General features: G+C 36.7%; 1 long non-coding RNA gene across 2 annotated transcripts; it reads right to left on the bottom strand.

The window, feature by feature from the left end:
- Positions 1-37,808: 37,808 nt before the first annotated feature.
- LOC105714582 (uncharacterized) lies at positions 37,809-60,795 on the bottom strand. Of its 2 annotated transcripts, XR_010345318.1 has the most exons (6): positions 60,689-60,795; positions 47,681-48,513; positions 47,198-47,283; positions 43,582-43,701; positions 39,872-39,913; positions 37,809-38,233 (listed from the first exon to the last, which is right to left on the bottom strand). It is a non-coding gene; the product is annotated as an uncharacterized LOC105714582 (long non-coding RNA). The 2 variants fall into 2 exon arrangements; XR_001106845.2 differs by lacking the exon at positions 39,872-39,913.
- Positions 60,796-72,089: the final 11,294 nt, after the last annotated feature.

The following is a 72,089-nucleotide window of genomic DNA, read 5'->3' as shown; positions in this document are numbered from 1 at the left end:
AGATTCAACTCAACCTAATTGAGTAAAGATAAAATATTGCCCTACTTGTATAAGCCATTTACTTGATAAGTTTAAAATAATGCATAAATTGCAGATGTTCAACCAGTTCTGCAGAGAGACCATATGTCAGCTTCCATTCTGATTCTTTAGATAATCAAATTTGGAGTAAACAGAGTAAAATTAGCTGCTAATAAATTAAACATGCCTAGTATCTCATATCTTAAGACAGACTAAAGAACACATCCTATCCATTAAGCATTAGCAGTGAAAGTGAAGACAGAAAATAATTTGCAGAGTATGTCACAACAAAAATAGTGCAAGCTGATCCTTAGATTTATGAGATGGCTTCCTCTATCCTTTATGTATGAATCAAAGCTAAAATGGATGAAGAAATTACTTGTCAAGGTTAGAGTGGAGGTAAATGGGAGCTTTTTTTCTACTGCTATCTGCCCCACACAGGCAAAATGAAATAAGCTTCATACAATACTTCTGTAAACAGATCCATCCAGCATATGCAACTTACTGACAACAAATCAATATGCTTTTTTGGATTCAGATCTGACAAATCTTAATAGCAAACAAAAGATAATATTTCTCTGAAATAATTCTATACAATAGTACAAAAGATTTTTATCGAGCTTTTCTTTCTAAATAGCATTCATATCCTACTTCTTTCAAAAACCCTGATATTCTGCAGATGTCCTCTGATATAATCTCTGTAGGCTCCAAATAGCTTAAATGTACTTGTGTATTACCCCAGAATTGTGTCAGACAGCCTGTAGAAAGCTCTATCTGGATTTCAGAAGTTAACATGGATTTTTAAAGATTCATGCATCAGTTTTTATTTACATACTCCTTATTTGAAAGAATAGCATTCACGAATACAATTACTTTAAAGGCGGGATTTTGCTAGATTCTGTTATATTCAGAGGAAGTGATTTCATACCAAAGATACACATTTGTAGTTACATCACTTGTGGTTGCCTAGTGTCTAGAAATGCATTACTGTCACTAACATCCTATTTCATTCTCTACCTTGGAATGTGAGGAGGAACTTGGAAAAATCCCCTTGCTAAGTATGAGAGGAAAGGTTTCTGGTGCCATCTGTTAAGTTTTAAAGTCCTACATACAGAAGAAAATATTATAAAATATGTTGCTAATACCAACCTATCTAGAAATTCTCAGAAAGACTCATCTTTATTTTGAAATTCCCCCCATCCCCTACCCCCAAAAAACTTAAACTTTGCAGAGAATTTTCACACCACCTACATGATAGAGAGGCTCTACCAGTGCCCACATTTGTAAATGAATAAAAAACATCACTGGGCAGGGGTGGAAGGGGGCCCTGCAGGAAAGCTAAATAGAAATTACTAAATTTAATTGGCAATGTCTTTGACACTGAGCACACATTATGTTGTGTACTAGAGCACGCTTTTAGTATAGTCTATGGACATTACAAAGTAGTGAAGGACATTTTCTAGTATTAAAAAGGAAAATATTATTTTGGCCAAAAACATTACAGCTAAAGGTAGAAGTCATAAAAGTGGCACCAAAAGTTCCATTGATAACTGGGATTACGGTAAGAAAATGTATTGTAACATCAATTAAAATAAAGTCAAATGTGCATACAAACTCAAAACATATATCTTGAAGTAGAGGGAAAAAAAGATTGTCATAATAAAGAGAAATAAACCCAACCTATACTCCAGCAAAGAACCCATGAGACTAAAGGTATGGGGGAAGATCTGTACAGACAAACTTAGACGAAAGAAAGTTCTAGTTCTTTTACCTCTCAGCAGATACTGTTTGCCCAAATACTTTAAGAGAGCTATCCTAGCCCTTCTCCCTACCCAGTTCACAGGCCATAGGAGGGAAGCTCAGCAAAACCTCTCTGAATTTCAGGTTTCCCATTTCCACTCTTTTTCCCTTTCATGCTTACTCCATTGTCCTGGACTGATTTAAGCTCTTCTTTCACTCAAATTTCCACCACCATAATCTTGGCTTTGACATCCATTTGTGGCCAGATTTAATTTGATGACTCTCTGGACTTCTTTCCTGTATTCCTCTGCCTCTTCTGCATAGATTTTAATTTCTCAACCCCTTGAATTCTGGCATCCCTCAGATGAGAAACTTCTGCCCCAACTTTCAGCACCAAGAAAGTCTACCTGCATTCACTCAAGCCTATGTCTCAAAGGGACTGACACAATTAAGACGATGTTTACAATAACATTTCATATCAGTTGAGACTCTTTCTTTGCAAGCAAGAGATCCCATTCTACTAATTCACACCAAAAGAAACTTACTGGGAGCATTTTGGGAACCCAAAGATCAACAGGGTGTACTGATGCATCAGATTTGGAAATGCACAAGACACACCCCAGGACTAGAAAGTAAAAACTACGAGCAAGATTTTCTAGCAAGAAGAGTCTAGTTGACATGCAACTTCTGGTATGGATAAACATCAATCTTTTTTAGTCTATTATTCCCCTGTTTAAAATTGATATTCCCTAGAGGGGGAGTCAAGTTGCCTAGCTTAAGGGATATGACTACTGGATGACAGTCTCGTGAAGATATGTTCAAAGGGGAAAATCTAAATCCACAAAATAAAACTGAGATTCTCCTTAGAAAGGAGAAGAGGAAAGATGAGCCAATAATAATAATAACAATAATATAATCATCCTTTAGGCATCTAAAGAGAATGGTGGCCTGACCAGAGACTGTATCTAGCACCTATAATTATCTTAAAATTATGTTTGTGAACTATTTCTTCTGTGTCTGATATATATTTCTATTAGAATTTCAGAAACCCCTTTAACTCCCAAAATTCATGCATATTCTAGTTAATCAAAGCCAAATACCTGACAGCTAGAGCAAGTTATTTTCATTGCAGTGGTAAAGATTAAAAGATTAAAATGTTCATGCGTATGATCAAATTAATCATTTAATGTGAATGAAATTCTATTCAAGTTAAGCAGTTCTATGTACCTACTTCATTTAATTCCCACAAAATATCTGCAGGTGGGTATTACTAGATATCTTTAAAGATGGGAAAATGGAACTTAGAGACCTAGAATACATTTAAATTCCTAAAGGCCACAGTATTTGAACCCAGATGTATCGACCTGTAAAGGAAATATTAGTTCCTGTGGAGTGAAATCAAGAAGTGGGAACATGTTAATCATGATTGTGGATCTGACCCAAAGGAAGCTGGGATATAAAGTGATAAGCGGATTTTTCAGTAGATTTAAAAGGAAAAAGCTTTTGCTTATAAATTTAAATCGAGAAATACGGAGCTGGTATCCATGTAGCTAACTGACTATTTAACATTGCCCCTTGCATGTCAAACAGACATTTCCAAGTTAATATGCCCAAAATGAGACTCTCCATTTCTTCCCTCAAACTTCTTGCTCCAATAATCTTTCCCATCTCAGCTCAGTAAATGGCTCCATCACCAACCCACCTGCTCAAAAAGCTCTGCCATTAAATAGGTGTACTTAGTTTCTATTTTGGAATCATCCTTTCAAAAAACAGATTCCAAGAGGCTTGAGATGTTTTTTATCGTGTTAATCATTTCCTCCCAGCTCCTTGTGACTGGCATAAAGTAGATGGTAAGAAAAATAGGTCTCACATGAATAAGAGGTTGTGTTTGGGATTATGACCAGAGCTTCTCAAATTTAAACGTGATCAAAAGCTAGGCAATGGAGAAGTAGAATCAAAAAAGTGGTTATGCGAGAAGTTAGAAGACACTAAGAGAATGAAAGACTGAGAGCACCTGCCTTTTAAATAGAGGACCTTAAAATGAAGGTCCGTAAACCCCTCCTCCGAGGGTCCAGATCTTTCGGTTTGAAGGACATAGATGCTCACATTTGCTTCTCTGCAGTTCTCATGATTTTCTGCCTCCCATATTGCTTTCTATATATTTGAAGCATTCCCTGCCCATAGTACTTAAATTTCTGTGAAAGTCTTTGTTCTTTGCAATAATAATAAGTCCGAGGAAGAAGTAAGAAGGAAGCTAAAAAGGAGTGGTAAAAAGTGTGCATCTATGTGTGTGCGTGCATGGTGTATATGCATATGCAGTGGTGGTGGTGGTAGCAATGTCAGGAATACTGGGAGGAGGGGAAAAATAGGAGCTAACGACAGATTGCAACTAACTTATATGCAGATTTTGTTTTAACCCTTACAGTAGATTGAACATATGTGAATTGATTTTTTTGTTTTACCATATCTTTAAGAATGCAAAACATTAAATGAGATTTTCACAGTCTCTTCTAAGATCTGTTTGCACTTTTCCTAATCATCACTAGCAAAATTATTTCTGCAGATCCCTGTAAGCTTACCTACTCATTAGTTTTTTGTTGTTGTAACAATTTAACACAGAGTTGGTGGTTTCAATTCACATGGAGTGTGTTATCTTATAGTTCTGTAGGTCAAAAGTCTGATAGAGTTCCTAGTGGGCTAAAATTAGGGTTTCAGCAGGGCCGTGTTGCTTTCTGGAGTCTCTGTGAGAGAATCTATCCACTCACTTGCCTTTTCCAGTTTCTAGATGCTGCTTGCATTCCTTGACTCCTAGCCAACTTATTTGTAAAAGTACAATAAGTCTTTCTCACATCACATTACCTCAACCTCCTCTTCTGCTTCCCTTTTCCACTTTTAAATAAAATGCTTGTTATTACATTGGGCCTACCTGGATAATATGGGATATTCTCTTCACTGGAAAAAAAAAAATCAGTTAGCAACCATAATTCCATGAGCAACCTTAATTTCCTTTTCGCAGATAACAGAACGGACCCCAGGTTCCAGAGATTACGATGTGGATGTCTTTTGGAGACTACTGTTCAGCTTCCCACATTTATGTATCTCTTCAAGAGTGTTGCCTCAAGTCCATCAATTTCAATCCATACAACATATCTAACATTCATTGAGTGCTACCGTATGCTAATCAGCATGCCAAACATGTTATGATTTTAGTAACCATATAGAAAATGTGTGTGGGGAGGGAGACTAGAAAAGGGAGATTTCACCTTAATTTGTATTTGTCTGAAACTTCCCACTCCTACTTCATCTCAGGCACGTGGCTCACTTCGTCTCACTTCCTGCCTTAAGGATTTCTGGCTAAAAGAAAATATTGTTCTTCTTAGAAACAATCAACGAAAATACAATTTTCTTTTCCCAGCACATTCATACTTCACTGCAATATGCCAAACATTGTCACCCTTGCTAGGCATGTGACCACCTATAATCTGTTTTTTGTTTTGTTTTGTTTTTTTGGAGATAGAGTCTTGTTCTGTCACCACTATCTCCACTCACTGCAACCTCTGCCTCCAGGGTTCAAGCAATTCCCCTGTCACAGCCTCCCCAAGTAGCTGGGACTACAGGCAAGCGCCACCATACCCAGCTAATTTTTCATATTTTAGTAGAGACAGAGTGTCATCATGTTGGCCAGAATGGTCTCAATCTCCTGACCTTGTGATCTGCCCGCCTTGGCAAAGTGCTGGAATTACAGGCGTGAGCCACCGTGACTGGCCTAATCTGTTTTTTAAAGAGTAGTTTATTCTGTAATTTGATAAAAAAGGTTTGATACCCTAGAATTTAATTTGAGTAATTTCATAGGATTGTGTTTCTGTAGAATCATGCTTTTTTATGGTGTTTTCTATTTCTGTTTCTAGGTAAAACTTTGTTATTATTATTAATAATATTTGGTTTAAAATACCATTATGAAACCACATTGAGATATCATCTCACGCCAGTTAGAATGGCAATCATTAAAAAATCTGGAGACAACAGATGCTGGAGAGGATATGGATAAATAGGAACAATTTTACACAATTGGTAGGAGTGTAAATTAGTTCAACCATTGTGAAAGACAGTGTGGCAATTTCTCAAGCATCTAGAAATAGAAATTCCATTTGACCCAGAAATGCCATTACTGGGTATATACCCAAAGAACTATAAATTGTTCTACTATAAAGACACATGAACATGTATGTTCATTGCAGCACTGTGTACAATAGCAAAGACCTGGAAGCAACCCAAATGCCCATCAATGATAGACTGGACAAAGAAAATGTGGTACATATACACCATGGAATACTATACAGCCATAAAAAACAATGAGTTTGTGTCCTTTGTAGGGACTTGGATGAATCTGGAAACCATCATTCTCAGCAAACTGACACAAGAACAGAAAGCCAAACACCGTATGCTCTCACTCATAGGTGGGTGTCGAACAATGAGAACACAGGGACTCAGAGAGAGGAGCATCACACACTGGGGACAGTTGGGAGGGGTAGGGGAGAGGCAGTGGGTGGTGGGGAGGGAGGGGAGGATGGGGAGGGATACCATAGGAAGAAATGCCAGATATAGTATGCACCTAAAGTAAAATAAATAAATTTTTAAAAATAATAAAATAAAGACAGTTATAAAAATAAAAAAATAAAATATCATTATGACCATAATCTGAAAGAAAAAAATGGAGAAAAAGTTGGAAGAAGTGGGAATCTAACCTTATAGCAAGAGGTAGATATTAAATATGTTTATTTCATTGCTCTTCCCCTAACTGCTTTCTTTAGTTTCCTTTCTTTCTTATCCTCTTTTTTCCCTTGTTTTTAATTTCTTCCCTCATTCCTCCCTTAATCAAGACATTATCAAAGCCTTCTTATATTCAGAGCTTTTTTAAATTCTACCTTTCTTTTTTGAGAAACTTGTAAAAATAAGAATATTTTGTTTAGAAAAGTTCTTAATAAAATAGTAAGCTAAACAAAGAGGTCTAGAAATATTTTTCTGCATGTTCAGATTATGGTCATGATGGTATTTTAAACTAAAACATAGCATGCACAAATTCTGTTCCAGTTCAAAGGACATAGGAAATAAATATTTTATGTAAAAAAGATTAAATTTTAAAAATGGATATTTACAGTCTATTACTTGAAATTTGAATTTAATGGAAGAGTTAAAAAACAAGGACTAAATCAAAGTAAAAGCTTTTAACTGTTTTTTCCTGGCAGTAAAATGTCTTTGTCATAAAGTAGTCATAGTCTTGAAATCCTTTCCATTTTCTGAGATCAAGCATTCCATTTAAGCACAGACTTCTTTCTCCTAAGGCTGTTAATTATTACCAAGGATACAGAAGTTATCTACAAATCAGAGATGCACATTGGCACAGAGGATAAAATTTTACATCAATAAGTTTGAGATGAAGCAAGTAACAATGATTTAATATTTATTTATTTTTCAATCCAAATGGAATTAGTATTATAAAACGAAAGGTCAGTTTTGTATAACAAGCAATATAGGACCAGACATTAACAAGACTTTCATTTGATTTGATGTGTAGGTGTTACTTCCTTCTGTGGTACAGCAATTGCAAAATCTGTCTATTTCTGGAGTTGCCCTGTACTTACCCTCCCATCACAATGCAGAGAATCCCAATGCTTGGTTAACCACTCATGATTCCCCAGAGGCCAACTTTCAGTGGTACTAAGTGCTGCTTGCTTGTAATGCCCCACTCTCTATGATTTCTCTCCCTCCCACTATCTTTTCCCTCAAACATTTCTTGCTTACCTGATCCACATCAGGAGCTACGTGCTGAGGATTCAAACATGAGGCTGTAAAAAGATTGGGTTCTTTCCCCCACAGAATTCAGTCAAATGGAGAGAGAGAGAGAGACTCATAAAGTGATAAGTGGTTTCCTACAATGTCTTTTCAACTTTTTTGAACAGTCTCCATAAAAAAAAAATACATTGTTGCAATATAGTAGATACTTGTATCAGGAAAAACAATAATTCATAAAGCATTGTTTATTATTGTAATGCATGATACACTCTGATATCCCCTATTTCATTTTTTCTGTCTCTTTTCTTCAAGTGAACCAACACTTAGGAAACTGTTTTAATGACCCTCTGTATTACAACTCAGCATTAAAGAAATATGGCTCAATCATCAAGTTTCGAGAGAGATCCAAGATGGCTGATCACTAGCAGCTCCAGATTGTGGCTCCCAGTGAAAGTGCAGAGAACGAGAGGACACCACACTTTCAGACGAATTTTTGTTGCTCATGGACCAGGAGATTTCCAGCAGAGGAGCCCCACGGGTCGCCAGCACGACTCTTGTGGCCAGTGTGGTGGTTTTGCTGGTGCCTTGGTGCGGCAGTTCTTGGTGCAGAGTCCCGGGCAGAAAAGCACCATCAATCTTAACACTGCCAGTTTGGCCGGTGCAGTAGATTGCTCAGATTTTGGCACTGGGAATCAACAAGTTGGATGTCCACTCAGAGACCTAATTTGAAAGTCGGTGGTCACAAAGACGGCAGGTGGATAAATTTACAGTGATGGGAAGAAACTAGTGTAAAAATGCTGAGAATACCCAAAATCAGAGTGCCTCTCCCTCTACAGGGGATCACAGTTCCTCATCAGCAACGGAACAAGGCCTGATGGAGAACGAGTGTGTTCCATTAACAGAAGTAGGCTTCAGAAGGTGGATGATAAGAAACTTCTATGAATTAAAAGAACTTGTTCTAACCCAATGCAAAGAAACTAAGAACTTTGAAAAAAGGTTTGATGAAATCCTAATGAGAATAGACAATTTAGAGAGGAATATAAGTGAATTAATGGAGCTGAAAAGCACAACACAAGAACTTCACGAAGCATGCACAAGTTTTAACAGTTGAATTGATCAAGCAGAAGAAAGAATATCAGAGATCAAAGACCAACTTAATGAAATAAAATGAGAAGTCAAGATTAGAGAAAAAAGGATAAAAAGGAATGAGCAAAGTCTCCAAGAAATATGGGACTACGTGAAAAGACCTAATCTACGTTTGATAGGTGTACCTGAATGTGACAAAGAGAATGAATCCAAGTAGGAAAATACTCTTCAGGATATTATTCAGGAAAACTTCCCCAACCCAGTAAGGCAGGGTAATATTCAACTCCAGGTAATACAGAGAACACCACAAAGATATTCCTCAAGAAGACCAACCCCAAGGCACGTAATCATCAGATTCATTAGGGTTGAAATGAAGGAGAAAATACTAAGAGCAGCCAGAGAGAAAGGTCAGGTTACCCACAAAGGGAAGCCTATCAGACTTAACAGCAGACCTCTCAGCAGAAACCCCACAAGCCAGAAAAGAGTGGGGGCCAATATTCAACATCCTTAAATAAAAAAAACTTTCAACTCAGAATTTCATATCCAGCCAAACTAAGCTTCACAAGCAAAGGAAAAATAAAATCTTTTGCGAACAAGCAAGTACTTAGAGATTTCACCATCACCAGGCCTGCTTTACCAGAGCTTCTGAAAGAAGCACTACACATATAAAGGAACAACCAGTATCAGCCTTTCAACTAATGGGCAAAACAGCCAGCTAGTATCAAATGGCAGTAAAAGCCAAAACCCATCAGTATGCTGTATTCAGACCCATCTCACATGCAATGATACACAAAGACTCAAAACAAAGGGACAGAGGAAGATTTACCAACCAAACGGAGAGCAAAAATAAATAAATAAATAAATAAAAAGCAGGAGTTGCAATTCTCACCTCTGATAAAATAGACTTTAAAGCAACAAAGATCAAAAGAGGCAAAGAGGACATTACATAATGGTAAAAGGATTAATGCAACAAGAAGAGCTAACGATCCTAAATATACACACACCCAATACAGGAGCACCCAGATACATAAGACAAGTTCTTAATGACTTATAAAGAGACTTAGTCTCCCACACAATAATAGTGAGAGACTGTGACATCACATTGTCAATATTAGCCTGATCAACGAGATAGAAAATTAACAAGGATATCCAGGACTTGAACTCAGACCCAGAACAAGTAAACTTAATAAACATTTATAAAACTCTCCACTTCAAATACACAAAACATACATTCTTATCAGTACCATATCACACCTATTCCAAAAGTGACTACATAATTGGAAGTAAATCACTCCTCAATAATTGCATAGTGTTTCATAGGTTTAAATGAAATATTGGTTGGCTGCTTGTTATTTTTTTCTCTTATTCCTTCCTGTCTCCGTTGTTAAGCACAATTATTGGCATAAAAGAGGTTCTCAATACCTATTTTTAGACTGCATTCTAGCCTTGACAATAAAGCAATACTCCCATTCTCTCTCCCACTTTCTCTTCCTTTTTCTTCCTCTTCTTCATTCTTTTTTTCCCTTTCTTCCTTTTTTCTTCTTTAAAAAAAAAAAAAGAAAATCATCAAGTTTCATGAACTGCAAATACAATGTCAAACTGTACTATCCCTCATCTACGTATGTAAAACTGAAATTGTCCCATGGTGTGTGTGTGCAAGGCTCATTCAGTCAGAGATAGTAGCAGGGACATGCTCCTGGTTAATTTCAGGCCAGTGCTACAAAGTTTAATGCTCACTTATTGCTCAACAATTGGCCCCCTGGGGTGGAGCGGGACTCAGAGACTGAGGGTCTGCAAAGAGGCAGAGCAGTCCAGCTCAAGGTTACTAGGTAAATTATCTTAAAGCTGAACATGCAATTGTAAAAAAAAATCTTAAAGCTGAACATGCAATTGTAAAAAAAGAAAAAAAGAAATATGGCTCTAGAAGATGTATGCAGACAAAAAAAAAAAGGCCAAAAGACAGAGATATACTATTTTGTATTTACTATGGCAACCCCAAATGTTTAGCAAGCTCTCTAGCATAGATTAGCTATCCAACATCCACTAGTTGAATGGATGAATGGATGGATGGACGAATGGATTGTTGGAATAAATGTTTTAATCACTCTCTAACTCTTTGCAAGTAATCAGGAAAGGTTTTATTAAAGAGAGAAAGCTTAGGTAAGCTGTGAAAGATTAGCTGTATTTTTCAGAGAAAATTGTTACCTAACTGCCTGTAGTGGTGGAAGCCTGAGAAAGCATGGAATACTTGTTACTTGAGATATAACAAGTAAATCAGAATGACTGCGATTTTCCAAGGTGATGAATTCATTCAGCCCTTTAACTTTAAATTTTATCTATATACCGATGATGCCCAAATTTATTTATTTAGTCCTAACCTCACCCTGAGCACCAAACATTTATTTTTAATTATCTACTTAAATTCTCCACTTGGATATCCAATGGGCATGCCAAATCTTACATTATTCAAGCAAAGATCCTTTATTTCCTACTTTTCCCAACTTACTTCCCTCCCATCTGATACTTCCCATCTTAATTAATGAGATTATCATTTACACATTCAGTGAGCAAAAATTAAGTCTTCCTTAATAGTCTAATTTCATAATCTATTCTTCTCACTGATCAACTAATTCGTTATCTTTACCTTCAAGATACATAAGAATTTGACAAATTCTCATAAACTTACTGTGACCATTTAATCCAAATCTTGACCATCTCTTGCCTGAATGACTGCACTAGTCCTTTAACTGAACTTTCTGTTTTCATTTTTGTAAGCACACTCACCTCAGACAAACACACAAACTGTCTTCTACACAGTGGCCAGACGGATCTTTTTGAAGTGCAAATTATATCTTATCTTCCTTGCTTGATACTTTGCATTAGTTTCCCATTGCATTTAAAAGAAATTAAAATACTTATTTAGTCTGAAAAATTCCTATATATAGTGTAAAATGATGATTAGAACCATAGATTCTAAAGTCAGACTGCCTGTGTTAGTGACAGATTCCATCATTTACCAGTTACAAGTTTTACTATGTGATCTTAGGTAAGATGTTAGTTTTCTCTTTGCTCCATGTCCTTACTTGCAAAATAGTGGTTAATAATAGTTCCTTTGTCATACAGATATTATTAGGATAAAATTAGTAAATGCTTATTTGAAATAGTGTTTGGCATATTGTATGTTCCTTAGCATTATTGGTATTGCTCTTCTTGCCTGTAGAAAAGTTATTATACACTACCTGGCCCTACTGACTTCCCAATTTTACATTAGCTAATTCTCTCCACACACTCCCGACTATGTTCCGGCCACTCTGTAGTTCTCACTGTTTTGAAGGTCTTTCCACATGCTGATCTCTTTTCTTAGACTTCAGTTATCCCAGCTATTTGTATTAATGAATTACTTCAAGTCTGAGTTCAGATATCACTTCCTCTGAAAGATCCAGCCTACCTAAAATAGGGCTTATTTTATCTCTTCACTGCAGTCACTCTATTTCATATCCTCTTTTATTTTCTTCAGAATGTATTACCATATTTATTATTTTATTGAATTGGTGTTTGTTTTGTTTTGTTTTGCTGCTGCTGTTTATTATTCATCTCTGACCATGGAAATGTAAGTTCCTCTAACAAAAAATGCAAAGGGGTTCAGAAAGAATTTGGAAAATGGTGATGTATGTGTAGATATATGTATGCATAATTTATATCCATGTATGTATATATATACATTTGAATATATATATGTGTGTGTATATATGTGTGTGTGTGTATATATACACACACACATACATATATATATAGGTATATGTTCCACATTTGATTTAAGTCATGAGAGAGAGTGGTAAGAATCATGGATAGACAGGTTTTATGGCTCTTGAAAATAGATTTTGTTTTATTCTTTGTCTTGGGATGCCACTGAAGGAATTAAAGTACTAAGGTACTTTTATTAACCTAATCAGACTTTCAAGTTTTAAAGACAATTCTGGAAGCAGAGCAGAGGATGGTTTGGAACGGACAAGATTGAAGAATGTTATATCAGTTACAAGTGTTTTGAAAAAAAATTCAAAAAAGTGTCTAAACTACAGCAATGTCAGTGGAGATAAAAACAAGCGCATGCATAAGAGATACTTAAACGCAATTGCTGCATTCTCACCCTCACTTGCCAATAAGTACAAATCTGTGACATTTATGATAATATTTCAAGTCTGAATGCTTTGTAACCTGTATGCTGATTCACATTAAATACTATTCCCAAATATACCTTACTCAAACCCAGAGGTTCAATAAAAGTGCACATGGCAATTAAACTTGTAGATTGAATGTAACCTGGTAACTTTCATTTTAATAATCAAAGGTGAGGCATGTCAATTAAACCAAAGCTTCTATCTTTTACTGTCATTTTTATCAGCTTCATTGAACATTGTTGTTCTACTCAGTCTACATTCTGCCTTCTGTAAGAAGCGAGGTCAATTAAGCAAGGAATATGTTGAACACATTTCACATCATAACTGGGACCATGATTCTTTGACACACTCTGGTCTTGCCTCTCAATGCAGAATGCATTGCACAGATTCTAACTTATTTAGAGATCCTCTTCTCTCTTCATTTCAACTTTCACTGTCCCCCTCCCCACCACCTATCAAACAAGTCTGAAATGAGAAATAGTGGACCACATTCAAGTTCTTTATCATTGGACTTTTAGCCCCAAGCACATTAAGAAACGGGCTCAGCTTGTGTTTCACCATTCGTGTAAATCAATAAGATACAAAATGTAAAAAACTGGTAGGTACAGAACAGCTTGAGAACCTTTAAGGAAGACAATATTGCCTAATTCCTTATGTTGGTCTCTCAGATTCTCAGTGTGGGTGCTGTCAAAATACCACTAAACTGGATTTTAAAAGTTAGTGCAGGATTCCCATATTTTTGGCTTATGTGATTAGACGGAGGGTAGAGTCATTCACCAAGAGGCAATAAAGGCACAGATTTTTAGAAGATTTTTAAAATATTTACTTTCCAGAAGACTTGAGATTTCTCTGTAGAAATACATATCTCATCTTTTCAAACTAGATTTACAAACACGTGATTTGTCATTTACAAAATCCCTATGATGTGGGTTTCAAAGCTATTATGTATCATTCCTGTTTTGTAGGGGAAAATCAACCCAAGCTAAAGGTCAACATTTGTAAGTGTTCTACTTACAGTTAGAAACCGGGAGTTTCGGCTTCTACTACAGGGTTTTTTTTTTTTTCTTTTTGCTTATATCATGCTACCTATCTTTAACCTGACATATCTAACCTTCACATTTTCCTCATTAACTTTCTCAACAACAGAACTTCTGATTCTTCTATCATGACTTTTTTTCAACAAGAAGGCAATATGTGCAGGATTAAGAGAATAACAGGTAAAGTGCAAGAAGATCACAAGTGAAAGATACTCAACCCCTTAGACTGCATGAACTCTTTAAGCTCTGTCTCTGCATCTCATGAAATACTGTAAAATATCCATTATGTTTAATCATATAAGTTCTACTTTTTTGTCTCTGTACTCACAATGTCTTTGCTATAATAATTTCCTTATAATGATGGATAATGTAGTGAGATCTTAACAGTTCTATATATTTTTTTGGCATTATTGATATTCAGGCAGAATCCCAATCACGGGTCATAAAAGGAAATAGAAGAGGTTCATGAACCTCATTTCATGAGACATATATTTAGATGCAGACATTTTCTATGAAATTTCTTAATATAGATTTGGAGAGAAAACCTGTAAGTCCACCATATGTCTGTCACCTTCCTCTGGCAGTCACTGCTTCAGGGATGATCTCACTCTTAGCAGTTCCTGGAAACCATCAAATGCAAAACCTGGCAGAGAAACAGACAGTGCACTCATACCTTATAGAACAGGGGAAGCAGCTTAGAAGAGTTGAATACTGGTTCATCCCAACGTCTAGACTAGTAAAATTAGGTTAGGGTTAGCAAAAACTATGGTTATTTGAAAGCTATTGCCAAAACATCTGGAAACATAATAGAAATTCCAGAAGCCTTTGACCAAATGTGACCCTTTGTAGCTATAAAAAGGCTGCTATGACCCTTTACAAATGATATATTAGGCTGAGGCTTGCAGTAAAACTTTAGGATTGGTTGTAAAGGAACCTTGCTCCTTTGGGGAGGTGGGTATTTCCACTCCACAATATCTGAGTGCTGCTTCCTCCCTGAAGCTTCAGATAATAAAGAGTCCATTGTATACTGTGTGATCCAATTTAAAACAAAATTAAATAAAGCAAACATGCATATGTTCAAGCTCATCAAAATGCATACTTAGACATGTGCGATTTTTCTATGTCAATTATGCCTCAATAATGCTAAAAAAGTATTCTCACATTTGCATTTTATATTTTACCAGCTATGGCCTCATGGGCATCTTTAAATTTTGTCAACACTGAAAATTATGTATTTATCTTATTTTTTAGGATGGTTAATTATCAATTCTTAACTTGTTTAACAAATAAAGACTAAAATATAATGCTAAACCCCTTGTAATCTTTGTGGAAGATAATGCTGGAGTTCGAAAGTTGAATCCGTCAACTGACCTTGAAGTCATGTTTATGATTCTCAAAGCACATATTTGATGATTATGAACCTGAAATTTCACAAGTTTGTATGTGTATGTAAAATTGTTTTTGAAAGATGTCAACAAACACAAAGAAATCAGATTCGCTTCTTCTCTAATCGAATACATTCTTGACTCAGTTCAGTAGTTCTAAGACTAGTTTTGGAGCCAGAAAAATAAGGGAAGAAATAATGATAAACATATTTTCACAAGAATTTATAATATAAATTTTCTGTTGGTAAAACATATTATGTACTTATCGTGTGCTAGACAGCTAGGCATGAAAGTTTACGTTAGCCTCATTCTATTGACAAGGAACCGGCGGCTTAGTAGTCAAATTCCCCAAGGTTATTCTAAGAATAAGTGGCAATACACAACCTACCACAGCTATCTTTGAGATTTGGGAGTAAGTCTTATGGAACATACTCACGTAATCCTGTATAGATATTCCTGTACCTCTTGTCACTTTGCTTGATTCTTGAATTAGTATTTTTTAATGTATCTGTTCAAGTGGGTGTGAAATATTGTCAACATGTGGTTTTAATCTGCATTTTGTGTTATGGTGAGTATAAATTTTACTTTTATGCATGCTGTAACCCCAAAATGCATGGCTACTATTTTTGCTTTTGATAATCATCTAGCTGTAGGAGCAGATATCAATAACAATAAATGCCTTTTCTACCCAACTTTATTTTAACTATTTTTGGTGTTGTATATTTCTTTTTTGTAGATCCAACTTTCTATCTGGTATCACATTCTTTATGACACAGAAATTTACTTTAACTTTTTTTTGCAGTAAAGATGCAAATTCTCTTTGCTATTATTCCTCTGCAAAATTTGTATGAAAAGAATGCCTATTTCTCCTTAATTTTTGGAAGGTATTCTAACTGTGTATATCTAAATTAACAGGGTTTTTTCCCCCCAGTATTTTAAAGAGTGACCTCCCTTGTTTTCTGACTTTCATAGTTTCTGATGGGAAATTTACTCCTATACTTCTATTTATTCTCCAATAGTAATGTGGTGCTGTACTCTGGCTGTTTAAAAGATTTTTTTTTTCATTATTTGCCTTCAGCAAATTGATTTTCATATACCTTGGTATTTTTTAATTTATCTTTAGCCTGCTTGAAATTAGTAAGTTTTTTGCATCCCTTGGTTTATAATTTTCATTAAATTTTGAAATTATTATTTTTCGAATATTTTACCTACCTCTTATTTTTCTGGAATTCAAATTACATTTATGTTAGATTACTGTTTTCCCAGGAGGTTTGAGTCTCTGTTAATTTATTTTCAGTCTTCATCTTCCCCTACCATCTTCATTTTGGATAGTTTCTATTGTTATGTCTTCAAGTTTAAGAATCTTTTTTTTACTACAGTATTTCATTAGCCATTAATTTTGTCCTGTGAAATTTTTATTTTATGTACTGATTTTTAACTCGAAAATGTTCCTTTTTTATATTTTTCTTTCGCCTTCTCACTGCTTTTTCCTACAAGTCTTTAAGCATAATGAGTATACTTCTAACATCTGTTTTGATGTCCTAATTACTAATTATGTCATCTATGGCACTTCTCTATTTCTTTTTCTTTTCTTTTCTTTTCTTTTTCATTTTATTTTTTTTGAGATAGGGTCTTGCTGTGTCACTCAGGCTGGAGTGCAGTGGCATGATCTCTGCTCACTGCAATCTCTACCTCCCAGGTTCAAGTGATTATCTTGCCTCAGCCTCCCAAGTAGCTGGAACTACGGGCACTCACCACCAAGCCCGGCTAATTTTTCTTTCTTTTCTTTTTTTTTTTTTTTAGTAGAGATGGGATTTCGCTATGTTGGCCAGGCTGGTCTTGAACTCCTGACCTCACGATCTGCCGGCCTCAGTCTCCCAAAGTGCTGTGATTACAGGCTTGAGCCACCGTGTCTGGACTCTCTATTTATTTAGAGAGATTGGATATTTTCTTGTTATTATAAATCACATTTTCCTCCTTTTTGCAAGCCTATTAATTTCAGGATTGTATGCTTGACTTTGCAAACTTTATGCTACTGAGTGCTTGCTTTTATTTATGATTTTAAAGAGTCTTGGACTCTGCTCTGGTAGGTAGTAAAGTGTTACAGATGTGTTTTTATCTTTTGGAAAATTATTTGTTCTCATAATGGGAATATTTATTCTATTTATGTTTAATGTAAGATCTCTTATCACTGGGTTTATATATAACATGTTACTACGTGTTTCCTCTGTGAATCTACTTTTTTCTAATTTGTAAAGGGTAAGTCTTTGTAATTCTTTTTGACTTATTTGGTCCCAATAAGCCTGGCCATTTAGAGGGTCTACACCAAAAGCCCCATGTATCCAAAAGTGTCTCTCAACTCTAACTGCTGGAAACGACCATGATTCTTGTTCCTGTGAGAGCACTAGGCAATTTTCTCTTTAGAGGTCAATAGAACTTGTTCATTTCCTGGAACTATTTTTTGACTTTACACATATGTAGATTAATGTAACTTTCTTTTTTTTTTAACAGTGAAAGTGAGAGTTTTAATGATGGTCTGGCAATATCTGGTGTCTGGCAGCAGGCACACCCAGCACAGTTTCAACAAGCAGTTTATCCCCTAGTGCACAGGCCCCTTTCCTGGTTCCTCATAGGCTGAGTACTTTGGGGTCACAGTCTTCTCTGATGTCACCTATTGGTTATTGGGGCTTTAGGTGTTTTCTTTTTTTTTTTTTTTTTTTTTTTTTTGAGACGGAGTTTCGCTCTTGATACCCAGGCTGGAGTGCAATGGCGCGATCTCGGCTCACCGCAACCTCCGCCTCCTGGGTTCAGGCAATTCTCCTGCCTCAGCCTCCTGAGTAGCTGGGATTACAGGCACGCGCCACCGTGCCCAGCTAATTTTTTTTTGTATTAGTAGAGACGGGGTTTCACCATGTTGACCAGGATGGTCTCGATCTCTTGACCTCGTGATCCACCCGCCTCGGCCTCCCAAAGTGCTGGGATTACAGGCTTGAGCCACCGCGCCCGGCCAGGTGTTTTCTTTAGGGTTGTCCTGTTGCATTTTGTTGCAGCCCACATTGCAATCCTAGTCAGCTCAGGGGCTCTTCAAGTATTTGACCTACGACTTAAGTAGCTGGGCAGACTAATAAGAACAGACCAAATGAGCTATTTTGCAGGCTAGTAAACTTTCATCTTAGACTAAACTTCTTTGGTTCAGGTGAGGGCAACTAAGGGGGTGGGGGGTGAGAAGCAGGCATTGGCTATCCAAGCAGGGGCCTAGTATAGCCTGTTTCTTCTGTAGTTTACTGACCTAAGCTGATTTAAGGCACTTTGTCTTGGAAATGGACGACTGTATACATTATTTCTTACACTCAGCTAATTTTGAATTTGTTTTGCAAAGATGAGGGTCCAACTCTGTTGCCCATTCTAGTCTTGAACTGTTGGCCTCAAGTGATCCTCCTGCCTCAGCCTCCCAAAATGCTTGGATTACAGGCATGAGTCACCTAGATTAACGTAACTTTCTATGCAGATTGCTGGAAACTTTTCTGCTGGCAGCTTTGTCCTCTTGGTACTTTGCCTCACCAATTCTACCTGTCTCAACCTCCCTAAACTCTGACCCATGTCTCATAAAACTCATGAACACAGTGGCTGTTTGAGTCCTTTTTCTCTGTGTTACGGTACAAAAATTGCCTCCAGTAGCTCGAGCAGCCCCCACATCTGATTCATTTGTTTCCCTCCTCTTAGGGATCATAAGCCTGCATTGCCTATTGTCCCTTGTCTTGAAACAATGATTCCACATTTTGTCGAGTTTTCTATTTCGTGACAATGGGAGAGTGATTCCAGTCTTCATAAGTCTGTCATGAATGAAACACATACTGCATCATTTCTCCCAGAGGTGATGGAGGGCACAAAGACTCTGGACAGAAATGACATACGTTTCCATTTCAGATCCACAGAATAGTGTAATCACCCTTATATTGCCTGCTGCCCTGAAAAGCCAATGTACTGAGAGCAGCAGGTTTTTGCAATAGAGAAAAGGTTAATAAATGCAGAGCCAACTAAGCAGAAGGACAGCAGTTTATTATTACTCAAATCAGCCCCTCTGAAAATTCAGAGGCTAGGGATATTTTAAGGACAGTTTGACAGGCAGAAGGCTACAGAATGGGGAGTACTGATTGGTTGGGTTGGGGATAAAATCATAGGGAATTGAAGCTGTCCTCTTGCAGAGTCAGCTCCTAGGTGGGGACCACAAGACCAAATGAGCCAGTTTACTAGGCTGAGTGGCGCCAGCTGATCCAACATAATGCAGGGACTGAAAAATACCTTGAACACAGCAATCTTAGGTTTTACAATAGTGATGTTCTCCATAAGAGTAACTGAGGAGGTTAGGAATCTTTTGGCATATGGCTACATGACTCCTGAGTCATAATTTCTAATTTGTGACTAATTTGTTCGTTTTACAAAGGTGGTCTGGTCCCCCAAAGAGGAGAACGTTTGTTTTGAGAAGAGGCTGTTATTATCTTTGTTTCAAAGTTAAATATAAACTAAATTCCTCCCAAAATTAGCTTGGCCTATGCCCAGGAATGAACAAGGGCAGCTTGAGGGTTAGAAGCAAGACAGAGTTAGGTCAAATTTCTTTCACTGTCATAATTTTCCTATGTCAGGTTTTCCTCCCTTTCACAATGTTTATAAAAGTAATTTCAGTACTAATTCTGGGAGTTTAAGCAACGTCTTAACCTTCCAGTGCCTCAGTTTATTTACCTGTAAAGTAAAGGTGGTAATAATGGTAACTACTGGATGGGTTTGTTGTAATGAGTAGAGGGGTTATTATGCACTGAGCTCTTTAAAGAGTGGATAGCATGTAGGAAGAACTATGCGACTGCTGGCTGTTTTTACACAGGCTACTTCCTCCGTTCCTTGACCTAGTTTCCCAGAATGATTGCTTCTCTCTTATTAAAGAGAAAGTAATCTGCAAGAATTGACAATAAACTTCTTACTGCAATTATGCCTGGGGAGGGCTAGAAGAAAAGGTGGTAGTGATCAAAGAGAATTTAACTTTCATTTGTAATGTTTTGATTTTTTTTTCCTGAAGAGAATATGTGCTTGTGTTAATTTTGTAACTAAATATGCTCTTAAAAAGCAGAAAAAGCAACAATATTTCTTCCATGTTAGAGACTGCTAGCTGATCACCAAACTCCAGGCTTACTCTTATGGAGAACATCACTATTGTAAAACCTAAGATTGGTGTTCAAGGTATTTTTCAGTCCCTGCATTATGTTGGATCAGCTGGCGCCACTCAGCCTAGTAAACTGGCTCATTTGGTCTTGTGGTCCCCACCTAGGAGCTGACTCCGCAAGAGGACAGCTTCAACTCTCTATGATTTCACCCCCAATCCAACCAATCAGTACTCCCCATTCTGTAGCCTGCTGCCTGCCAAACTTTTTCCTGTTCACACATCGAGATTCTATTTCCCAGCCTCTTCTGTTATTAGATGTAGCCATAGGAATAAGATCTAGCAAACAAACTTTTACTGAATGTTCCATGCTCTACTTCTGAAAATATACTTTTCTGAGGGCTGAAGAAGCCTAAGGCAATGTTTGATGACTTAAGATCAGAGGGAAACTATCCCTGAAGTTATGGTCCTGTCAGATAGATCCTATGCATGAAGAGTTCATTTGAAAAAACATTTGTTTTTTAAAACATTAGCCCCAGCTTTTGAGTTGTGTTACTGCTTCAATCATACTGCTAAAACTCTGAAAACAAGAATACCCTTTGTTCTAATATTATTTATCCTCTTGGTATTTGGCAAAATGTCAAGGACATCAGAAGAATACATATAACCTTCATGTTGTTTTTTTATTTCCTGACATACATATTTCACTGAGGATGAAATATTTTGAGGATTATTCGTTTGTCATTCTTCTTTATGTTTAAACCTTAGCTCCTTAAATTCAGAGTGTTCACAGAGGATAGCTTGCTACAAACTGCCAATGCTTCCAAATCTCAATTGCATATATTTTTCATTTTATTGTTTAACGCAAGTTTAATTATCATAACCTAAACATGTCTTTTACTAGAACAACAAAATACCTCTGATGGCTACAATAATTTCCTCTACCATTAAAGATGGATGGAGACACTACCATATAAATAAGGGAGATTCAAAAATCCTTTAAAATCAAAATTGCTTCTTTTTTTTTTATTATTGTATTGGGCTCTGGGGTACATGTGCATGTCCTGCATCCTGCAGAATTGTTGCATAGGTACATACATGCCATGGTGGTTTGCTGTCTCCATCCCTCCCCTCTCTGTTGCTTACATCAGGCATTTCTCCCGGTGTTATCCGTCCCCCTCCTCCCCGCCCCCCCACCTGGATGCACCCCCTCCCCTCTCCTCCACACCCCACCTAACCCTATGAGTGTTGTTCTTTTCCCTGTGCCCAAGTGTTCTCATTGTTCATCACCCACCTATGAGTGAAAACATGTGGTGTTTGGTTTTCTGTTCTTGTGTCAGTTTGCTGAGAATGATGGTTTCTAGGTTCATCCATGTCTCTACAAAGGATATGAACTCGGCCGGGCGCGGTGGCTCAAGCCTGTAATCCTAGCACTTTGGGAGGCTGAGGCGGGTGGATCACGAGGTCAAGAGATCGAGACCATCCTGGTCAACATGGTGAAACCCCGTCTCTACTAAAAATACAAAAAATTAGCTGGGCATGGTGGCGCGTGCCTGTAATCCCAGCTACTCAGGAGGCTGAGGCAGGAGAATTGCCTGAATCCGGGAGGCGGAGGTTGCGGTGAGTCGAGATCGCGCCATTGCACTCCAGCCTGGGTAACGAGCGAAACTCCGTCTCAAAAAAAAAAAAAAAAAAAAAGGATATGAACTCATCGTTTTTCGTGACTGCATAGTATTCCATGGTGTGTATGTGCCACATTTTTTTTTGTCCAGTCTCTCATCCATGGACAATTAGGTTGGCTCCAGGTATTTGCTATCGTAAACAGTGCCACAACGAACATACATGTGCATGTGTCTTTATGATAGAACGATTTATAATCCTTTGGGTATATACCCAGTAATGGGATTGCTGGGTCAAATGGAATTTTTATTTCTAGATCTTTGAGGAATCGCCACACTGTCTTCCACAATGGTTGAACTAATTTACACTCCCACCAACAGTGTAAAAGTGTTCTTTTTTCTCCACATCCTCTCCAGCATCTGTTGTCTCCAGATTTTTTAATGATTGCCATTCCAACTGGTGTGAGATGTTATCTCAATGTGGTTTTGATTTGCATTTCTCTAATGACCAATGGTGATGAGCACTTTTTCATGTTTCTTGGCCACATATTTGCATTCTTTTGAAAAGTGTCTGTTCATGTCCTTCTCCCACTTTTGAATGGGTTTGTTTGTTTCCTGTAAATCTGCTTTAGTTCTTTGTAGATTCTGGATATTACCCCTTGGTCTGATGGGTACATTGCAAAAATGTTTTCCCATTCTGTTGGTTGCCAGTTTATTCTAATGACTGTTTCGTTTGCTGTGCAGAAGCTCTTAAGTTTATTTAGGTCTCATTTGTCTATTTTGGCTTTTGTTGCCATTGCTTTTGGTATTTTAGTCTTGAAGTCCTTGCCTGTGCCTATGTCCTGAATGGCACAGCCTAGGTTTTCTTCTAGTTTTTATGGTGTTAGTTCTTATGTTGAAATCTTTAATCCATCTGGAGTTAAGTAAGGAAGGGGTCTAGTTTCAGCTTCCTGCATATTGTTAGTCAGTTTTCCCAGCACTATTTATTAAACAGGGAATCCTTTCCCCATTGCTTCTTTTTGTCCAGTTTGTCAAAGATCAGATGGTTGTAGATGTGTGGCATTGTTTCCAACGCCTCTATTCTGTTCCATTGGTCTATATCTCTGTTTTGGTACCAGTACCATACTGTTTTGTTTACTGTAGACTTGTAGTATAGTTTGAAGTCAGGTAGCGTGATGCCTCCAGCTTTCTTCTTTTTGCTTAAGGATTGTCTTGGCTATGTGGGCTCTCTTGGTTTCATGTGAAGTTTAAAGTGGTTTTTATCCAGTTCCGTGAAGAAGGTCAGTGGTAGCTTGATGGGGATAGCATTGAATCTATAAATTACTTTGGGCAATATGGCCATTTTCACAATATTGATTCTTCCTAACCATGAGCATGGAATATTTTTCCATCTCCTCATTTCCTCTCTTAGTTCCTTGATCAGTGGTTTGTAGTTCTCCTTGGAGAGATCTTTTACCTCCTTTGTTAGTTTTATTCCTAGGTATTTTATTCTCTTTGTAGCATTTGTAAATGAGAGCTCATTATTTGTCTCTCTGTTTGTCTGTTATTGGTGTATAGGAATGCTTATGATTTCTGCACATTGATTTTCTATCCTGAGACTTTGCCAAAGTTGCTTATCAGCTTAAGGAGGTTTTGGGCTGAGACAATGGGGTCTTCTAAATATACACGATCATGTCGTCTGCAAATAGGGGCAGTTTGACTTCTTCTTTTCCTAATTGAATGCCCTTTATTTCTTTTTCTTGCCTAATTGCTCTAGCTGGAACTTCCAATACTATATTGCATAGGAGTGGTGAGAGAGAGCATCCTTGTCTAGTACCAGCTTTTAAAGGGAATACTTCTAATTTTTGCCCATTCAGTATGATATTGCCTGTGGGCTTGTCATAAATAGCTTTTATTGTTTTGAGATACATTCTATCGATACCTACTTTATTGAGAGTTTTTAGCATAAAGCGCTGTTGAATTTTGTCGAAGGCCTTCTCTGCATCTATTGAGATAATCATGTGGTTTTTGTCTTTGTTTCTGTTTATGTGGTGAATTATGTTTATAGACTTACATATGTTGAACCAGCCTTGCATCACTAGTATGAAGCCTACTTAATCATGATGAATAAGCTTTTTGATGTGCTGTTGGATTCACTTTGCCAGTATTTTATTGAAGATTTTTGCTTCAATGTTCATCATGGATTTTGGCCTGTAGTTTTCTCTTTTAGTTGTGTCTCTGCCAGATTTTGGTATCAGGATGATGTTGATTAGGCAGGATTGCCTCTTTTTCTATTATTTGGAATAGTTTAAACAGGAATGGTACCAGCTCCTCTTGGTGTGTCTGGTAGAATTCAGCGGTGAACGCATCTGGACCTGGACTTTTTTTGGTCAGTATGCTATTAATTGCTGCCTCGACTTCAGACCTTGTTATTGGTCTATTCAGGGTGTCAACTTCTTATTGGCTTAGTCTTGAGAGTGTGCAAGTGTCCAGGAATTTATCCATTTCTTCCAGATTTACTGGTTTATGTGCATAGAGTTGTTTGTAGTAATCTCTGATGGTAGTTTGTATTTCCGAGGAATCAGTGGTGAACTCCCCTTTATCGTTTTTTATTGCATCTATTTGATTCTTCTCTCTTTTCTTTTTTATTAGTCTGGGTAGTGGTCTATTTTGTTGATCTTTTCAAAAAAACAACTCAGGGATTTATTGATTTTTTGAAGGGTTTTTTGTGTCTCTATCTCCTTCAGTTCTGCCTGATCTTAGTTATTTCTTGTCTTCTGCTTGCTTTTGAGATTTTTTGATCTTGCTCCTCTAGCTCTTTCAATTTTGATGATAGGGTGTCGATTTTAGATCTTTCCTTGTTTCTCATGTGAGCATTTATTGCTATAAATTTCCCTCTAGACACTGCTTTAAATGTGTCCCATAGGATCTGGTACATTGTGTCTTCATTGTCGTTGGTTTCAAAGAACATTTTTATTTCTGTCTTCCTTCCATTGTTTATCCATTCGTCATTCAGGAGCAAGTTGTTCAGTTTCCATGTGATGGTGCGGTTTTGAGTGCTTTTCTTAATCCTGAGTTCTACTTTGATTGTGCTGTGGTCTAAGAGACTGTTTGTTATGATTTCCATTCTTTTGCATTTGCTGAGGAGTGATTTACTTCCAATTATGTGGTCAGTTTTGGAGTAAGTGCAATGTGGTGCTGAGAAGAATGTGTATTCTGTGGATTTGAGGTAGAGTGTCTTGTAAATGCCTATTAGGTCTGCTTGGTCCAAATCTGCATTCAAGTCCTGGATATCCTTGTTGACTTTCTGTCTCATTGATCTGTCTAGTATTATCAGTGGAGTGTTAAAGTCTCCCATTATTATTTTGCAGGAGTCTAAGTCTCTTTGTAGGTCGTTAAGAACTTGCTTTATGTATCTGGGTGCTCCTGCATTGGGTGCATAAATATTTAGGTTAGCTCTTCTTGTTGCATTGATCCTTTTATCATTGCATAATGTCCTCCTTTGTCTCTTTTGATCTTTGTTGGTTTAAAGTCTGTTTTATCAGAGACTAGGATTGCTACCCTGCTTTTTTTTCTCTCCATTTGCTTGGTTAATCGTCTTCCATCCCCTTATTTTGAGCCTATGTGTGTCTTTGCATGTGAGATGGGTCTCCTGAATATGGCACACCGATGGGTCTTGACTTTTTATCCAATTTGCCAGTCTGTGTCTTTTGATTGGGGCATTTAGGCCATTTACTGTCAATGTTAATATTGTTATGTTTGAATTTGATCCTGCCATTTTGTTACTGGCTGGTTGTTTTGCCCGTTAATCAATGTGGCTCCTTCATTGTGTCATTATTCTTTACCATTTGGTATGTTTTTGCAGGGGCTGGTACTGGTTGTTCCTTTCCCTGTTTAGTACTTCCTTCAGTAGCTCCTATAAGGCAGGTCTTGTAGCTACAAAATCTCTCAGCCATTGCTTGTCTGTAAAGAATTTTCTTTCTCCTTCATTTATGAGGCTTAGTTTGGCCAGATATGAAATTCTGGGTTGAAAGTTCTTTCCTTTAAGGATGTTGAATATCGGCCCCCACTCTCTTCTGGCTTGCAGGGTTTCTGCTGAGAGATCTGCTGTGAGTCTGATGGTCTTTCCTTTGTGGGTGACTGGACCTTTCTCTCTGGTTGCTCTTAGGATTTTTTCCTTTATTTCAACCCTGGTGAATCTGACAATTATATGCCTGGGGGTTGCTCTTCTTGAGGAATATCTCTGTGGTGTTCTCTGAATTTCCTGGATTTGAATGTTGGCCTGCCTTGTTAGGTTGGGGAAGTTCTTTTGGATAATATCTTGAAGAGTGTTTTCCAACTTGGATTCATTCTCCCCATCACATTCAGGTATGCCAATCAAGCATAGATTAGGCTTTTTCACATAATCCTGTAGTTCTTGAAGGCTTTGTTCATTTCTTTTCACTCTTTTTTCTCTAATCTTGCCTTCTCGTTTTATTTCATTGATTTGATCTTCTATCTCTGATATCCTTTTTTCTGCTTGATCGATTTGGTTGTTTAAACTTGTGTATGCCTCGTGAAGTTCTCGTGCTGTGTTTTTCAGCTCCATCAAGTCGTTTATGTTCTTCTCTAAGCTGGTTATTCTAGTTAGCATTTCGTCTAACCTTTTATCAAGGCTCTTAGTTTCTTTCCATTAGGTTAGACCATGGTCTTTTAACTCAGAGAAGTTTGTTATTACCCACCTTCTGAAGCCTGCTTTTGTCAATTCGTCAGATTCATTCTATGTCGTTTTTTGTTCCCTTGATGGTGAGGAGTTGTGATCCTAGGGAGGAGAAGAGGTGTTCTGTTCTTTGGTGGTTTCATCTTTTTTGTGCTGGTTTTCTCCTATCTTCGTGGATTTATCTCCCTTTAATCTTTGAAGTTGGTGATTTCAGGAGGAGTCTCTGAGTGGTTTTTTTTCTATTGAGGTTGGAGCTGTATCTTTTTTGGCCTGTAGAGGGCGTTGCTGGGCTCTCTCAGGTTCAGTCAGGTTGTCAGGTGGGTGGTCCTTCCCTGGAGTTTGTTTGCAGGTGGGATTGGCCCCGCCTTCCCAATGGCATCTCTCCCAGAGTGGGACGTCTGTCCCGCTGGCGTTAGTCCAAACTCCCACCTAGGTCCCTGCGACAACTTGCTGAGCTGGATGCTGCTCAGATTTGCATTGACTACCCATGGCGCCCCACCATCTGGCAGGGCCCCCATGGACCGTGGGTTGCAGGAGGGATGAGGCAAGCACAGGATCCGAAGCGGAGCTCGCAAGGGGTTGTCCCCGGACCCTCCGAGCTACACGTTTCACCCCATCTTGATTTGCCCCTCTGGATAGCTGTCAGCAGCTCCTTTCCTGGACCCAATTCCAGTGCCGTATCAGTCCCACAGGAAAGAACTCGGCACCTCATGTGGAATCATGAAGTCCTCCAGCCCTCTGCATCTCATTCGCTGTGAGCTGCATTCCGGGCCTGCTTCTCTTGGCCATCTTGGTGCCCCACTTCCAAAGTTGCTTCTTACTTCTCACACGCAAATAGTGCATTTCTCTCTTGGTTTCTTGCAGTCAATTGATTTAAAACAACAATATGGTAAGAAGTTGAGAATCTAAGGGCAAAATATTATAAAATTTATGAGCATGTGAAATATAATTAAGTAATGAATTTAAACATTTAAAGCAGAAGAATCATGGGGAGATTAAAGGACACAAAAGAGGAGATGTGTTCCTGTTTTTGTATTAGACTTTTAGAATGGGTATATTTGGTCCAAATATAATATTCAAATTTGCCAACATTTAAAAAATTTCATCAAGGCCAGAAAATTAACATGTTGAGAAGACGTACTCTTTGTGAGACTGGGAGAAGATACTCATTAAAAAGAAATATGTGGGCCGGGTGCGGTGGCTCACGCCTGTAATCCCAGCACTTTGGGAGGCCGAGGCAGGTGGATCACGAGGTCACGAGATCGAGACCATCCTGGTCAACATGGTGAAACCCCGTCTCTACTAAAAATACAAAAAATTAGCTGGGCATGGTGGCGCGTGCCTGTAATCCCAGCTGCTCGGGAGGCTGAGACAGGAGAATTGCCTGAACCCAGGAGGCGGAGGTTGTGGTGAGCCGAGATCGCGCCATTGCACTCCAGCCTGGGTAACAAGAGCAAAACTCCATCTCAAAAAAAAAAAAAAAAAGAAAAGAAATATGTAGGCCAATAAAAAAATCCGAACTTCATTTACACAAAAATTGGCAGATACTAACCCATTATATTACTTAGGTGATATTGTGTAAAATGGAAAAATCATAAGAACTATCATGTATTATTTGCCCATGAAAACCAACAGCAATAGAAATTGGCAAATATTGACATCGTGTACCTTTAGAGACTCTTTGACATCTATTGTTTTATTTATTTTATTTTATTTTTATCATACTTTAAGTTCTTGGGTACATGTGCAGATCATGCAGGTTTGTTACATAGATATACACATGCCATGGTGGTTTGCTGCATCCATTCCCCCGTCAACTACATTAGGCATTTCTCCTAATGTTAGCCCTCCCCAATCCCCCCACCCCCTGCTATCCCTCCCCTAACCCCCCTTCCGCCTGAAAGGCCCCAGTGTGTGATGTTCCCTTCCATGTGTCCATGTTTTCTCATTGTTCAACACACACTTATGAGTGAGAACATGTGGTGTTTGGTTTTCTGTTCTTATGTTAGTTTGCTGAGAATGATGGTTTCCAGCTTCCTCCATGTCCCTGCAAAGGACATGAGCTCATGGTTCTTTATGGCTGTATAGTATTCCATGGTGTATATGGGCCACGTTTTCTTTATCCAATCTATCATTGATGGGCATTTGTATTGGTTCCAAGTCTTTGCTATTATAAACAGTGCTGCAATAAACATACATGTGTATGTGTCTTTATAATGGAATGTTTTATAGTTCTTTGGGTATATACCTTGTAATGGGATTGCTAGGTCAAATGGCATTTCTATTTCTAGATCCTTGAGGAATCACCACACTGTCTTCCACAATGGTTGAACTAATTTACACTCCCACCAACAGTATAAAAGTGTTCCTATTTCTCAACATCCTCTCCAGCATCTGTTGTCTCCTGATTTTTAATGATTGCCATTCTAACTGTCAGGAGATGGTATCTCAATGTGGCTTTAATTTGCATTTCTCTAATGACCAGTGATGATGGGCTTTTTTTCGTGTTTGTTTTTTTCGTGTCTGCATGTCTTGAGAAGTGTCTGCTCATATCCTTCACCCACTTTTTGATGGGGTCATTTGTTCTTTTCTTGTAAATTTGTGTAAGTTCTTTGTAGATTCTAGTTATTAGCCCTTTGTCAGATGGGTAAACTGCAAACATTTTTTCCATTCTATTAGTTGCCGATTCACTCTAATGATTCTTTTTTTTTTTTTTTTTTTTTTGAGACGGAGTTTCGCTCTTGTTACCCAGGCTGGAGTGCAATGGCGCGATCTCGGCTCACCGCAACCTCCGCCTCCTGGGTTCAGGCAATTCTCCTGCCTCAGCTTCCTGAGTAGCTGGGATTACAGGCACGCGCCACCATGCCCAGCTAATTTTTTTGTGTTAGTAGAGACGGGGTTTCACAGTGTTGACCAGGATGGTCTCGATCTCTTGACCTCGTGATCCACCCGCCTCGGCCTCCCAAAGTGCTGGGATTACAGGCTTGAGCCACCGCGCCCGGCCTCTAATGATTCTTTCTTTTGCTGTACAGAAGCTCTGGAGTTAACTTAGGTCACATTTGTCTATTTTGGCTTTTGTTGCCATTGCTTTTGGTGTTTTAGTCATTAAGTCCTTGCCTACGCCTATGTCCTGAATGGTATTGCCTAGGTTTTCTTCTAGGGTTTTTACGGTGTTAGGTCTTATGTTTAAATATTTTATCCATCTGGAGTTAATTTTTGTATAAGGTATAAGGAAGGGATCCAATTTCAGCTTTCTGCATATGGCTAGCCAGTTTTCCCAACACCATTTATTAAACAGGGACTTTTCCCCATCGCTTTTGTCAGGTTTGTCAAAGATTTTAAGAGCATCTCTTTATAAAATGACTCTGCAGCTAGATTCTGTGTATAAATCCATATACTCAGCCACTTTCAGAATAAAATTAAAGTTATTTATATACAAAATTAATGAGGAAATGTGTCAAGGTTTTCCTGTCATTTATTTGCTAGTTTCACAGTGAACCTTAGTGCTTCTGCTGCATAAATGCTATGAGGAAGACAGACACACATTGACAAATGAAAATAATTATTTCATAATTATTTCAATAATATATTAGGAATTTAATGTTATTATAGAAAGTCATTTCATATAACTGAAAGCCATTCTATTGCTGGTGTTTTGTTTTTATCTGCCAACTGGATAGCCATAATTTAAAGGATTGATATAAAAGATAATTTTGTTTATCACAGTTAATTTTGACTGCATTTCAGTCAGCTAACTACGTATCAGGGTGTGTACTTTCCCTTAGTGGTATAGAGCTTTTGCTTGTGAATCAGTTATCAAGCCAGGAGCTACATTCCCCAACATCACTTGGCTCTATATGAGTTTTCACATGAGACTTGTTGTGGCCAGTAAATGTGAGTGAAGGCGACAGGTATTGTTTCCTTTTCAAAGAGTTCTTTCCAACGTGATCTTCCCAAGGCATTCCCTTCCGAAGTATTCTTTTTGTTGTTGTTGTTTCTTTTTCTGATCAAGGCAAATGACATCAAGGGTGTGAGGGAAAGTTAATCCATAAGATGAAAGGAACCTGTATCTCTAAATCACTAAATGGAAGAGCATCGCCTGCTAACCAGGAACATCTACTTGAGATTGTTAACTGAACAATAAATACATTTCTTTTTTGTTCAGGCCATAAGCACCATTGGATATTCTGATTACAGCTCAAGGTATTTGTTATAGCAGCTGAACAATATAGTCTATTATAATAATTGGATACATTGAAGCCTAATGTCTATTTCTATCTGATTAGAGAAAGTGCCTGAAGGAAGACCTACAATGATATAAGAGATCAGTCTGACTCTAACATTTGTCACCAGTAAATTGCTAGGGTTGATCTGACTACTCTGTCTAGCTGGGTAAATTTCTCTCTCTGCATCCTCACTACTCCAAACTTCCCTTCCACAAACCACCTGTGTTGAAGATGATCCTCTAATAATGGAAGTATTTCACCAGTGAAGAATGTAAGCAAGGTAAGTCTACTTGTTTGAACTTTCAAGAATACACAGCACATAAAATAATAGCATAGAATGAAAGAAAGCAATCCTTGCTACCTAGACTCTCACTAAAAAATATAGTGTCATAGACCAAAACAGCCATTATTATCTCATATGTAAAGACACTCAGAGGTTGATGTCAAATCAACATAGCTGCTCAAGGAAGTCATCAAAGGCCAAAGCACCTTTTGTCCACCTACTCTGCCAACTTTGTTTGTGATTGTCATATGATTGTTTCACATACAGATATCAAGGCATTGCAAAGAAAAGAATGAACAAAAGGTAAATGACAAAAGACATGCCTATGCTGACTATACGCCTTTATTATGATGAAAAGAATAACTTTTCTGGAATTTTATGTGGTAGACCTTTGCTTATATTATATTAGCCAGGACTGGTTGCATAGCTACTCTTAGCTGCAAGGGAGGCTAAAGAGTTGATGACAGGCACATCCTCCAGAATGTCTGCCCCGGTAGTAATATTACATTTTGTTTATATCACTTCTAATCTAAAGTTTTTAAGAAATAAAATTTTATGATACGTGTTTCATTGGTTGTATGTATTTGTCAACATCTTTTTTTAGACAAAGTATATATTTTTTAAAATTTATACAATGCAACTTGTGAGAATAATTTTGAATGAGAATACAAATACAATTTAGGAACTATAGGAATCATGTGATGACATTTTAATATGCACATTGAAAATTAATAAATGGATCCCAGAATTTGAAAGGTGCATCCTGTATATTACTGGCCCTACAAAGTCTCACGCTATTGCATTAAAAATAACTGTTTCTTAAGATCCTAATGTGACTGTTGCACACATTCATATACATGTGTGTGTTTGTGTGTGTGTGTGTGTGTATAGGCATTTTACTGCGTCTTAACTACATTTAAGATATTGGTCAGATTATAAAATGTAATACATTTAAACTTTATTCTGTTTAGTAGATTTTTCTGACATAATATTTATTTAGCAACGATTACTGATATTTAGTGGGAAATGACTACATTTTAAAATTCTGTGCATTACTATACTGAACAAAATCAAGTATATATTACTAAGTAGGGGCAAAGGAATATTGAGTATGTAACTAATGGTGTGGGTCATACAAACCAACCAAAATCTTTTATGTTCTTAAATAAATTTTTATATGGGCATTTTTAATTATATAAGATAGTTTTTTCAAACACAATGTTGTGAATCCTTCAATCACAAATATGGCTTTAAAATTGTGGAGCCCAATTACTGTATCAACATAAAAATCTAAAGTACTTATAAGTAACAGTGTGTTTTATTTACACTGGTTCAGCTGTTAGTTACACAAACTATCAGAACTGTGTACTTTAAGTGATTTTTAACTTGACACGCTTTCTAGTCATGGTAATGAGGGTGGAAAACAAGGCAGAATACAGTTACGAATATTAATTCACCACATTGTAAATGCCAGTACAGGATTTATTTGTTCCTTCTGTTAGTTAACACCTATTATGTGAGTCGATGTGGTACTAGTAGTAGCTAATATTGTTGCCAAATAGTCTATATTATTGTTATCATCATGGCAGTTGTGCAATCTATTCATTTCTCTTTATGTCATGTATTTACCCTAGATTACAGGAGAGAGGGCATAGCTTTTATGTGCCTGAAACAGAACTCAAATGCTAGTCCCTCTCTCTGATCCTAAAGGATTATAAAAATGAAGGAATTTGCCTCCCTGAACTTGCAGCCTGGGACAGGTGATGAGACATACTGAGGCAAAAAGAAGTAGCATATGACAGAAAACCCCATCTTATGTAATGCTTGCTTAAAAAAAACACTTATAAATTTGGTTCCTGGAATTTTAGTCTTTGAAAACTTTTTCTTCAAAATTATGAAAGAAAACTGATACAGGGGTGGGTTTGTTAGAAATGTTAAATAACTTTCCAGAAATTTGCAAAATACAGGTGAATAAAAAGTAAAAATGTTAAACAAGCATTAGAAAATATGGGGCCTCTTGAAACTATGTTATTGAAGGCATATGGTTTCTGGAAACATGCAATTTCATGGATGATCTTCCTTCTTGGATATGACAGCAAAAGAAAAAGTAAATATACTAGACTTTATAAAATTAAAATCTGTTGTCTATAGAAAGACACAATCAGCAGAGTAAAAAGACAACTCACAAAGGTAAGAAAATTTGCAAATCATACATCTGGTAAGGAACTGATATTCAGTATATATATAAAGTTCTTAAAACTCAAAAAAAAAAAAACCTGATTCAAATATGTAAAAAATTTGAATAGGCATTCTCTAAAGAACATATGCAAATAACCAATAAGTGCATGAAAATATGCTCAAAATCATTAATCATTAGGGAAATGTAAATCAAAACCACAATGAAATACAATCACACAACCATTAGGATGACTACTATCCAAAAAATAAATACATACATAAAAACAGGAAATACCAAGTGCTGCAAGAATGTGGAGAAATTGGAATCTTGTGTGCACCGTTGGTGGAAATGTGAAATGGCATAGCTGATATGGAAAACAGTACAGCAATGCCTCAAAACAAATAAAAAAAATTATCATATGATTCAGTAATTTGACACCCTGAAAGGAGAGTATTTGTACATCCATGTTCACAGCAGTATTATTTACAATAGCTCAAATGTGGAAGCAACCAAGTGTTCATCGATGGATGAGTGGATGAACAAAATATGGCATATACCTAAACAATGGAACGGTATGTTTCCTTAAAATTCTGACACATGCTGCAACATGGATGAAGCTTGAAGTATCATACTAAGTGAAATAAGCCAGATACAACAAGACAAATACATTATGATCCCTCATCCACGAGTAGGCAAATTTATAGAGATGGAAAGTATAGTGATGGTTACCAGGGATGTGTGGGGAAAGGGAATTACTGTTTAATGGGTATGGTTTCCATTTTGCAAGATGAAAAGAGTTCTGGAGATGCATCATAGTGATGGTTGTGCAATAATTGAATGTGTCCGATACCATTGAGCTGTATACTTAAAAGTGGTTAGGACAGTAAATTTTACTTTATGTGTATTTTAGAATAATAAAACTGTTTTATCAAACATACATATAGAAAATATAGATGTGGCAAAATATATAAATAAAAGATTTATCTAAGAAAGTTAAAAATTGAGACAAAATATTTAAACGATAATAGTTTTACTCAAGAAATGTAAATATATCTGTGCATGGAATCTGACTCTAAAATCTCAAAGTTTTTTAATCTCAATTTCTTTCATCTCTGTGTTCTATGTATGAGTTCCCGAGTCACAGAATTGATTCAATAATTTTTTTAAATGAGGATTGGTCAATAATTATTAAATATATTAATCAGATAGGCTTTCTCCATTTGAGTTTATTAATTATCTGCTTTTGAAACACACATAATCAGGGACCTAGGAGTGCTTATTAAAGCTAGTAAAAGAGGAGGCGATTCTGGGTGATGAGAAGATAGCTCCTCTCTCCTGACTCCCAACACCAAGCCGTCTGTCACTGCTGATAAAAGCTGCTTGGGACCTACAGAGCACAGGAAAAAGGATGCCTCTGCTGGATTCTATAGAGGACTGAAGTAGACTGTTTTTCTGAAGGGAAGAGTAAGTTTCTAGAGAACAAGGTTGAAGTGTGGAGAAAGGAATATAAATAAAAAAGGCAAATTCGTAACTTTCATACAAATGTAAAGTGAACATATGGTCAAGGCCTGCCTGCCTTAACTATTACTGAATTAATTAATGAAGAAAACAGAAAAAGAGTGCCACAAGGATTAGAAAGGGAACTCAAAGTTGCATACAACATTTATAGTCAGAAAAGGAATGCTGAAATGTTATTTACACAGGAACGAAAAACTGGCAAAACTAGTCAATATTCTCAGGGCAATAACTAATTGCATTTCATCAGACACAATTTGCATTTCTATGGACAGAAATCATTTGCATTTCTCTCAGTTTTCTACAAATTAACATCTCTCTCTATAGAGTTATGAAACAGCCTAGTCAAAGACGAAGGCAGAGATAACTCAGATGGAAGAGCTTGTCAGGACACCCACCACATTTTGAAGTCTTTCACAATTTTTCCTCACAGTATATAGATACAATTAATTAAATCTGAAATGGAAAAAGATACACTATCTGGGAGTGGGTGACACAAATTTAAATAAAATCCTTGGAACAGATGAAATATAGTGTAGTGGAAATTCAAATAATCGCATAAAACTAACAATATAGAACCATTTAAAAAATAAGGGATTGGCAATTTGGCGGGGGGGGTGCAGTAGATATAAGAGCTGTCCAAATTTGTTCTCAGGAGTAAAGGTAGGAAGAGAAAAAAAGTAAGTGAACATATTTTAAAGATGTCAGTATATAGAGTTGAAGGTATATAGTGTACAAATGGAGCATCTTGCTTGAGAAAACACAAGCATCTTTGTGGGTGGTTGCTATTTTCTTTCCAAATAACAGTAGAAAATTATATTTGGGGTACCGATAAAGAGAGAAGGAAAGAAACTAAACTTAGACTATCACTTAGCCATAATATTGCCAATAGGCTTACTTCTAACTTACTAATAAACTATCTTCAGAGCACATGCTGAAGGAGGAGTTTGGAGCTTGGTTTATATTTTAAAAATATCTACCCTGAAATGCCTTATAGTGAGGCTAGAAATTTTTTCTTTTTTTTTTTTTTTTTTTTTTTTTTTTTTTTGAGTTGTTTGGATTGGTTTGGTTCTTTGGCTCGAAGATTAAAAATTGTCCTGACATGAATAAAATATGGCTGTCATCCTACATCTTGTGTTTGTCTTCTCCTTACAATTCACACCCATTCGCTTCCAGGTCATCTGAGGAGTAAGACCTCAGAAACTGAGACTAATTAGGATATAGGTGGTTGCACAAAATAGACAAGGGGAGTTTGCTGGTCCCTGGGAAATTTGGGAGGAAACAGTGTAGGAGAACTCAAGAAATATAAACAGTGCTTTCAGGTTTACGGCTAATGCAAATTCGTATAATTTGAGTAAAGCCGCTGCAGTTTAAAAGATGCCAATATTGAGTGCTATGGCATTTAACATCAGGAAAATGAGAATCGGGCACAGATGGGTTTTCAGGCTTCAAGGGAACAAATCCTTAAATTTAAATAACTGTGAGAATAATTACATAGTTTTGTTGCAAGTTACAAGGAATACATCACATTCTTTCAAATAGATCTTTTTGTTTCCTATAATTACACCTTCTAGAGAGTGTTACAAAAAATACTGAAGCGTATCTTCCTCAATAAGCATGATCATCATAAACATTGAAGCCCCACAGAAGTGTGGGCTTCTGTGAGAAGAACTATTCAGAGCTACAGAAATAGGGGCTGTCATTGTTTAAATTTTCCCATATAATTATAAAACTTAATATTTAAATTTCTCAGCAATGAGAGTGAAAGTAATTTATATATAAATTATATATAATGCATATCACATATAATTTATATGTAAGTCATCTGTATTAATCAACACACATTAGCTCTAATATTTTTCTACCGTTAGTTCATAAGGACAAGGTCAGAATAGATGTTTACTTTCTCTGGCAAAACACTGAAGAGTGTGCAGCGGCATCTGGAACCCCAAAAGTGTGATTAAGCCCTGAATGTCATTCTGCACCTAAGCACGGAGAAAGGAAACTTCTCAAACTGAAAAACTGGAATAAGATTTTCCTCTACAGCTTCCCATAAACAGATTTCCTTTCCTTCCAACTGGAGATCCAATAAATACTGCCTCAAGTTTTGTTTTGTTTAGTTGTCTGTTGGTTTTAAACAATTTTATTTTAAATAAACCACCTAATCCTTAATTCGTGCAAGGGACAAAGAAGGTGAGGTCTAGGAAGACAGATCCAGGGGAAGATTCTACAAAGACTCTGGAAATGTTCTCAAGGCTCTTTGAGAAGGAAATTTCAAGACCAGAACCAGGAGCATGGTCTGAAGAAATGGGGGATGGTAATATCCGTGCGGAAACGTCTCTTTTGCCATACAGATTCCCTGAAGTAGGTTGTGGTCAACGAGCCTGTAAAATGTGGGTCTCACGGAAGGGATCTCTTTGGCAGGGTCTGAGGATGGTACCGCTAACCGCAGTTCCCGTGGGAGTCAGTAGACTGCTCTTAGTCCATTTTCTGCTGCTTATAACAGAATACATGAAATTGGGAATTTTGTAAAGAAAATCAATGTATTTCTTATGGCTTAAAGACTGAGAAGTTTCAGGTCAAGCAGCTGCATCTGGTGAGGGCCCTTTTTTGCTGGTGGAGGCTCTGCAGGGTCCAGAGGTAGCACAGGCTTCACATAGCGGCGGGGCTAAGAGTGCTGGCTCAGCCTCTCTCCCTCTTCCTACAAAGCTACCAGTCCCACTCCCATGATAATCCATTAATTCATTAACCCATTAATCCAGTAATCCAGTAATTCATTTATGAAGGCAGAGCTCTCATGACCCAATCACCTCTTAAAGGCCCTACCTCTCAATACTGTCACACTGGGGATTAAGTTTCAACATGAGTTTTGGAGGGAATAAACAGTCAACTTGTAGCAGGTTCTATACAGATTTTTTTTTTTATTTGTGTGAATTGCAACTAAACTACAAAAAAAAATTTCAAACAGAACAAGTCATTTTTTATAATTTCTTACATATTTTACAAATATTTCAGAAAATACTGTATCAGTTATATAAATATATGGGAACACATTCATTAACACATTTCATTAATAGATTTGTACATTCTTGAGAATATTACATTGGTCCACTATATTAACGATATCGTGGCTTGACACGTGACTACCAATCAAAAATGGACTGTGGCTTCACTATGCCATGGCCACCTCCCCAGGTGAATGACAACAGCAAAAATAAATCTTCCCAATGGACATAGCCTTGATCATGAAATCTTGCCATCCACTTTGTAGAAAGAAAAATAGCCTGCAGGATAAACATATGGCTCAAAGGTAGTTCTTAATGGCTTGGCTACTGGATAGGAATCTGAAAGAAGAAAAAGAATATCGAGGCAAGGATGAATGATACATGAGGATGGCCTTAAGCAATTGGACATGAAGTGTAAAGATTTCATATCATCCACCAAAAATGCGTCTACCATCGAAGAGGCATTAAACATCCCAGTAAACGAAATGACCAGGACCGGTTCAGATCACTCTGCCAGTGCCATAGCAACTCCAATGCTGGCACATTGGGAGTACCATGGAGAACCTATGGTGGCAAGAGTGCAGGCTATGCATTGCAGTTTCACTTCTGCCTGTCCCTAATCCCACTCTTTTCTCTCTCTAGTGTTAACGGCATTCTTCAAAACGTTTTCTGCAAGCAAATCCCCATCTCAGAGATTGTTTCTATAGTAATCTTGACTGACATAACTCTCTTCTGTTCTCTTTCTTCTTCTCTACATTTTTCCCTCCCTCTCTTCTTTCCTTTCTTTCTTTCTTCTTGTGTGTGGGACAACATCTTCAGACTATGAGTAGTGGAAACCTACTGAAAAATGCCCGTATCCAATAAGTTAATGGCATTAACTGCCCAGTGATATCACACTATGTAGAAAAACTTATATTCTTTCAGAGCAGAGATGGGCACATTTCTATTTCTGTTAAGAGACAGATAGTAATATTTTAGGTTTTGTGAGCCATACAATCTCTATTGCAATTACTTAATTCTTCCACTTTAATGCAAAAGTGGACCTGGAGGTAAACACTGTTCTTAGTTTCCTTCCAGTGTTTCTTTATTTTGCTTGGATTTTAATTAACTCGGCTATTGTACTTTGTGCTCACTATTTCTAAGGCAATGACATTTTCATTCTCATTCCTGTGGCTTCATTTAATATTTACACTTTTTGATAGAGCTCTTTCATTTAATGGCACTAGGGGTTCTAATATGAAATGAGAACTAAATAAACACCCGGATATCCAAAACAGGTCTGTTAGAGGTAAAATTGTAGGTGTCTATATTCATAGGTCATATCTACATGAAGCAGGATCATTTTCTTTTCTATGATTAGAAAACACATTTACTTAGCTCTGGAAATGTAGAAGGCCCAGTTGAGAAAGCCCGGAGTTAGAATAATTAGAGTATGGATAGCTGTACAGCAGTGGGTTCAAGAGAGATTTATTCATGGAGGAGAGATGAATCAAGGGAAACAATGGAAAGAAGACAGGCAGAGGTGACTGTCCAGGTTGAGTGAGAACAGAGGAGGTGATTATCTCCTCAAGCACTGAGCTCAGATCTAGGCATTAGTCAGGAGAACAGGAGCATTATCACCTCTTTAAAGAGGCCTTGATTTAAATGTGGCACATGTACAGCATGGAATACTATGCAACCATAAAAAATGATGAGTTCATGTCCTTTGTAGGGACATGGATGAACCTGGAAACCATCATTCTCAGCAAACTGACACAAGAACAGAAAATCAAACACCGCATATTCTCATTCACAGGCAGGTGTTGAACAAAGAGAACACATTGACACAGGAAGGGAAGCATCACACACTGAGGTCTGTGGGGGTGAACTAGGGGAGGGACAGCAGGGGGTGGGGAGTTGGGGAGGGAGAACATGGGGAGAAATGCCAGATATAGATGATGGGGAGGAAGGCAGCAAACCACATTGCCATGTATGTACCTGTGCAACAATCCTGCATGTTCTTTACATGTACCCCAGAACCTAAAATGCAATAAAATATATTTTAAGAACAAAGAAAGAGAGACCTTCAAAAGGAAAGAAAATTATGTTGGTGACGGGTTTCTCCGTGTGGGACTAGCCCAAGTTCTGTAGACTTAGAGTAACACCAAGCATAGTAATGCTTTTGCTTATATTTTATTTGCTTTTGCTTATATTTTATTTTTTAAAGTCAGTTGATTTATTTACTGCATAGAAGAAATCCAAACTAAATAACTAATAGTTGATAGACTTTATTCATTCATTTCTTATGAATTTTAAAGTGGTCTTCTCCAAATTTCTATTTAAATCCCTGTAAAACAAAATACTCTGGTTCTGAGAAAAATTATTTTAAAAAGGATGAAAGGCAATAAAAATGACAATTTTCAAACAAGTATGTGAGATAATAAGATGCTTTGTCTGGCACTCAGCTCATAGACCTTAACGTTGATGAGGATTTGCCTTAGTGAGGTGGTGGTTGAGGTATTGGGTCCAATAAGAAAATCCCTGCACTCATTCAGACAGGCATTGGCCAAGACAAAACAAAGAAAAATGGATATATCTTATTTTTTTCCAAGGAAAGGGGATGCAATTTGATGATGAGTTAATTTAAGCTGGTCAGGTTTGTGTTTTGTTTTGTTTATAAGTACAAACGAATTGGTTAAGGAGATACCTAAAAATGCCCCCTTTCCCCATGATAGATTTGCTGAGAATGTGTTAGAGGGACACCTTAGCAGCCAATCAATAAGAAAAAAAAATGCATCTATAGTAAATTGCTAGATGATGCAAATTATATTATTTATATCTTATTATTATTATAAACATGTATAGATTTGAATATGAGATTTTCTCAATTCTCATTTCCATGATCTCTGTGTGTGTGTGTGTGTGTGTGTGTGTGTATGTGTGTGTGTGTGTATGTTAAAAATATAAAAGAACAGTAAGTCATTTCTAAATGATCCAAGAATACCAAATGAGTTTAATTTCATTCACGTTTCCTGCATCAAGTTGATTTATTGTGCTATTCTCAGAATATCAGTTGATTGCCACTTGTAGTATATATATATATATATATATAATTTTTGTGTTTGTGTATTTTTAATGGAGACGGGGTTTCACCATATTGGCCAGGCTGGTCTCAAACTCCTGACTTTGTGATCCACCCAAATATTCTTAAATTTAAAAGGCACCCCAGCTTGCTCTACTTCATTACAATCATACTAAGCTATAGTTCCCCAGTAAAACGTTTGCCACCTTCTGTATGTAGCTACCATGTGCAGGCATGGCCTCACTGAAGAATTGCACTTATCCACAGTTGGGAATAGGTCAGATGAGTGTGCTAATTTGTCAGCTGAAATAAGAAGCATTAGTTGCTCTCTATGGTTAAAATGCTAATGAAAATATTTAGCACACTACTATTTCTAGGTGTTTTCTTAGTATACTAGAATCTGGATATGTTATAGAAATTAGATACTACCTAAACACGGTGGCTCACACCTGTAATCCTGGCACTTTGGGAAGCTGAGGCAGGGTGATCACCTGAGGTCAGGAGTTCGAGACCAGCCTGGTCAACATAGTGAAACCTTGTCTCTACTAAAAACACAAAAATTAGCTCGACACTGTGGCATATGCCTGTAGTCCCAGCTACTGGAGTACTGGGGAGGCTGAGACTGGATAATTGCTTGAACCCTGGAGGCAGAGGTTGCAGTGAGCTGAGAATGTGTCACTGCACCCCAGACTAGGCAACAGAGGGACACTCTGTTTCAAAAAAAGAAAAAAAAGATATTGTAACCTCTAGTTGAGAATAGTAACCTCAGCTTCAAATATTCTAAGACTACAAATACTATTACTTATTTACTAATGTGGAAGCAATTAAGTTTCTTAAAGCAGAATCCTTTTGATGATGGTAGTCAGAATTCAAGGTACCTTTCAGGTTGATGAGTTGCCAGTTAATGTATAATTAGCTTAAAATGTCCTTTATATTTTAGCGACTACCACAGAGAACCACTCATTCTCTTTCACAGACTATAGTTTGTGACTTCCTACTTCATGACACCTACTGCTAAGACCTTCCTGAAGTCATAGGTCTTCTTTTTTTTTTTTTTTTTTTTCAATTTATGTCACATTTACCTCAGACTGGTTTAAACTTGTCATATTTTTCTAATTGGTAGTCTGGCGTGTATCCCTACTGAGAAAGGGAAGAACAGGGTGAATATAAGTCTGCATTTCCTCACACACACCCTGCTCCAAAAACGCCTCTACTTCCCATAGCCCTCATCTCTTAAGAAGATAATCCATGACCCCATTTTACAGTCTCAGAACAGAATGCCCAACTGATTCTTTAAATCACAGTGTGCTTTGAAATACAAATGAGTCTTATTACATGTGTTTATGTCTATGTAGGATACCATAATCAACTTAATACATCTGTGCCTTTTGCTTAATGTCTAAAAAGAAAGAAAATGCAATACGTTAGAAAAGGAAAGGATGAATATCAATAGGCAAAAATAGGGGTAGAAACTTTTAATCCCTTATCTATTTTTATCAGTTGTAAAAGATTTACTATTCCAAGATCTTTATGTGCTTATGGGCCTCCTGTAGAAATCAGAGAAGGTTAGATTTCATTTTGTTAGAAGGTGGTGATTTCATTTTGTCCCTTGGCCCAAGGAAATCAATGAAACCTATGAAATCCATCCATAAATAGAAAAATATATAGCTTTTAATCTACAACGGGACATTTTTGACAGAGGGGCTGTTTTGTAAGGCCTAAAATGAAGGCTCAATACTATGCACTACCTTGAAATCTGGTGAAATTGGAGGGCAAGTGCCATAACCGCGAGTTTCCCTACTATTTTGCTTTCTTGAATCAAGTCACCTAGCAGAACAATTTTTATTAGGGGACACAGGAGTGCTTTCTGCTTATGCCTGAGTGTCAGGCTTTAGTTCCCTGCCAGTTTGCAGAATTATTCAAACAATCCAATCACATCTTTCCCTGGGAATCAGATAGTAACCGCCCTCTACATATTACAAAGCTTGCCTTCCATATCCCTTGACTGTTCACTCTGTTCCCAAGTGCAGGCCAGTGTATTCTGCGTAGCGTCCAATGTCCTCCTCCCTGAGGCTATGAGTATATATAACTAAAATACTGCTATCAATCTCATCTATTCAGTGTCAAAGATCATGGATTTGACACACATCCCTGTAACCCTAGGATGGGGAAACCTTCTCTCACCAGTGGGCTGAATGAGATCTAGTAACAATGGACAACAGAAAAACAAAGGTGGTGGGAAACAGTAAAAATGGCTGAGCAAACTGGAACATATGGTCAACCTAATCAGAACATCTGTCCCTGGAACTTAAATCAATAGAAGAAATAGGAAGGAGCTGAAGGAGAATAAATTCCTAATCTATAAGCACCAAATAGATAAGATTTATTGTTTCATTTAGCCTGCAACACAAACTCATGCTTTTGTCTGACTGCTCATTCATACATGTACTTATTCATTTAACAATTTATCTATTTCTTTAAAGTATGTATTGATCATCTATTTTGTGTTAGATACTTTGGTAGAAACTAAAAATGTAAAACTAAAGCATAGTTTTTGCCCTTGAGAAATTTTCAACCTAAACCCACAGAAACACAAACACAAAAGACAACAATAAAATGTTCTCACCATAGGAATCCGAGATCCTAGGTACATTTTCCTGTAATACATTTTGTGCACGGTGGTTAGATTTAGAACACTTCTGTCCAATAGAAATCTATGTAAACTGCACATGTAATTTTGCACTTTCTAGTAGCCACATTAAAAGGGGAAGAAGAAATAGGAGAAATTAATTTTATTAATATATTTTATGTAACCCAATATTTTAGGCTATTATTTCCATATATAATCATATAGGAATTATTAAAGATATATTTTACATCCTGTAATTCATCTAAGACTTCAAAGTGTAGTATGTACTTAACACTTACAGCACATCTCAATTTGGGTGCTAAATTTTCATTAAAACTACTTGATATGCATTTAGGTATTCCAACATGCACAACTGAAAAATTGATTCCGATATCCAACATATTCCGAACATATTTAAAAGTAACATAATAGTTTTAATAATTTTTTCTAATACCTGAGTTGAGTACAAAAAAGCATTTTCCTTTAATATTATCCTCCACGTTGATAAAATTGGTTCAGTTCTTGAAGAATTGGTTTGACTAAGGCAAAAACACATCAGTTTCAAGACAAATTCTTTCCACATTAACTAAATAATTCTTGTGTAACATAGAACTGAAAGAAGAATTACATAAATTGAAAAACTCTAAATAGAAGTTTTTTTCATGTTTTCTTCTTTTCTTACATAACACTCTCAATTATAATTAAGATCCTTGACATACCCATTTATGTTAGAAAAATGTGTAAGATGGATATTATTGATTTGCATTATGAAAAACTTCAGTTTCAACTGAAGCTTTATGCTTGTCCAGCAAAGTCACAAATAAGCTTTTCTTTTCACTTGGGGTTTCAAATTTAGCTTATTTACATTCAGTGTGCATTGCTGAAAAAAAATTCGCACTCATTTTGTCTTTGGTTATTGGACATTTCTTAAATATTCCTTTTGTTTGGAAAAATTATGAACTAGAATAATAATACAGTTCATCTTTGTCAAACTTCCATGACTCACCAACAACCATTAACAATATAAGTTGATTATATAACATTTATTGTTTTCTATTTCTTTCAATGTTTTATATATTCTCAATGATTCTAACAACTGTATCCATGACAATTTTTATAAAATCTATTTCAGTAAACTATGCACAATTTTTTTCACAAATAGTTTTAACATATATCTTGCAACTGAGCAAATTAATAAGGGAAATACCAGTATTTTACTTTAAAATTTGATTTTTTAAATCAAACCTAACTAGAGCATTGCTTGCTGTGATTAAAACTAATTTTTCATGTTAGCTGAAAACTTTTCTTTGATATATATGTAAAATTTTGAATATGTATCCCAAAAGTTTAATATTTAAGGCCACAACCTGGTAACATTTCTTTGTCAATTTGAAAATCTTCTGAGACAAACTGTATCCAAAGTATTAACTGGGCAGTGTTTTATATCACATAAATCATCTAAAAGTTTTTTTTAATCTTATTTTAAATTTTCTAAATATTGAAATAATTAAAATTTGATACTGGTAGAAATTTTTATATTCTAAAGGCAGTGGCCTGAAGATCTTTAATTTTTTGCTTGCTTCCCCTTCACCTTCTGCCATGATTGTAAGTTTTCTGAGGCATCCGTAGCCATGCCACCTGTACAGCCTGAGAAACTTTGAGTCAATTAAATCTCTTTTCTTCAGAAATTATCCAATCCCAGGTAGTTCTTTATAGCAGTGTGAGAACAGACTAATATACCAAAATCACCATGTCTTCGGTTAAATTATTTTTTACACAATAAACATCTTTTTAATTTTACTTCATCACAAGGTGCAAATGTTATTGTGAAATTTGCAACACAGCTTTTTCCAATTTCTTTTTTTCTTTAAAGCTCTATAGCAATTGTACTAATATCACTACTGGATTCTGTTTCAATAGTATGCCTTCACTTTTAATTTGAAATTTTGTCCACACTTATTCTTTTCAACTAGCAAGATATTTTAATTATACTTATAAGTAGAATAATAACATATATTTCAACTTAATTACCAATCCTAACTTGCATAGATATTCCTAAAACTCATGCTATCTGCATAAAATATTCAAACAAACGTGCGATAACTTTACATCAATCACTTAAAATAATCATTCAAATTGATTCAATCCATTGACTGTAACTAGATTGGAGACATGCTTGTGTGCAATAATACGAACAATACACAGATCCAACACAAGCACACTCCAGGAGAATGATGGAAAGGTAAAAGTGAACTATAGTCCCCCTGGAACAATAAAGACTAGTTAAGTGGGAAAATATTTCATGCTACTGAGACCCAGTTTCGGGGCACGGGGGAGAACCCCCGCTAGAATGTGTTCTTCCAGGCTCTTGGTCCCTCACTCACCCAAGAATGGGAGGGGAGGACCTCATGGAGCACCCTCGTGGGCAATTAAGTAAATATCAGACCCCAAAGAGTTTTGCAGGAAGTGATATATTTAGGCAGAGAGAGAGAGAGAAAAGGGAGAAAGAAAAAGATAGAGAGAGAGCAGCTTCCATGAGATCATGGAAGGAGACCCAGTAATGGAGTCCGCCTGGATGTGGGAGAAAGGGACTTTTAACCTGGGAGGTATTCCCGCCCCATTCAAATTTTTTGTCCTATGAAAGGAGTTCCTTTAAACTTCCACTGGAGTGATTGACTTTTGATTTTTTCCTGCCTGCGAAAGTCAAAGACCTCTAGTCTCCCAGATGGAGACGTGGTTTGGGGTATGGCGCTGGGAAGTTCTTGCCTTTGAAACTACGCCCCTTCGTGGGCCCGGAAAGAGAATACATTCCCTCACTACTACAATTTTTGTATTTAAATTTTAACTAATTAAGCAAATCAGAAATTCAGTTCTTCAGTCATAGCAGCCACATTTTAAGTACTCAGTGGCCGCATGTGTCTCGTGATTACCACAATGGACAAGGTAGATATGAAGATATTTCCACCATTACAGAAAGTTATTTTGGATAGTACTGGTCTGGAGTATAAATAATATAGAAATGATAAATTATATAGGATTTCGGGGAAGTTCCAAAAAACAAACACCATGAATAATATAATTTTCATGGGAAAAATGTAGCTCTCACACAACTTTTGTACAAGACTTGAGGATTTCCCAGATTATCCACTTTAATATGATTTATTGGTGTAATTACTTAAAAGAATAATAATAAATATTTGGCTGGAAAACTTAAATATTTTTGAAAGCTACCTGTTCTTTTTCACCATTGTTAACAATATAAGACCATTTTTTCGTACCATTAAATATTAGTAACAATATTTGAAATAATCTATTATCTTTGTTTAGATTATCGAAAATAATTCACAAAAATAACTTCATAATATTTCACTTTCAAAAAAATACCAATTTTGATCATTTCTGTTTTCTTTCAAACTTATGCTAAAACACAAACAAAACCCCTGTACATAACCTATCAATATTTCTGAAAAAGATCAAGTCATATATGGAATTCAAGCAGCATAAAACAGGCAATAATTATATTTAATCCACTGCACTACAAATAGTAGATACCTAACAAGTTTCTGATGAACCTAACTGATCTCAGTTTATGTTTTGCAAACCAGGTACTTACCTAAATTGCCAGTTTATATTCTTTTTTTACAAAAGTAGTAACTTTTAAGTTTTATCTAAGTTTCCTCCAAAAAGTATAATCTTTTCCTGTAACATACAGAGATACATTTCCTATTTAGTGATATAAACAGAGTATCATTACTTATTTCACTTTCTTACTCTGCAGATCACATTGAAAATAAAGTAGACAATTAAAGCAATTATCAGTATCATTTGAGAACAAAATAAAAACAAATCATTTTATTTATATGTACATAAAATTGCAGTGAAAGAAGTTTGGAAGTATTAGTGTTTAGTTCCATCACATATGCCCTGTATCCAGATGAATAAACTGAACTAAGCAGAGAGACTTGTTTTGAGTTAGTCATTCCTGTTAGACTAACCTACAAACAGGTATGGAGATGTGAGCACACAAAAACTCCCAGAGTCCTGCAATTTCATTTCTTGAATCAAGTTGAAATTTATAATTAAAATTATTTCTCACCATAAAATTTGAAAGAAATGATGTATTAGTCTGCTCAGGTTGCCATAACAAAATACTTCAGACTGAGAGGCTTAAACAATGAAAATTTATTTCTAACACTTCTGGAGACTGGAAAGTCCGAGATCAGCATCCCATCATGGTAGAGTTCTGGTGAGGGCTTTCTTCCCAGCTTGTAGTCAGCTGCCTTCTTTCTGTTTCCTCATATGGCAGAGAAAGAAAGAAAGCAAGTGCCCTGGTATTATTTCTTATAATGGCACTAATCCTGTCATGAGGTACCATGACCTCATCTAAACTCATCTAAGTCTAATTATCTTCCAAAATCCCCATCTCCAAATACTGCCACACAGGGAGTTCTGTTTCAACATGTAAATTTTGAGGGTGAAGGACAACACAGTTTAGTCCATAACAAATAACCAAACTGAACCAATGCAGTTTTATTCATGTTCGATAAACATGCGCTCTTATCTCTGTGAGCATGTATCTGTGACTAAAGAGCATTCAATAACATGGGATAACCTGGACTGATGACTGGTTCACTTAATTAAAGAGAATACTGCTTTCTACTTCCAGCCATTCATACAAATATTTTATTTGTTTGAGTCATTTAGCACTAAGAATTATTAGATTTTAATTTCCAGTTATACCAAAATATATAAAGTACTGTGTAAATTGTTTACAACTTATGACCTTCTGCATTAACAGATGCCTAAATAGATTTTTCTGCCGCCAAAAATACGTCGAAACTGTTAGAAGTCCAAGGTTTGTAACTTTCCAAGATTAGATTTGATCTGAATTTTATTCGTCTTGCTTGAAGGTTTCTCCTTCCACACTAACTAGTATGAGCAGAAAAAGAAAAAAGAAAGCTACGTTAGTATTCTACCCACAGAAACTTCTACTTGGAAGATTAAATTTCTCAACATGACTGGTAAACTGTTTTGAGCAGTGAACACTTGAAAGTCTGAATTTCATTTTTACTTGATGGATTTATTTACTCTTTCCTTTTAACCACATGTTGAGAAATAATTGTCATCACTAGAAATTTTTGGGATCATGTCTTATAAGAAAAGACTACAAAATATAGAAACACAATTTGCAAATACTTTAATTATAATTTATATTAGACTCTTGTGTTTTGGATGATGTGACAATGTATTAAATAAGCTATTTTATCCTTCAAATTAGCCACTTAAAGAGTATTGTGAAAATGGCCATACTGCCCAAAGTAATTTAAAGATTCAATGCTATCACCATTAAGTTACCAACGATCTTCTTCACAGAACTGGAAAAAATCACCTTAAACTTCATATGGAACCAAAAGAGAACCCACATAGCCAAGACAATCCTATGCAAAAAGAACAAAGCTGGAGGCATCATGCTACCTCACCTCAAACTATACTACAGTAAAACCAATATTTCTTTAGTTCTTTGGTTATATAGAGATTGTGTGAGAGTAATGTAAATATAATCTTATATATGAGTAGGCAATTTGTTTAATTTTTTTCAAAGCATAAAAATAATCACTACAAAATATGTCCTTTTTCTCTGACTCTAGCCTGTGTCATTTATAGTAAATTGTATTTGAAGACATCAGAAAAGTTTAATTCATAATATATGCTTGGAAAATAAGAGGATTCTATATTATATATAAACAAACTTAGACTATAAAACGGGGTTGTTAGTGCCATTTTAAAGACCTAGAAATGTATATCCAACCATGTACTACTATAGAGGTATATAATGAGCCTAGAAAACTATGGTTACATTTGCAAAAGTTAAAAGTGAATGAGGATGCCACTATTAATAAGAAAATGATAGAGAGACAGAAAAAAATAATCTAAGCATTTCAAAACCTCTCCTCTTTTTGCTTTTGTTTTTTCAAACTTACTTTACCTGAAAAGAAAGATCAACTAGATTATTTTATTATAACGTTCCCTATTTTTCTTACATAAAAATAACTGTGAAAAGGCTTTGATATAATTACTTGGATAGATTTTTATGTAGCTTATGGTGTACAGTGAGTCCTAACATAACATTAGTGATTTGCCTGGTTCATTATAATTAAGCACTATTTAACACATGGGTCTGAAAAATGAAGTTGCCCCTAAAATGAAATCTATGAACAAAGAGAAAAAAATAAAAATGAAAAAACACTGAGTCAGCCAGGTACAAAATTTCCATATATCTAAGCATCCATCCCCTTGAGATAGATGCCACTAAGTAAGACAGTGTTTACATTCTTCCTGAAGAATTATACTCATACAGAAGACTTCATCTGTTTTTTTCTGAAGTGAAGAGAGTGGGCAATGTTGGGCCTCCAGGCATCACCCTAACAAAAGACTAGCCCCAGTTTGACTCTAGGGTTCAGATCTTTGAATACCATACAGCTCCTGTCCAGACTAAAAACAGCTTCTTCTTGGTCCCTCCTAAGGTATTACATCCTAGGCTGAAAGCTTCTCTTTCCTTTTCTCATAGCCTCCTAAGAGCCAAGAAGAAAAGATGTAAGTGGGATGGATGTGTATGCGGCAAATGTGGGAAAGGAGATGTCTAATTCTTTTTGGTTCAACTTTTCTCTTACTGAGGAAGACAAGCATAATGACCTGGCTCTGTCATTTATCATCTGACTCCTGATATGTTCATGATTAAAAGTAAAAATAGACTAATTTTCTAGACTCTAAATCTAAGCAAGTACTTTGTTCTGTTTTCAAGGGCAGAGAACCATCTGTAGAAAGAAAACCCCCAGTCTTCCTGATTCATATATTTATTTTTCAGAACATACTGTAAAAGTAACTAATCACAAAACCACTCACAATATCTTTTATAATACCTCAAAGGCATATATTATAAAATTATTATCAGAAAGTATGCCTACATAGAATTAAAACCCAGAATTTTTAGAAGTAATAGTAAACTCAGACATTTATAAGGGCATTTCATTTAAAAAAAAAAAACTGGTTATTCAATGGGCTCTCCTTAACCTAGCTTATTTTCTCAGTTGTTTAGTTCAGAAAGTTTATGCATGGAGAATGAACTACTGGATTTGATTTTGTCTTTGAAGGGATTTTAGATTCCTATTTATCACATGCCTGTGCTAGAAATCATACTAGACATTGTAAAGATCTATGTTTAAAAGTTTACTAAGGAAAATATGGTATTGGCAGAGCCTATGAGTGCTCAATAACTGTTAAATGAATGACTGTGTGATTGAATGGATGTTTAAACAAAATCTTTAAACAAAATCTCACTTCTATTATAATAATTTAGTTTCTCTATTTTATTTATACTTTCATTTTGGGAGCAGAGGTTGATACTAGGATTAAGTATAGTAAAAAAATTACAAAAGTGCATTTTGTTGTTGTTACACTTTAGGTTCTGGGGTACATGTGCAGATCATGCAGGATTGTTGCCTAGGTACACACACGACAATGTGGTTTGCTGACTCAATCCCCCCTCATCACCTACATCTGGCATTTCTCCCTATGGTATCCCTCCCCGACCTCCCCACCCCACCGTTGTCCCTCCCTTGGCCCCCCACAACACACCCCAGTGTCTGATGCTCCCCTCCCTGTGTCCATGTGTTCTCATTGTTCAACAGTCATCTGTGAGTGATAACACAAATGGTGTTTGATTTTCTGTTCTTGTGTCAGTTTACTGACATTGATGGTTTCCAGATTCATCCATGTCCCTACAAAGGACACGAACTCATCGTTTTTTATGGCTGCATAGTATTCCATGGTGTGTATGTGCCACGTTTTCCTTGTCCACTTTATTGCTGATGGGCATTTGAGCTGGTTCCAGGTCTTTGCTATTGTAAACAGTACTGCTATGAACATATGTGTACATGTGTCTTAATAACAGAATGATTTATAATCCCTTGGGTATATACCCAGTAATGGGATTGCTGGATCAAATGGAATTTCTATTTCTAGGTCCTTGAGGAAGCACCACACTGCCTTCCACAATGGTTGAACTAGTTTACACTCCCACCAACTGTGGAGTTGGTGGTCCTATTTCTCCACATCCTTTCCAGCATCTGTTGTCTCCAGTTTTTTTAATGATCACCATTCTAACTACTGTGAGGCGGTATCTCAATGTGGTTTTGATTTGCATTTCTCTGATAATCAGTGATGATCAGCATTTTTTCATATGTTTGTTGGCCTCATATATGTCTTCTTTTGAAAAGTGTCTGTTCATATCCTTTGCCCACTTTTGGATGGGTTCATTTGTTTTTTTCTTGTAAATCTGTTTTAGTTCTTTGTAGATCCTTGATATTAGCCCTTTGTCAGATGGGTAGATTTCAATAATTTTTTCCCATTCTGTTGGTTGCTGGTTTGCTCTAATGATTGTTTCTTTTGCTGTACAGAAGCTCTAGAGTTTAATAAGGTCCCATTTTTCTATTTTGGCTTTTGTTGCCAATGCTTTGGTGTTTTAGTCATGAAGTCGTTGCCTATGCCTATGTCCTGAATGGTTTTGCCTAGGTTTTCTTTATGGCTTTTATGGTTTTAGGTATTATGTTTAATTCTTTAATCCATCTGGAGTTAATTTTAGTATAAGGTGTCAGGAATGGGTCCAGTTTCTGCTTTCTGCACACTGCTAGCCAGGTTTCTCAACAGCATTTATTAAACAGGGAATCCTTTCCCCATTGCTTGTTTTTGTCAGGTTTGTCAAAGATCAGATGGTTTTAGATGTGTGGCATTGCCTCCAGGACCTCTGTTCTGTTCCATTGGTCTATATCTCTGTTTTGGTGCCAATACCATGCTGTTTTGATTACTGTAGCCTTGTACTATAGTTTGAAATCAGGTAGCATGATGCCTCCAGCTTTGTTCTTTTTGCATAGGATTGTCTTGGCTATGTGGGCTATCTTTTAGTTTCATATGAAGTTAAAGGTGGTTTTTGCCAGTTCTGTGAAGAAGGTCATTGGTAGCTTAACGGCAATAGCATTGAATCTTTAAATTACTTTGGGCAGTACGGCCATTTTCACAATACTGATTCTTCCTAAATATGAGCATGGAATGTTTCTCCATCTGTTTGTGTCCTCTCTTATTTCCTTGAACAGTGGTTTGTAGTTCTCCTTGAAGAGGTCCTTTACATTCTTTGTTAGTTGTATTCCTAGGTATTTTATTCTCTTTGGAGCAATTGTGCATGGGAGTTTGCTCATGATTTGGCTCTCTTTAAGTCTGTTATGGGTGTATAGGAAAACCTGGGATTTTTACACATTGATTTTGTATCCTGAGTCTTTGCTGAAGTAGCTTATCAGTTTCAGGAGATTTTGGCCTGAGATGATAGGATCTTCTAAATATACAATCATGTCATCTGCAAATAGACACAATGTGACTTCCTCTTTTCCTAATTGAATATGCTTTTATTTTCTTGCCTAATTGCTCTGGCTAGAACTTCCAATACTATATTGAATAGGAGTGGTGAAAGAGGGCATGCTTGCCTAGTGTCAGATTTCAAAGGGAATGCTTCCAGTTTTTGCCCATTCAGTATGATATTGGCGTAGGTTTGTCATAAGTAGCTTTTATTGTTTTGAGATATGTTCCTTTGATATCTAGTTTATTGAGAGTTTTTAGTATAAAAGGCTGTTGAATTTTTTGAAGGCCGTCTCTGCATCTATTTAGATAATCATGTGGTTTTTGTCTTTGGTTCTGTTTATGTGGTGAATTATGTTTACAGACTTGCGTATGTTGAACCAGCCTTGCATCCCCAGAATGAAGCCTACTTGATAGTGATGAACAAGCTTTTTAATGTGCTGTTGCAATCGGCTTGCCAGTATTTTATTAAAGATTTTTACATCTATGTTCATCATGGATATTGGCCTGAAGTTTTCTTTTTTTGTTGAGTCTCTGCCGGGTTTTGGTATAAGGATGATATTGGTTTCATAAAATGATTTGGGAAGGATTCCCTCTTTTTCTATTGTTTGAAATAGTTTCAGAAGGAATGGTACCAGCTACTCTTTGTACATCTGGTAGAATTCAGCTGTGAACCCATCTGGACCTGGACTTTTTTTGGTTGGTAGGCTATTAATTTCTGCCTCAACTTCAGCCCTTGTTATTGGTCTGTTCAAGGCTTCAACTTCTTCCTGGTTTAGGCTTGGGAGGGTGCAAGTGTCCAGGAATTTATCCATTTCTTCCAGGTTTACTGGTTTATGTGTGTAGAGTTGTTTGCAGTAATCTCTGATTGTAGTTTGTATTTCTATGTAGTCAGTGGTGATATCGCCTTTATCGTTTTTTACTGCATCTATTTGATTCTCCTCTCTTTTCTTTTTTATTAATCTGGCTAGTGGTCTATTTTGTTGATATTTTCAAAAAACCAGCTCCTGGATTTACTGATTTTATGAAGGGTTTTTTTGTGTCTCTATCTCCTTCAGTTCTGCTCTGATCTTAGTTATTTTTTGTCTTCTGCTAGCTTTTGAGTTTTTTTGATCTTGCTCTCTAGCTCTTTCAATTTTGATGATAGGGTGTCAATTTTAGATCTTTCCTTTCTTCTCTGGTGGGCATTTATTGCTATAGATTTGCCTCTAGACACTGCTTTAAATGTGTCTCAGAGATTCTGGTACATTGTGCCTTCATTCTCATTGGTCTCAAAGAACATCTTTATTTCTGCCTTCATTTTTTTGTTTATCCAGTCAACATTCAGGAGCCAGTTGTTCTGTTTCCATGAAGTTGTGCACATCTGAGTTAGTTTCTGAATTCTGAGTTCTAATTTGATTGTACTGTGGTCTGAGAGACTGTTAAGATTTCCGTTCTTTTGCATTTGCTGAGGAGTGATTTACTTCCAATTACGTGGTTAATTTTAGAGAGGTGCCATGTGGTGCTGAGAAGAATGTATATTCTGTGGATTTGGGGTGGAGATCTCTGTAGATGTCTATTAGGTTTGCTTGGTCCAGATCTGAGTTCAAGTCCTGGATATCCTTGTTAATTTTCTGTCTCATTGATCTAATATTGACAGTGGAGTATTAAAGTCTCCCACTATCATTTTATGGGAGTCTAAATCTCTTTGTAGGTCATTAAGAACTTGCTTTATGTACCTGGGTGCTCCTGTATTAGGTGCATATATATTTAGGATCATATAGGTCTTCTTGATGCATTGATCATTTTGCCATTATGTAATGCCCTTCTTTGTCTCTTTTGATCTTTGTTGGGTTAAAGTCTATTTTATCAGAGACTAGGATTGCAACTCCTGCTTTTTTTGCTCTGCATTTGCTTGATAAATCTTCCTCCATCCCTTATTTTCAGCCTATGTGTGTCCTTGCACTTGAGAATACAGCACACCAATGGGTCTTGATTTTTTATCCAATTTATCAGTCTGCGTCTTTTGATTGTTGCATTTAGCCCATTTGTATTTAAGGTTAATATTGTTATGTGTGAATTTGATCCTGCCATTTTGATGCTAGCTGGTTGGTTTGCCCATTAGTTGATGCAGTTTCTTCATTGCGTTGATGCTGTTTACCATTTGGTATCTTTTTGGAGTGGCTGGTGCTGGTTTTTCCTTTCTATGTTTAGTGCTTCTTTTAGGAGCTCTTGTAAGGCAGGCCTGGTAGTGACAAAAGCTCTCAGCAATTGCTTGTCCATAAAAGATTTTCTTTGTCCTTCACTTATGAAACTTATTTTGGCTGGATATGAAATTCTAGGTTGAATGTTCTTCTCTTTAAGGATGTTGAATATTGGCCCCCACTCTCTTCTGACTTGTAGGTTCTACAGAGATCCACTGTGAGTCTGATGGGCTTCCCTTTGTGGGTAACCCGACCTTTCTCTCTGGCTGTCCTTAGCATTTTTTCCTTCATTTCAACCCTGGTGAATCTGACGATTATGTGCCTTGGGTTTGCTCTTCTTTAGGAATGTCTTTGCAGTATTCTCTGTATTTCCTGGACTTGAATGTTGGCCTGCTTTACTAGGTTTGGGAAATTCTCCTGGATAATATCCTGAAGAGTGTTTTCAAGCTTGGATTCATTCTCTCTGTCACATTCAGGTACACCTATCAAATGTAGATTAGGTCTTTTCACATAATCCCATATTTCTTGGAGGCTTTATTTATTTCTTTTCATTCTTTTTTCTCTATTTTTGCCTTCTCATTTTATTTCATTGAGTTGATCTTCAATCTCTGATATCCTTTCTTTTGCTTAGTCAATTCAGCTATTGAAAGTTGTGCATACTTTGCAAAGTTCTGGTGCTGTGTTTTTCAGCTCCATCAAGCCATTTATATTCTTCCTAAGTTGTTTATTCTAGTTAGCATCTCATCTAACCTCTTTTCTAGGTTCTTAGTTTCTTTGCGTTGGGTTAGCACATGCTCTTTTAGCTCTGAGAAGTTTGTTATTACCCACCTTCTGGAGCCTGTTTTTGTCAATTCATCAGATTCGTTCTCCATCCATCTTTGATCCCTAGCTGGTGAGGAGTTGTGAGCCCTTCGAGGAGAGACATTATGGTTTTTGGTGTTTTCATCCTTTTTGCACTGGTTTCTCCTCTTCTTAGTGGCTTTATCTACCTGTGGTCTTTGTAGTTGGTGTCTTTAAGATGGGGTCTCTGAGTGGACGTCCTTTATGTTGATGTTGAAACTATTTCTTTCTGCTTCTTAGTTTTCCTTCTAACAGTCAGGCCCCTCTGCTGTAGGACTGCTGGAGGTCTGCTCCAGACCCCACTCTCCTGGGGATCGCCCATGGGGGCTGCAGAACAGCAAGGGTTGCCGCCAGTTTCTTCCTCTACTATCCATGTCCCAGAAGGGTACCTGCCAGATGTCGGCCTGAGCTCTCCTTTATGAGGTGTCTCTTTGGGTATACAGGGATCAGGGAGTTGCTTGAGGAGACAGTCTGTCCCTTATAGGAGCTCAAGTGCATGCTGGGAGCTCCGTTGTTCCATGCAGAGTACCTAGGCAGGTACTTTTACGTCTGCTGCAGTGGAACTCATCCGCCTCTTTTCCCAGGTGCTCTTTCCCAGGTGCTCTTTTTCCCAGTGTTCTTTTCCCAGGTGCTCTGTCCTAGGAAGGTAGGCTTTATTTATAAGTTCCTGTCATGCTGCTGCCTTTTTTCATAGATGTCCTGCCCCACACAGAGTAGTGTAGTCACAGTCTGCCAGCAGAGGTGTTACTGAGCTGCTGCAGGCTCTGCCCAGCTGCTGTGTGAACTGCCTTGGTAGTGGGGGATGCCCTTCCCCCCACTGAGCTGGACCAGCTGTGCTTGCTGCCAAACTCTCAACCCAGAGAGATTCAGATTGCTTGTTTTGTGGGAGTGGTATCCGCCAAGCCAGATTGCCTGGTTCCCTGTCTCAGCCCCCTCCCTTTCAGTTGAATCGGTGTCTCTGTCTCCCAGGTGTTCCAGGCACCAGTCAAAATGGCATCCCAGACTTTGTGAGTTTCTGGGTGCCGACCTGGAACTAGCTGAAACTGCTATGCTGAAATCTCATGGCCCCAGAATGTCCTGGTCTGTGAGCAGTGAAAACTTCTTTGGAAATGCGGCAAGCACTCACCCTCTGCACTGTTCTTGCTGGGAACTGTGCTCTGGAGCTGTTCCTATTTGGCCATTTTGGATCAAAAACTACCCAGCTCTTTTATAACTATTGGTTTGTATGCCTACTTCTCCTCCTTGGCTGTGCGCTCCAGGAGGTACAGACCATATTTCCTTGCTTTTATCTTTTGCCACAAATGTGTATTTCATGAATCAATGAATAATTATCTCCATTTATACAAATGAAGACCTAGACTCAGAAATACTGCCCCCTCCCAACATCACAGGCTGGGTCCACAAAAGTGCATTTTTAAAATATCAAAACTATGATGAATCAGTGACAACATCTACCTATAAGAAAATGTTTAATGCTTAATATTGGACACACAGTAACCCATTAAATATCAAACCTAATGTCTTCCTCCTTGACAATGATATGTAGATCCTAATAATTTGCACTTAGTCTAAATGAAAATTTATTGCGATTGATATACAACAAAAAGTCATTATGAAATTTCATAAAGAATACAATTATAAAATGATTAAGGGTCTAGAAAGTGTTGGTGAGTTTTAGCTATGATTAAGAGACTCCCAGACTTCCCTTTTTTTTTTTTTTTTTTTTTTTTTTTTTTAAGAGAAAGAGAGAGAGAGAATGGGGAGGAGGAAAAAGGAAGAGAAAGAGAGAGAGAGAATGGGGAGGAGGAAAAGGGAAAAGAAAGAGGGAGAGAGAATGGGAGTATTGCTTTCTTGCCCAGGCTAGAATGCAATTTAGTAATGGGTATTGAAAACTTCTTGTATACTGATAATTATACTTAATGATGTAGTCAGGAAGGAATAAGGGAAGAAGATAACAAACAAACAGCCAACCAATATTTCATTTAAACCTATGAAATGCTATGCGATTACTGAGGAGTGATTTACTTCCAATTATGTTTTGTTCACAAAAGATTTAATTTTTCCTTCACTCATAAAGCTTAGTTTGGCTGGATAGGAAATTCTGGGTTGAAAGTTCTTTTCTTTAAGGATGTTAAATATTGGTCCCCACTCTTTTCTGGCTTGTAGGGTTTCTGCTGAGAGATCTGCTGTGAGTCTAATAGGTTTCCCTTTGTGGGTAACCTGACCTTTCTCTCTGGCTGCCCTTAGTATTTTCTCCTTCATTTCAACCCTAATAAATCTGGCAATTATGTGCCTTGGGGTTGGTCTTCTTGAAGAATATCTTTGTGGTGTTCTCTGTATTACCTGGAGTTGAATATTACCTTGCCTTGCTAGGTTGGGAAAGTTTTCCTGAATGATATCCTGAAGAGTATTTTCCAACTTGGATTCATTCTCTTTATCACATTCAGGTACACCTATCAAACGTAGATTAGGTCTTTTCACATAGTCCCATATTTCCTGGAGACTTTGCTCATTCCTTTTTATCCTTTTTTCTCCAATCTTGTCTTCTCGTTTCATTTCACTGAGCTGGTCCTCGACTTCTGATATCCTTTCTTCTGCTTGACCAATTCGACTGTTTAAGCTTGTGCATGCTTCGCGAAGTTCTCGTGTGGTGCTTTTCAGCTCCATCAATTCACTTATATTCCTCTCTAAATTGTCCATTCTTGTTAGCATTTCGTCAAACCGTTTTTTAAGGTTCTTAGTTTCTTTGCATTGGGTTAGAACAAGTTCTTTTAATTCACAGAAGTTTCTCATCACCCACATTTTGAAATCTGCTTCTGTTACTGGAACACACTCGTTCTCCATTAAGCCTTGTTCCGTTACTGATGAGGAATTGCGATCCCCTGTAGAGGGAGAGGCATTCTGATTTTGAGTATTCTCTGCCTTTTTAGGCTGCTTTCCTCCCTTGATTATATATTTATCCATCTGTCGTCTTTGTAATTATCAACTTTCTAACTAGGTCTCTGAGCGGACGTCCAACTTTTTGATTCCCAGCGCCGAAATCTGAACAATCCACTGCGCTGGCCAAGACAGCGGTGTTAAGGTTGATGGTGCCTTTCTGCCCAGAAATCTCTGGACTCTGCACCAAGAACTGCTGCTTTAAGGCGCCAGCAAAACCGCTGCGCCGGCCACAAGAGTCGCTCTGGCGACCCGTGGAGCTCCTCCGCTGGGAATCTCCTGGCCCGTGAGCTACAAATATTCGTCTGAAAGTGTGGCGTCCTCTCGTTCTCTGCGCTTTCACTGGGAGCTACGTGCCCGAGCTGCTAGTGATCAGCCATCTTGGATCTCTCCAGACTTCCCTTTACTCATTTTACTTAGAGTAATTGAAAGAATATTGTTGGGGGCTAACCAAGCAGAGCAACCAAATCATTATTATATATATGTTTCTTCAGCTCCTTTTTATTATACTAAAAACATAAAGTTTACTGAATTAGGCAATTCGTAGTCAAAGGCAGTCAAGCCTCGCTTGATTCCATAAACATGGGATTGAGGACTTCTGCATATAGCAGGATTGCATTTATGTGCTACGATTTTGCTTCAATTGAATTTTTCTTTGTTTAGACTTTTGAATGTTTCCTTTTTGATCTTTTATATCAATGTATCTTGACTATATAAGGTTGCTTTTTTAAGAACAGATTTGGTATGGAAATTGCTTTAGAAAATTGTTTCACTCTATTGCAAGTTCAATGGTCTCATGTTGATTGATAGAGTCATAAGTTCAAAAGCATGATATAGAACATAATTAATTTAATATGAAAGTACTTTAACATAAAAGATGACTGGCTTGAATATGAAAAGAATTTCACATTTCTTATGTAAGATATTCAGAAAATGTTAACCTAGTTCCATTCGTTTTCAAGACTTGTGACTACTCATATCAGGCCATTCTCACATTAAGAGATCCAAGATACGAGAGCTGTTAAAAATTGTGGAAGTCCTATTTAGCAGCCCATGTGATGTATAGTTTGTCAAAAAACATTTTATCAAAAGGGAAATAGATAAGGAAACTGACAATTTAAGTTACTCCCTCTAAATATGCTCTGAAATTCATATACAATCATTTTTGGTCAGTTTGTTTAGCTGACTTAACAGTTGTCAAAAATCACAGCAGGGTAACATGACTCATAAATTATGCTATCTGTTAAGAATTGAATTCATGCCTAAAGCAATACAGTCAGTGAAGCATGTACAAGTTGAATAGTGCATCTCATTAATGATGAGATGATATTGTGGCCAAAAGTAGGAATTCTCTTAAGAAACCAACGGAATTTTCTTTGTCGTCAGCCACCCACATAACATGATCCTCTGGTGGTTTATTACCAAGTGGAAAACAAGTCTGCAAAATGTCAATGTCACCAAATTGTAACAACGATCTATGGTTTTGAAAAATAAGGTTGACATAAACAGCTTATTATTAAATATCAACTATATGTTAATATATAAATATACTCTAGGTAAAATTATGTGATAAATAAATACCATCATTAAGTAATATTGGGAACATGATCCATTATGATATCATCACATTTCCATCCTGGTTGACATTTAGTTGGTGTTTGTAGATTACAGTAATAAAAGCTTATTAAAAACTCAAAGCATTCCAACACATTTCTACAGAGTTTTAAAGTCAAAAATACCTTGGCCTGGCACGATGACTCACACCTGTAATCCCAGCACTTTGAGAGGCCGAGGCAGGCAGATCACGAGGTCAGGAGATGGAGACTATCCTGGTCAACATGGTGAAACCCTGTCTCTACTAAAAAAAAGTACAAAAATTAGCTGGATGTAGTGGTGCATGCCTATAATCCCAGCTACTTGGGAGGCTGAGGAAGGAGGATCGTTTGGACCAGGGAGTCGAAAGTTGCAGTGAGCCAAGATCACACACACACACAAAAAAAAAAATCTTGAAGGAGGTGGAAGCTATATTTGGTCCTTTTTCTTGATTTCTAGAGAATGCTCCAAAGTTTAGGAGAAGATGGAAGAGCTGGAGAGTAATACCTGGTTGACGAAATAACCTGTACAACCAATGCCTGTGACAAAAGTTCACCTATGTAACCTTCGCATGTACCCCCAAACCTAAAATAAAATTTTAATATGAATAAATAAAAATAAACAAGTTATAAGCTTAGTTTCCCTCTGGATTTTCAGTTTCAGGGCAAGCAAAACAGCCTGCAATGCCCTTTGTAGTCCTACAAAACTGACAAAGGAACTCTGAAAAGTCTTCAGACACTGGGACTTGTACAGCTTTCTCTTCTGTTATTTCTAGGATGAAGCCCTCACAATCATTATCCAAGATGGAAATCCAGTCATCACATCTATGTGCCAAAGCACAGGACGGAAAACACAAAGACTGAAGGGTAAACAAGTGCACCAGCTGTTTCTGAGGGGATACTTCTAGAAACTGCACAGAACACTTCCATTTATACCCCATTGGCTAGAACCCACTCACCAGCCCTCCCTAGCGGTAAGGGAGAATGGAAAATACAGTTCTTGTTTTGAAGGCCGCATCCCTTGATAAAATTTCTATTTCTATGGAGGAGGCAAGAGATACTGAAGAACAACTAGACTAGAATGACTTTTCCCATGTTTCCGAGTAAGTGTTTTGCCCTTTTGATAAGACCATGGTTTCCTCACTCTAAAATGCAGTCTCATGCAGAAATAGGAGCATCAGATTGCTGAGCTGGACAAGTAAGTTGCACAAGAAAACAAAAAGGTAAAATTAGCCTGACACCCTGTTTTAAACCAAAGCAGCTCAACTGGCAGTTTTTGCCTGAGGGGAAGTTGGACTACAGTCAGTACTGAATCACCTTTGGTCTATGGAAAACTTGACCTTCATGCAAGACACAGATTTGGCAGCTTTTAACAAGTTTTGAAACCACACTCCTCTATTCTAGCTGCAAGAGTCTTCCCCATTGGCAGATACCATCCTTTGAAAACAGCATTAAGGTGAGCATGAGAAGAGGATTTTCAAGTGCAGAGATTTGGAGGACTAAAGCCTTGGATGTCATTCCTCAATGCATTGTTAAGGTTAAGGCCTAATGAGCAGACAACTGTTGAGCAATTAAATCAGTTATTTTTAGATTGTGCTACATATATCAAAGGCCGAAGTCTATCTGACCTTTGGGATAATTATCAAAACTCATTCACTAGTTTCTCCTTCTTCCTGAAAGCTACCAGGCCTTTGTCACTGATTTACACTGTCCTACGCGGTTTTACAACACCAGGGAGTGGAAGACAGTGTGGTGATTCCTCAAGGATAAAAAATAAATAAATAAATAAAAATGAAAATAAATTAAAAAAATAAAACACCAGGGAAAATTTCCTTTCTTTTACGAGACACACAATTTCCAGCTCTTTAATCCTGTCTGTATTAATACTTTTGCTCAGTTTACAGTGTTATTTCATTAAATCTCACCAATGACTTCTATATGGTGTTCATATTCAGAAACAAGTAGCTTTAATATTTTATGACATCTAGATAGAAGGACGGAGAAACTGCATATTTACAGTACCATTTCTCTTGCCTTCACTTTCTGCTATGGTAACAAAGGTCGGGTGGCTACTTTTCTCATTATTTTCCCATTGTGACTGCGAGACAAGTATCAGAATCTGCAATTTGAATTTAAAGACATTAAATTACTTCCCAAGTATCCCAAAGAACCTCTAATAAAACCCCAAAGCTCCATGGATCAGGTAAGGGCTATCTAACAACACACAATCTGATGAAATTCAAAAGGGCAAATATTCGGAAAACAGAATGGATTCTAAGTACAAATAAGCAAATGAAGTATTTTCTTGAATGATTGAAAACCATATCTGTGACTATCTCCAAGATTCATTGGCAAAGTAAAAGAGTTTTACCTACTCAAAAGCAAAATAAAAATTGAAAGTTAAAAAAATTCCACAAAATAATAAAAACAACATAGACATGGTACCCAACACTACTGAAATCAAGTATACAGTGTCACCTGCACTAACCAAACAATTAGCATCAAGAAGGGTGGGATTTGTTAGAAACATGAAAAAACTTCCTACTTGTTGATATTTTACTTCATCCCAGATGAAATCTTTATTTTCCTTTAGAGTCATGTATGCTATCCATAATCTCAGGAAGCTATTAATAATTCAATATATTCAGTACACTCCAGCATAAACCCTGATATACCTTAGTATGTCCTGCTTATTTGCTTCTTCCCACTGTTGTATCATATATCTTTACAATAATCCCAAATATATATCATTTCTCCCTTTATCTACAAGACTTAAAATGTGTATAATGGTTACTAAAATATTGCATTTCTTTTCATTGTTGCTTAACTAGTTTTTACATATTAAATTATTTGCTTTTTCTCATAAATCAATACTTTTTGTCTGTTTATGAAATCAATAGCAGTGTTTAATTATTAAAATATATTGAGGCAATCTTGAAGGTATATAAGTTGACACTATTTCCGTGAGAAACCAATATGGGCTACCGTATCAGGCTTTTCAGGGACCTGAGTTTTATAGTGATGACTGCCTGAAAACATTATGCCAGGTTAATAATGTTCGGGGCTTTTTCCTGAGGCAATTTAAAATGAGAACATTTATTTTTACTCCCCATTGGAGCCAGAATTACATCAGGCATACAGCTGTAACTTTTTTTGTCTCTTATCCTGACAGGCGGGGAGACAGTGGCTACTTTCCTCCCATGTAAACCGCATTTGACTATAAACTAATGAGGTGATGAAGGCTTACTCATCAACACCTTCCATCAAGTAGGATCAACTTGACATGTCCCGATGAGCCAAAAGTTCAATGGGAAAGAAAACTATACCTTGGGGAACAACCAAACAAAAAATAATTTCCAATCTTCTCAGCCTTCTTGAAATAACAAATGTACTCAGGTTTTCTTTCCAAAATCAAAAAAGAAACAAAAACTGTTACTTATCTAAAGAAGAAAGGCACTTGTAAATACCTTATTCAATTTTTACTTTCATTACTTATTTCATTTTTAAATAGATGATAATAAAAAAGTATGTTTGCTTTGAAGACTGCTGTGAGAATCAAGTAAGATGAAACATTAAAGTTCTTTATGAAATTAAAGTACTATGTAAACATTAAATTAATGTTATTTCATAAGAATATGATAGCAGAAGTTTCTTTTTGCCCACGCAATGAAACAGTAAGTAGTCAATGTATTTTTAAATAATTTGGTGGTAAAAGGGCCTAATTTCGATGCTTTGCTGAGTTTTCCTCTTCCTGACTTCTGGATGACCAGCGATGTCCTTGTGTTATTCGTCATGAACGACTAGAAATATTCCCACTTGTCTATCTCACTCTGTGTAGTTTATATGGTTTCTTTTGTTTGTATTTACATTCCCAGTCAAAATAAAAGCTTCCCCAAATCAAGAAACATTATATATCATTTGTATATACAACTGTATATTATTTGACTGCATGGTATGAACAAAATCAATTCTCATTCTGTCAATAAAAGCTGCTACACAACATATTTCTTTAGCCATATATCTTTATTTCAAAATCCAAACAGTGTAACAAAAATGTAACTAAGCTATAAAGGATCAGCTCCTTCTTCAGCCTTGATGTGCCATGTTTTTTCTACTTGTGTACTCACGATTCATAGCACAATGGAATATGTGTTGTTTTTAGAGCAGTAATGTCATTCTTCTTACAAAAGACAAACTCTTGTAGTATTACAAGTGGCTCTTAATAATGGAAGGATGATTTCAGAACCACCTGATATTGTAGTGCCATTCATATAACTAAAACTCTCACTCCAGTAATACCGCATAACTTTAGGTTGTAGAGCATCAGGCAGATGAATTCTGTTTCTTCCAAACTCTACTCTTACTTTCCTGGTAATTTTAATGGCCCATTTGTAATACACATTGTCTCTAGACAACTTTTCAGAGAACTAATGAGACCCTGGTAATATTTACTTCATTTAATTCTGATTATCACACTCAACAGCACTTATAAGTCATTTCACATGTATTATTTACTAATATATACTATGCATAGATATTTAATGTAATATATCATAAATGTCTAACATATATTATTAATAGCTGGATTCCCCAACTGAATTCTATACAATTAAGTAACAATGTGTTCCAGGGCTTATTAGTAGTTCTTTACACATAAAATATACTCAGCAAAAGTTTGTTGGTAAAATCTGTGATGCTGACAATATGTTTATTTTTGTTTGGTTGGTTTTTTAATGTATCAGTTATTTAATTATGTTCTTGGTAAGAAATTTACACCAATTTGTAAGGATAAACTTCATCTTTCAGGGCAAACAGATTGCAGGTATCCCTAGAGCTGATGAATAGCTTTGATTTTTGGTAAAATTTATGGGTTCACAGCTGCCTGGTCAGCCTTGCCCTGCTCAGTAATCTCATATTTCTTTCTTCGTGCCAAAGACTTCGCCGTCTGTTTCATCACAGCTGCTTCCCCTGAAGTAAACCTCAGTAAGATGTTTTGAGATTTCCACATTGCTGATCCCAATTTTTGTGGTGGTGGTGATGACAATTTCTGCAGTGTTCTACACATAGGAACTTGATTGAGGATCCAAGGTTCAGTCAAAAGCAAGCAGCAAAACACCGCTCAACTGCTTCAGGAAAACCACCTGTTTGCCTCCATGGCACTCAGTGAAGACAAGCAGAATGGTCCTGGGAGAGATGATGGCTCACGTGCTGACTGGAAGGTTTTTTTCTTGCCATGGCTCAACAGCCCTAACGGCACATCATTAGTAGGGTAATAGCTAGGCATTTTGCAAAGTATGGGTACCACTATTCTGGTCACTACCAACTGGTTTTGTAACCATAGCAAAGATTTCCTTCTTTCTTTTCAATCCTGGATTTAGCAGCTGAGTACATCTTCTTGCACATGGCCTTTCTGGAATACATGATAGATCACGAATACCTGCAAATTCCCCTGAAAAAGGCAAAATCTCAGTTTCAGTGGGACTTTGCCTTCTTGGGCATTTTAGCCTTCACTTTTTTCAACCTTCCCACTGCCATCAGCCCTCTTGGCTTTAGGTGTCTTTTCCTTAGTATCCAGCTTCTCAGCTTTTTCCACAACCATCTTGCAAGATGGGAAAGAGCCTGACAATATGTTTAAAAACAAAAAGAAAGATACTAACATAACCGAAACAAACAAACAAACAAAAAACAAATAAATTTTAAAAATCTAATCTAGTCCACTTATCCTCTACATAAATGTAAAAATGGCATGTGCACACTGCAGCCCCCTTGAAAATCTTGTCACTAATTTTCTTTCTTGACTGATTTTTTAAAGCCACATAACATCATTCTATTTTCAATTCTTTCAGATGACTACAGAATTTTGACCTTTCTACCTTGAGGATGTGTTAACCAAAAGAATAGAAGTAAAGATGAAAATACTTATTGATTATGTTAACTTTTATTTCACTTATGGTATATACACTGAAAGACTAGCTGCGATAATTCTTCTCCTATTCTCTTACTGTTACTATTTTTAGTGTCTAAGAAGAAAATTCTGCTTTATTTCTTTTTTCATTCGCTACATTGCCTCTATAGCCACAAATAATAATAGATTAGAAAGTAGTTGATTTGGTTAAATAATCTTCAAGTAAAGGAATCTTTATGTGCAGAAAAGACTTCAGGATGAGATTTTATGGCCTGGAAGGTATCAGATTCCTCATTTACTTCCATATACAGCCGTAAAATAACAGATCTCAGTCACATGTTATCATTCTTAAAGTTTCACTATTGCAGATTGATTTCTTTAGTTTATCCATTTCCTTCATAGGCATCTCCTATTGTGGAAAACCCTTCTTCATACTTTGTTCAAAGAATGCCAAGTCTACCATCTTCACGTGATCCCTAAAGCAAGTGAATTCGCTCTTAACTGTCACACTGGAGATCTGCATAACGCATCCAGGTCAGAGGGTAAAATATCCAACTGCCCACTGCTAGAAATGTTATGAAAAGCCAATTAAGAAAAGTAATACTTATTGAGGTTCCTCAGAAAACTTAGACTCTACATAGACTCAATTATTTTCAGGGATCAAACTGAGCCATAAGAAAGTTGCTCAATTGGGTCCTATTATTTTGTCCTCTGCAGAATTACTCCCCCTTAAGTTGTGTGCTAATGTAGGCTTTCAATTTCATCAAGAAACAATACCAAGAATTGCCTATCAGAACCAATATATGCATTTGCTAAGAAATTTTAGGCCAGGAGCGCTGGCTCACACCCATAATCTCAGCTACTTGGGAGGCTGAGGTAGCAGCATCACTTAAGTCCAGGAGTTCAAAACCAGCCTGGGCAACATAGTGGGACCCTGTCTCTAAAACGATTTTTTTTTTTAATTAGCCAAGCGTGGAGGTATGCTCCTGTAGTCTCAGCTAAAATGAGCTACAATCATGCCACTGTACTCTAGCCTGGGCCACAAGAGTAAGACTCTGTCTCTTAAGAAAAAAAATTAGATGACTTTTCTAGGTTTGCTTTATATAAAGTCCCATTAAAACAAAACAAAACAAAAACACATTATTTTAGAATAAGTTCCAGGAAAGATTTTGCTTCCCTTAAGAAATGTTATACATTATATTCAAAGGCATGGAGAACTATATAAACAACCATTTTTTCTTACTGCTTTAAAACTTAGATAATCAAACCCAAAATCTCAGGGCAGCAGTAACACCTGCATGAAATCTTGTGTGCTGAATAATATATAATCCATTTTTCTTCCACACCATGTTGACAATTTATTCTACTTTCTATTTTCTGTGCTTTTCTTCACTGCATGAATTTTCAATTTCCTATCTCTATAGAATGAAGCAAACCATATATATTTTTTAACAGCAGACAAAATAGTATTATTTATTTCTTCATGGGAATTACATGGCCAGTTGTTTCATTTTGTTCCTAATAAATATTTTGTAAATAAATTAAGAAATACAAAAGTGGAAAGCGAAAGACATGATCTTGGAGAATATAGCAGGCAGCTTCCAACATGGACCCCAAAACTTCCCTTTATCTCCTGGTATTTATGCCCTTACAAAATCTCCTCCACCTAAGTCTGGATGGGACCAGTGACTTGCTTCTTAACAGCGTATGGCAAAGATGGTGGGATAGCATTTCTGTGATTGGTCATATAAGATAGTGACTTCTGCCTTGCTAACAGGCTTGCTCTCTCTTACTAGTTTGATGAGGTAAGTTGCATGTTCGCACATCACAAGGAACAAAAGGTGGTCTCCAGCCAACAGCCATCAAGGACTCAGGCCCTCAGTCTCACAATCGTTGGGAAACTAAATCCTATCAACAACCATGATAGTAAGCTTGAAAATTAATTTGTCCCCAGTCAAACCTTCAGATGAGACTCCAACACTGGCCAACACTTGATCACAGCTTTGTGAAAGACCCTGAACAGAGGATTCAGTTAACCCATTCCAAGATTCCTCACCCTTAGAAATTATGAGAATAACTTTGTGTTGCTTTTTGCTCTTGTGTTATACAGCAATAAAAAACTAATTGGAAAAATGCTCACATATTTTACTTATTTCATAATTTTCCTTATAACCAGTCTTGCTTTGTGGTTATGTTAACACATTAGGATATGTGTTTGGGTAGATAAAAAGTGAATAATTTACCCCACTCTCTTTTTTTCTCTATCAATCCAGAAAGTATTATAAATTATTATTTTATCCATTTATTTATATAAATCACAGTGATGTTACTCCTTATTTTGTTTTTTTATTCCATTTGTAAAGCTATATCTTATAGAAGATTACAATTCTTAAAATCATGTTTGTAAATAAGCTATTTTTCAGATATTCCAGTAAGAACCTTAAATGTCTAGGTAAAAAGGAGATTAAAGGCTGGTAGTCAGAGAGCAGAAGAGTAAAATATAAAGGAATATGAACTAAAATTAATGGCATGCTTTTTTCCCTCTACTTTCACAGACTTTCATTAATGTAAATAAGAAAGTATTTTTAGCTTCTTTTGAATAAAGATACTGCTCTATAAAAATAATTATATTTCTTTGACAATTAATACAGTCTTTGAATCCTAACATTATCACTGGAAACTTTTTTTTACAATGCAGCATAATTGAAGCATGCATGTTGTTAAATCTGCAGGAGGTTAGTTATTTTATTATCCAATATTGTTCATTATACATATTATACTTCTGAAAAATATTGGTTATGTTTTCTGCTTCTGTGATACTTTTTCCAAAAGCAGCAAGAATTTATTTTTATTTTTAGGTGGAGTTTCACTCTTGTTGCCCAGGCTGGAGCACAATGGCAGGATCTCGGCTCACCTAAGCTCCATCTCCTGTGTTCAAGTGGTTCTCCTGCCTCCGCCTCCCAAGTACCTGGGATTACAGGCACCGTCATGCCTGGCTAATTTTGTATTTTTAGTAGAGACAGGGTTTCTCCATGTTGGCCAGGCTGGTCTCAAACTCCCAACCTCAGGTGATCAGCCTGCCTCGGCTTCCCAAAGTGCTAGGATTACAGGCAGGAGCCACTGCACCAGGCCAAGACTTCTTAAATTATATTCATTGCAGTTGGCCTCCAGTGTGTCATTGGAATCCTACTTTCTAACTAGTACATACTATTTTACTGCTTCTCTCTGACTTCTTCAGTCTTTTTACAACAGACCTCAGATTGCAATGCAGTTAAAATTAATGACTTAGCCAAGCATGATAGGAGTTTGACTCTGTGTACTTTGGTCTCCCTTTCAGCGTCTGTGAAAGACTTGATAACTTCTGTGCTCTAGAAACTTCTAATTGAGCATGAAGAAAGCTGGTAAATCACTGTACTGTAACAACAGCAATCCAGTGTTTTCTCAACCTAATGATCCTAAAGCTCATTCAATATATGTTCATCATCAGAAATCTTAACATTGTTCAAGGTATATTTATCAGAATTTGGAATAAGCTTGCACAAATTCCCACTTGCAACATTCTACAGCTTAGCTCAATTCCATTCTCTTTATATAGGTCAGTGAAACCCCAGAAGATTTATTATGAGTAAACACTCTGGATATAAGATTTGCAGGACTTTAATATAAGACACCTGCTGATCATATAATTGAAATTATCTACACTGAAGTAGAAACTAGTTTACCAATTATGTTTCTTTTTATGGTCCCAAACTTCACACTCATTTATACCTATATTACTAGTTTTCTAGCTAGCAATTTCTGCTACTTATTATTTCTATCCTGCTACTTTCATAAAAGTTTGAATTGATTTAAGAGCAGTTATGCCAACAAATAATGATAAAGTAGAAATATGTGCATTGGGCAGCTTTTGAGATTGAATGTGCTCAGTAAATCTTCGTAGAAACCTTCCTGGATTACCTATCTCACCCTTCCAATTATTCTCTACTACTGCGCTTGTAACTTTTCAAACCCAGGATTGCATCAGTTATTTATCTACCAAGTGTTGTGTCTCCCCCTTCAATGTAAGTGCCATAAGTACAAGGACACTGTGTGTAGGTGTGTGTTAGTTATACACAATTATAATGAAAGAGTAAGAATAAACCACTAAAGATATCAGTGTCTGGCACGTAATAATAATAATAATAGAAGCTCAATAAATATGTTATTAAATATTTAAACTATGGGGAAATCGGAAAAGAGAAGACTTTTGCCTACGTAAATATCGGTGCCATGATAATGGGTCACGGTAGCTGGTTCCATCGGCACATCATTCAGCTTTTGCAAAGGCTTGGTCTCAGCACCTGGAAAAGCAGTCAAATGAAAAGATATAGTGGTGGTGTGGGTGTTGCAGGACATGTCATTGCAGAGGTTGCAAACGGCAAATGGCACTACTGAGGCATCCATGCCACATGTTACCTGGTACTCAGATTCACTGGAAGTGGTTGAGTGACAATAGAAAAACCTTCATAAAATCAAATCTAGAGTCTCCAAGGTTAGCAATGGAAGATGAGTCATAACATAGAAGTTAAGATTTTATTTTCCTAGCAGAAATCATCAAGGGAGTTCTGAGGTTGAAGAGATATTCTTAACAGACAGATCTCCATGAAAAACATAAGACTTTGAGGCCCATTTCCTACTCCTCTCTCCGCTGCAACTGTTGATGATTAAAATATTTAAAAAGTAAAAGATGTCACAACTGTGAAACCTCTTGATGACCTATGATATCAAGAGGCTCTGAAAGCTAAAGAAAATGAAAAAAAGAAATCGTGTTTTGCATCACCTGAAGGGTTATGTTCTCCCCAACCTTTAAGCCTTAATGAGATCTTGAACCCTAGCTAGAGTTTTAAAAGTCGGTGGATGGAGCTGTGTGTTGCTTCATCATTGGCACCCTGACTGTATATCCATCTGATAAAGCTTGGAAATTATACTTTTTTAAAAAAGAAGAAGAATTAAATCAAGAGACACACAAAATAAAACAGCAGAAGGCCAGGACAGAGAACAGGTGAAAGCAACTGTTGCAATGCCTATATATAGTTTTATGGCTGTAACACAAATATGTCTCTGAGCTTCCAAATGCCAAAAAAAAAAAAACCTGTCTTTTTGAGAAATAAAAATAACTCATAAGAAAAAATATCTTCCAAACACTTAATTGTATGTAACATATTCATGGAACAAAATAAGAAAAAAAAAATCTTACCCTTTGATTTACTTACTGACTTAAAAATGTTTATACTAATCCTATATTTTCATCTAATTATCCATATAAAACAAAGGTAAATTGACAATTACTAATTTGGCCCAGGTAAAATCAATATATGCTAACAAATAACTATACCAAAATTTTCTTTTCTATAACTATACCAAATAATGCTTTGTACTGTTGATGGAAGTTTTTGAATGAATGATTTTCATCATGTTGATCTTTGATATCCACAAAATTTGATTAAGCAATGAAAGACTTCATATCATGTAATCATAAGACAGTCAGTGACTTTAATAATCAAAAGAAATCTATCTTCACCTTTCTTTTGATAAATGAGTGTATGGACATAATATGGTTTTCTTAAGTATGTTTTAGTAAATGCTAAAAAGTTTTTCCTCCTT

Source organism: Aotus nancymaae, unplaced genomic scaffold, assembly GCF_030222135.1.
Source record: "Aotus nancymaae isolate 86718 unplaced genomic scaffold, 86718_ANA_hifiasm-v0.15.2.pri h1tg000033l, whole genome shotgun sequence".
Classification (NCBI taxonomy): domain Eukaryota; kingdom Metazoa; phylum Chordata; class Mammalia; order Primates; family Aotidae; genus Aotus; species Aotus nancymaae.
This window is presented reverse-complemented; position numbering and strand designations above follow the sequence as displayed.